The sequence below is a fragment of the Euleptes europaea genome, chromosome 14, assembly GCF_029931775.1.
Source record: "Euleptes europaea isolate rEulEur1 chromosome 14, rEulEur1.hap1, whole genome shotgun sequence".
Lineage (NCBI taxonomy): Eukaryota > Metazoa > Chordata > Lepidosauria > Squamata > Sphaerodactylidae > Euleptes > Euleptes europaea.
The window spans coordinates 22,148,169-22,220,006 of NC_079325.1; the positions used below are offsets into that span (position 1 = coordinate 22,148,169).

Sequence of the window (71,838 nt, forward strand, 5' to 3'; positions counted from 1 at the left end):
TGTCTGACCGTCCACCAACTTTGTGGAGCAGTACTTTGCTGCTTCCCCTTTCAGCTGCAGCCTACTTGGCCCCTCCAAAATGGGTTCAGGGGAGGGGGAGGCCTACACAAACAGCTTCAGGGAAAAGTGGGGGTCTGCAGTGTGTGTGTGTGTATCAGGGGATCAGCAGAATCTGCTCCTTCTTCTGCAAACAGATATGCCATTCTGTTGGAGGAACAGCATAGCTGGATACGCTCCATTATTAACTGCTTTTCAGAATTCCTAAGCTGTGTGCAACAGAGAAAACCCAAAATGTGTAGAGTTATCATTATGAAGCTTGGACTCCGTAAAGACCAGTAGCCACTGCAGAAATGAATTGTCTCTCTGTAGAGACCTACAGTTTCTTTTTTGCTTTGCCAATTCAACATCTCCAATGAGGTCGTTCTTTCTTTTGGCTTGGATGTTTTCAGATGTGCTGCCATGCATTGTAAATGTAACACATTAACCCATTTGGTCTCCTGCATCGCTTTGACCATTTTGAAACAATTTCTATCCCCTTCTCTTCCTCAGTTGGTACATCTGCCCCCTTCATGGTAACATTTCATGGACCTGGTGAATAAAAAAGCTTCTGCCATGGTATTTGTTAACCAGTTGTTATTTATTCATTCATTGAAACATTTACATCCCGCCTTTCTGTACGGTTCAAGGCAGCTTACATTAATACTTAGGAACATTCTCACTTAAAAAACCAAAATAAAATAGCAAACTCCAAATCTCCCCCCCCCCCACACTCCAAAAAAGATGCCTGCCATTCAACCCTCTCAAAAGCCCTGGCAAAGAAGCAGGACTTGCAGACTCCTGAAGATCCTCCACCTCTTCAGATTTTTAAGGTGCCACATTATTTTCCAGACCAGCCGTTTCATACTCCACAAGCTCACTCGCTTATGCTATCCAGATCTGGTGAAGTACTAATTCTTGTATCCCCCTCCCCAGATAACCTGTTCCTTTTAAATATGTCAATTAGTGCTTGACGTCTATTGCTTTGTGTTAGTTCTTTAAAGGCAAAAGGAGTTAGTTCTATGTGGGGAACCAAACACAAAGAATTCATTGAGCTTTGGGCAATCTATGTGCTCCTCCTTAAATCCTCCTGCTTTGTCCACCTAACGGTCCTGGCCGCTTTCTTGCTGATGATGTATTCCTACAAACTGAGGGTCTTTTAGAAATAAGCTCCTAATTCCCCCCCCCCCAATAAGCTCCTAATTTCCCCCCACAAGCCAGACTGTTTAAAATGCGAGATCAGGCAAAAAATAATAGTCATCACCAGAATTTATAAACCATCGCTGGATGGCAGTGAGATATATAAGATTCTCCCAGAGATGTTCAAGCAGCACAAAAGCTTTTAAGTGGCTTGAACGGGTGGTCCTGGTTTTCGGGTAATTTATAAAATAGAGGTCTTGATTCATATCCTGGAAACAGAGAATCCGGGAAAGTACAGCTTGTGCCTGGACTGGAGCCCGTGATTGGCAGGCCAGATTTCTGATGATGTTGCATGGTGCCAGGGGTTCCCCCCTCCCCACCCAGTCTGAGAGTGACGCCTGGGAATGTTTTTCTCCCTAAGGTTAGGCACGATGGTGTATGCTCTGCGAGCATGATTGGTCATGCTTGGCACTGAACAGGCCACACCTCCTGCTTCATAGCTCGATAGCCACAGATTTCACAGGGCAGGATTGAAACTTCCCTTTCCAACGGGCGGGAAGAAGCCCCTACCCCAGAAGCCTGACAGTAGCCATCCCAACAAGGGTAAGTGCCTAGCGGGTGTCTTTGCAATGCGTGTAGCTTCTCTGATCTAACATACTTTGCTCTGCCATTCATTTTGAAGGCATGGGGAAGCCAGTCTTGCTTTAGCCAGCAGAATTCCCTTTCCCTTAAAATCTGGCCAGATTGCAAAGTGGGTCAGGGATCTAATATGAGCTGTGGTTGGAGGGGTGGGGTGGGGGTTATGGAATCGCCTCGGCTTTCGCTTTGAGGGCGCTGGGTTTTGTTACATGTCACAAGGGAGAAACCACTTGCGGCTCCTTCTGCACTGAATGAAATGCCCTGGCTGGCGAGGATTTTCAATGGCGTGCCCATTTAAAATGCGTGCGCTGCTTTTTTTTTTTTTTTTACAAGCATCGGGAAGAAAACCTGGGATAATCTACTGCATGCCAAACGGAAGCTGTCTGATTGTAATGGGTGGGGCAGCGATTTTCTCAAAGAACGCAGGGTTCTAGAGAGTTGGCACCAATGCTCTGGATCAAGAACAAATGGGAGAAAAGACCACAAGCTGCAGAAGAAGAAAAATTATGGGTTATGAACTCCCCCCTCCATGTTCCTTTAATTTGGAGTTTTCAAAATCTGCCTGCTTGCCGACTTCGAAACTTTGGGGCATGCACAGCATTCTATTTTTTAAAGTTTTCTTCCCCCCCTTCTATTTTCACTCATGGAAAAACTGCAGTACATTCAGAATGTTTCCTTAAACCTAATTTGGTACCTCCGTTTTTAATTGTTTGGCATCTCAAAAGGCAGCATCCTTCAAACGTATTGTAGTTCTGTGCAAGTATGAATTTCCTTCAACTTGTGGCGGATTTGCTCTGCAGAAAAGACAGTCGTGGTGGTGGTGGTGGTGGAAATAGCCATCCCGTTTACATTTGCTTGCCTGCAAAACCAAATCAGTGTTTAATAATCCTGGAAATAGTGGCTTAATTGGTTCTTGTAGGTTATCCGGGCGGTGTAACCGTGGTCTTGGAATTTTCTTTCCTGACGTTTCGCCAGCAACTGTGGCAGGCATCTTCAGAGTAGTAACACTGGCTTAATTACCGCTTGAATTTTTAATTTTAACAATGCCATTAGGAACACTGCTAGCTTACTCCAGAAACATTGGCAGGATGCAGCCATCTTTTTACTCAGTTTCACCCAGTTCCCCTCCATCCTGCATCCCCTGCCCCACATGGTGCTTGTACCTGTAGATAGGGTTGCCAATCTCCAGGTAGCAGCTGGAGATCTCCTGCTATTACAACTGATCTCCAGCCGATAGAGGTCAGTTCCCCTGGAGAAAATGTCCGCTTTGGCGATTGGACTCTGCAGCATTGAATCCCTTCCCTCCCCAAACCCCACCCTCCTCAGGCTCTGCCCCAAAAATCTCCTGCCAGTGGCAAAGAGGGACCTGGCCAACCTTACCTGTAGATCCCAGGATTCTCAGCATAGCCTTTTTGAGTGGTCAAAGATGATGCCTTCTTCTTTTTCACCAGTGGAAAAGCTGGTTGGATCCAGCCCATTAAGTACTATTATTGTTAAGTAGGACAAATTGGCCATTAGTTAATGGGCTATAAAAACTGACATGGAAAAGCCAGAAATTAAACCTCAGGAGTTTTAAAGGTATTATGACACTGGAAAGAAAAGCATAAACACTGAGGAAATGTCTGCAAAATCATCTGTAACTTGTGTTTGAAGGTACAGTATGGAAAGAAAGCCATAAACAGAAAGTGCTCGAGACAAAAATCTATTATCTTTTACATTTTTTTCTTTCTAGCACGGCTCACTAAAACAATGTTAGTCCTCACTTTTAGAATGCTTGAAGTAATGCAGAAAAAACAACAATCTCTGAGCATCTGTGGAGTGCATTTCCTTTGCAACAATGTAAGCATGCCTTGCATCCTACACACATGGGATGGAGAAAACTACTTCTAGAACCCTTCTAGCCAGCATGGTATAGTGGTTAAGAGCAGTGCTTTGGAGCGGTGGACTCTAATCTGGTGAAGCGGGTTGGTTTCCCCACTCCTCCACAAGAAGGCAGCTGGGTGACCTGGGCTAGTTACAGCTCTCTTAGAGCTCTCTCAGCCACACCTACAGGGTGGGTGTCTGTTGTAAGGAGGGGAAGGGAAGGTGATTGTAAGCCAGTCTGATTCTTCCTTAAGTGGTAGAGAAAGTTGGCATATAAAAACCAACTCTTCTAATTCCTAGTGCTTCTTTTAAAGAACAAAATACAGATTGTCACTTTCTGTAGCACTAATAGTGCAATTGTATAGTTAAGTATAAGAGGGCCAGCAATTTGCTGGAATTCTCTCGGGTGTAACTTAGTTGGTGTCCTATTTTCTCTCTGTGGAGCGAACGATAGAAAGAAAGAAAATGCCCAAGATATATTTTTAGGGTACAGTGAGCAGAGCAACATAGCCAAAGGCCATGGTAACACCGATGCTGGCCACCAGTCACAGAGTAACATGCTAATGATGCTCTCATGTTAGCCATACGTAAGAGGAGCCAATCCAGACATGGTGAGGCAAGTATGCCTCTGGCACATCACCACGCCTCACCCAACCACAGACACAAAGGCTAAACATCTGAAGACATAAACACAACAACCTCAACTATGCAAATCATCTGGTTGCATTCTCATGTCATTGGGTATTGTGCTATCGTTGCAATAACAAAGATAATTTGTGACCAGATTGTCCTGCGGGGACATGCCCCTCTCGTTGCAAATGGCAGCTGTAGGGAAATTTCTAGCCATGTGTGGATTGCAACCATTGTGGCACTCCCGGTTGTCTAGGGTTGCCAACCTCCAGGTATTAGCTGGAGATCTCCTGCTATTACAGCCAATAGAGATCAGTTCACCTGGAGAAAATGACCCCTTTGGCAACTGGACTCTATGGCATTGAAGTCCCTCCCCTCCCCAAACCCCGCCCTCCTCAGGCTCCGCCCCCCAAACCTCCCGCTGGTGGTGAAGAGGGACCAGGCAACCCTACAGTTGTCCCATGACCGCCATGCTGAAGAGGTCCGTGCAGATGCAGGTTCAGTTCCACGTATGCTGCCCATGGCGACAAATGACCATGTATTTCATGAGAGGACACACAGCGAAGGCAAGAGAGCAGCCCTGGAACTTAAACTGCTCGAAGAGAGTGACTGTGACTCTCAGTGGTAGAGCATCTGCTTTGCGCACAATCCCCAGCATCTCTAGGGAAAAGGATCACATGGGAGGTGATGTGAAAAGACCTCTACCTGCGATCCTGGAGAGTGGCTGCCTGTCAGAGTAGACAGCGCTGCCCTTGATAGACCAACAGGAGAGAAATCCCTAGGACTAGGTAAAGTCCAGGGCCTCTAAGGAACCCTGGAGCTGCTTCTCAGGAGGATGGATGTTTTAATTACTATAATGACAACATAAATGTCATTATAATGATTAAAACATAATTTTAAACAACATAAATGTCCCTGGACGAAGCTCAAGGCATGCTTGGGGGAACAGCTCTCTGGTGATAGGAAGAACATGTTTTGCAAGGTGGGGGTAGGGCTGTCAATTCGGTTCGGCCCGAACTGAAAATCAGCCGAATTTCCCTTGATTCGGCGGTTTTTAGTTCGGACGGATCCGAACTCAAAACTGGCGGGCAACCGGGGGGCCCGAATTCAGCGAGTTCGGGAGTTCGGCGAATAAATTCGGCCAATTCGGCCGTCAGTAAGCAGCATAACCGTCAGTAAGCAGCATTCTCCTCCCCCGGCCAATCGGTGGCCAAGCTGGGTCTTCTTCTGGCCAATCAGTCAGGATTGAGTGCTGGAGGAATCAGCTGATGTGCGGCCGGCCGGGGAAAGAGAGAGAGAGAGGGAAATCCTCATGTGTGTGTGAGGGGGTGCTTATGCACATTCGCTCCTTTCCGTGGCTGCAGGGGGCGCATTTTTTGGGGTACCGACCCCAAACTTTCAGGGGATATTCAGACAGGTTTTTTTAAGAGACCACCCAAGTTTTGTAAACATTGGGTCAGGGGGTCCCGAGATATGGGCTCCCCCCCTTTTTTCTTTCCATGGCTGCAGAGGGCGCATTTTTGGGTGTGCCGACCCCAAACTTTCAGCGGAGCATCAGACTAGGCTTCTTAAGATACCCCCCAAGTTTTGTAAACATTGGGTCAGGGGCCCCCGAGATATGGGCTCCACCCCTTTTTCCTCTCCCCCCTTTTCCATTTTCGTGGCTGCAGGGGGCGCTTTTTTGGGGGTTCAGCCCCCAAACTTTTGTCATAGCTTCAGAGAATCCCTCTTAAGAGACCACCCAAGTTTTGTAAAGATGGGTTCAGTGGGGGCTGAAATATTGGCTCCCCCCCTTTTCTCTTTCCATGGCTGCAGGGGGCGCATTTTTGGGTGTGCCGATCCCAGACTTTCGGCGGAGCTTCAGTCAAGGCTTTTTAAGAGACCACCCAAGTTTTGTAAACATTGGGTCAGGGCCCCCCGAGATATGGGCTTTCCCCTTTCCCCTATTGGGATGAATGGATCACCCTCGAGAGATGCATACATATGGATCTTATATTGGATACAAATGGAATCATATTGGATTACCCAGCCTCCCAGCCCCTCCTGCTGGAACAGAAGACAGCCACAGTAAGACCCCTTTGGGGGCTTTAATCTATATTTTTTCTTTTCTGTGTGTGTGTGGGGGGGAAAGCAGAGTCTGTGTGTGTGTGTGGGGAGGGAGCAGTTTCTGTGGGTGGGGGGGGGGAAGCCAAGGTTCTGCCTGGGGTGTGTGTTCCCCCTCCAGTCTCTCTCTCCCTGGTTTGAGGGGGGGATTCATTTTTATTCTTCAGGTTTTTCCTCATTCATAAGATCAGTTAGGTTATTGATGCTTGCTCAAAACTGGTTTTCAAATGGTGACTTAAAGAATGCATCTGCCTGGTCCCAAGTCCAATGCAAAAGGAGACATTCCACCCCCTCCTGCTCATTATGCATAGCTAGCTGCCTCTGTCCCTTTCCATGGTATGCAAACTCCCAGGTGTCAGGTGTTGCTATGCACTGTTGCAAAGGTTTTGCATTGCGTGCTTGTGTTGCTTTGCAGTTGTATTGTTTTGCAAAATTCTTCACACCTGCCCCGCCCTTTGCATATTTGCAAAGGGGTTGCTCTGCAGTTGTGTTGCTTTGCAAAGTTCTTAGCACCTGCCCCGCCCTTGCTCTCATCAGCTGTTTGTCGGGCCGGGAGCTTTGTGCCTGGGCGGCAAGCTCTGCGGAGAGATCCACATTAAGGGTGGGGGGGACCCCTTTCAGAGCCCATATCTCAGCCCCCCCTGACCCAATCTTTACAAAACTTGGGGAGTCTTTCAATATACGTCCTTTGAAGCTCTGCTGAAAGTTTGGGACCTCTAAGCCCAAAAATGCCCCCCCAGAGCCGCGGAAAGGCGCGGTTGTGTTTTTAATGGCTTTATTCGGCCGAATTTTTTTCCCGAACTTTGAATTCCCGCCGAATTGAACGGATCCGAAGTGGGGGAGTTCGGACTTCGGCACGTACCGAACCCGCAAGGGCCAAATTCGGCCGAATCCGAACTGTACCGAATTTTTTTTTTTGACAGCCCTAGCTCTTGTCACCAATGGCTCACTGTAGTGCAAATGGTTTTCTTTGGTAAATTTATAGTGCTCTATTTGCTTGAGTTTTGCTTGGTTTTCTTGAAGCCCCACCCCATTGGAATTCACGAGTTGCTAAGCCCACAACCGCTGCAGATTCGGGGAGAAATCAAAATGACCAGCCCATTGGTTCCATACATTTGGTTCAGCTATAACTCTGATACGAATGTCTATACAGAAATCATTCATAGTTCATATTAAAGATAAAGGTTTTCAGCGGAGCCCAGAAACACAGTAGTCTGAGGCGGAGCAAAAATGTCTAGATTGTGACTAACAAAACTATGGCTAGCAGAACTATGGATAAGAAGTAGAAAATATGGCTAACAGTATCTGTATTGATTATTGGCGGACACAAGATAAAATTCTGAGGAAAGCATCTAAATAGATTGTTAGTGGAAATGACAGGATACATGGAGATAAAATCCTGATAAAAGTATCTGTACATAAGTAGAAATGACAGGACATAAAGAGGTAAAATTCTGTAGAAAATATCTGGATATGACAGGATAGTGTGTGTGTGTAAAGTGCTTTCAAGTAGGGCTGTCAAAAAAAAAATTCGGTACAGTTCGGATTCGGCCGAATTTGGCCCTTGTGGGTTCGGTACGTGCCGAAGTCCGAACTCCCCCACTTCGGATCCGTTCAATTCGGCGGGAATTCAAAGTTCGGGAAAAAAATTCGGCCGAATAAAGCCATTAAAAACACAACCGCGCCTTTCCGCGGCTCTGGGGGGGGCATTTTTGGGCTTAGAGGTCCCAAACTTTCAGCAGAGCTTCAAAGGACGTATATTGAAAGACTCCCCAAGTTTTGTAAAGATTGGGTCAGGGGGGGCTGAGATATGGGCCCTGAAAGGGGTCCCCCCACCCTTAATGTGGATCTCTCCGCAGAGCTTGCCGCCCACGCACAAAGCTCCCGGCCCGACAAACAGCTGATGAGAGCAAGGGCCGGGCAGGTGCTAAGAACTTTGCAAAGCAACACAACTGCAGAGCAACCCCTTTGCAAATATGCAAAGGGCGGGGCAGGTGTGAAGAATTTTGCAAAACAATACAACTGCAAAGCAACACAAGCACGCAATGCAAAACCTTTGCAACAGTGCATAGCAACACCTGACACCTGGGAGTTTGCATACCATGGAAAGGGACAGAGGCAGCTAGCTATGCATAATGAGCAGGAGGGGTTGGAATTTCTCCTTTTGCATTGGACTTGGGACCAGGCAGATGCATTCTTTAAGTCACCATTTGAAAACCAGTTTTGAGCAAGCATCAATAACCTAACTGATCTTATGAATGAGGAAAAACCTGAAGAATAAAAATGAAGCCCCCCCTCAAACCAGGGAGAGAGAGACTGGAGGGGGAACACACACCCCAGGCAGAACCGGCAAAAGCCCCCTTTGGCTTCCCCCCCCCACCCACAGAAACTGCTCCCTCCCCACACACACACACAGACTCTGCTTTCCCCCCCACACACACACAGAAAAGAAAAAATATAGATTAAAGCCCCCAAAGGGGTCTTACTGTGGCTGTCTTCTGTTCCAGCAGGAGGGGCTGGGAGGCTGGGTAATCCAATATGATTCCATTTGTATCCAATATAAGATCCATATGTATGCATCTCTCGAGGGTGATCCATTCATCCCAATAGGGGAAAGGGGAAAGCCCATATCTCGGGGGGCCCTGACCCAATGTTTACAAAACTTGGGTGGTCTCTTAAAAAGCCTTGACTGAAGCTCCGCCGAAAGTCTGGGATCGGCACACCCAAAAATGCGCCCCCTGCAGCCATGGAAAGAGAAAAGGGGGGGAGCCAATATTTCAGCCCCCACTGAACCCATCTTTACAAAACTTGGGTGGTCTCTTAAGAGGGATTCTCTGAAGCTATGACAAAAGTTTGGGGGCTGAACCCCCAAAAAAGCGCCCCCTGCAGCCACGAAAATGGAAAAGGGGGGAGAGGAAAAAGGGGTGGAGCCCATATCTCGGGGGGCCCTGACCCAATGTTTACAAAACTTGGGGGGTATCTTAAGAAGCCTAGTCTGATGCTCCGCTGAAAGTTTGGGGTCGGCACACCCAAAAATGCGCCCTCTGCAGCCATGGAAAGAAAAAAGGGGGGGAGCCCATATCTCGGGACCCCCTGACCCAATGTTTACAAAACTTGGGTGGTCTCTTAAAAAAACCTGTCTGAATATCCCCTGAAAGTTTGGGGTCGGTACCCCAAAAAATGCGCCCCCTGCAGCCACGGAAAGGAGCGAATGTGCATAAGCACCCCCTCACACACACATGAGGATTTCCCTCTCTCTCTCTCTTTCCCCGGCCGGCCGCACATCAGCTGATTCCTCCAGCACTCAATCCTGACTGATTGGCCAGAAGAAGACCCAGCTTGGCCACCGATTGGCCGGGGGAGGAGAATGCTGCTTACTGACGGTTATGCTGCTTACTGACGGCCGAATTGGCCGAATTTATTCGCCGAACTCCCGAACTCGCTGAATTCGGGCCCCCCGGTTGCCCGCCAGTTTTGAGTTCGGATCCGTCCGAACTAAAAACCGCCGAATCAAGGGAAATTCGGCTGATTTTCAGTTCGGGCCGAACCGAATTGACAGCCCTACTTTCAAGTCGCAGCCGACTTATGGTGACCCCTTTTACATGGAGATAAAATCCTGAGGAAAGTATCTGTACATGTCAGTGGATATGAGAGGATACATGGAGATAAAATTCTGAGAAAAGTGTCTGAATACATAGACTGCAGATTACGGAAAAAGTAAGAGGCAGAGCTGGGAGGAAGGTGATTTCATTTTTGAAAGTGACAAGTTGATAATAGGAGACAATCCATAGCAAGCAAAGAGAGGCCAGTTCTTAGAGAAAGCAAAATCAAGAAGCAGTAGGACAAAGACCAAACAAGACAAACTCATGGGAGTTGCCTGAAAGAAGCTCCCAGCGGCTTTTTCTTTAAAGATCAGGTAAGCAGCACCTTTTTCCGATTTGGACTGGCTGTAGTGGACAGGGCTTATGCCTTCCGTCTATGCTATTTTTCTCAACTGACACAATCCCATTTTCAGCTGTGATTTACCCCATTGGTGCAAACATAGGTACTCACATTAATACCTTCATGCTTGTTCTAACAGGGTGAAAAGCAGCTTCATGGGGCTATTCAGCATGGGAAAATGAGATAGGAGGAAGGATAAAATTTTCCCAGTGAGGTGTAGTGGTTAAGAGCAGTGGTTTGGAGAGCGTGGAGTCTGATTTGGAGAACTGGGTTTGATTCCCCACTCCTCCGCGGAGGCTAATCTGGTGAAGTGGATTTATTTCCCCGCTCCTACATATGAAGCCAGCTGACCTTGGGCTAGTCACAGCTCTCTTAGAGCTTTCTCAGCCCCACCCACCTCACAGAGTGTCTGTTGTGGGGAGGGGAAGGGAAGGTGATTGTAAGCCGTTTTGATTCTTCCTTAAGTGGTAGAGAAAGTTGGCATATAAAAACCAATTCTTCTTCTTGGTTCCCAGTGTGAGATCGTCAACAGGAAGGTTATCTATAAGGAGCAAGATGGGAATGTTATCAGAGAAAGGCAGTGTGGGTGAGTGGGTGATAACCTGGGGAGACAATATACCATATTAAGGAATTAAAATGTGAGGAATTAAGCCATGGAGTTAGTGCCATTGGTGGTGGAAAATGCTGCCAAGTCAAAGTTTACTTATGGCGATCCTGTGGGGTTTTCAAGGCAAGAGATGTTCAGAGGTGGTTTGCCATTGCCTGCCTCTGTGTAGTGACCCTGGACTTCCTTGGTGGTCTCCCATCCAAGTACTGACCAGGGCCGACCCTGCTCAATATCCGAGATCTGACGAGAGACGGCTAACCTGGCCATCCAGGTCAGCAGGGCTTAGTGCCCTTAGGGTAGAGCAACGCTGTTCAAACAAGTACTAAAGGATCCCTCTGGGATAGGCCCTTCTACAGGCTAAAAGGCAACTCCTTCAGCTGGGAAGGTGCTGATGAAGTCAAAGAAGCAGCCACACCCCTTAGCTGCATATAGGGGCACAAAAGCAGAACAAAATGACTTGGAAAACTCTTTGCTTCTTTACTGGCAAAGGACTGAAGAAAACAAAGAAACAGCCATGCCTAGTAGTTAAAGGGAGGGATCACGTTGGACCCCACCAGCTGATCTTCTGGTGAAAAAGGGCACAATTCTTATGTTGAGAATCATGGGACAAACCTGTACCAAAGCCTTGTGGGCCAGGAGCTATAGTACGGAGGAGAATTGAGTGAGATGGAGTGTAAAAGCTGGCTGGAGCCAATCAAGAATTCTTTCTATCTCCTTTCCTCCACACCATACATATTTTTATAAATCTATTGACTGATGCCTTCAATAAATAAATAGAAGCGGGGAGGCTAATAGAAGTTTAAAATGTACATCCAGCTGTTTTCTGGGCACTTTTCAAGATGCACATTTGACACAGTCCCTCCCTGCTCTCTTTCATGCAAAAGCATCTACATTCTATTTTTGAAATATTTGCCTGGGAGTAAATTAGTCACATGCATCTGCCCTTATATTATACAAGACGGGTCTCAATTATTCCCTGGCAGATCTTCACTTGCTTCTTAGGAATTATCTCTGCCTTAGGGGTGATCAGAAAATATCTGAAAGGAACACAACAGATAAGTTCTGGGTAGAACAGCTGTGGCATAAAATGTACCCAGTTGCAGATCTTTGGCAACTGTAAGCAGTTGATCAATACAGCACTGAGAATCAAGACACTATGGTGATGCCTGACAATCCTTTGTAGGATGGATTTGCTCTTCCAGCACCTTTCCTGGTGCATCTGTCATTAGTGATAGCATACGGGCCTGCCTAAATCTCCAGGACTGGACCTGGCAACCCGGTATGCAAGCGCACAGACTGCTTTCTAGCCGCACGCCTGCCTCAAACGCTACTGGGCAGTCGCGGCGCGACTCATTTGAAACTGACACAGCTGCTCTTGCCAGCCCGGGCAACCAGCTACTAGGAACCAGATGCAAAGGGCTGTCTCTTGTGAACCTGAGAGGAGCCATGTTCCTGTACATCTCTGTTTTAGAAGCAGCCATTTCGCAGAGAGCTGACAGCCACGTACCCAATGCGAGCTGCTCCCCCTCCCAACTTCCTCCGTTGCTCAATGAGTCGTTAGCAGTAATCCTGATATCCAGATGAGTCATCCCTCCTGTCCAGCTGCAGAGACCCCAGGACATTTGCACAGATCGCACCTATTGTTCCGGAATGTAAATCCCATCAGCAGAAAGATTCTTGACCATCTCGGGTTGTGAAAGCCATTGGAATTATAATAGATTTCCAAATTCTCACTACCCTGCCCCGGTAGACACAGCTTAATCCTTTTGTCCACCTTTTTGCCACCTGGGAACCTGGGAGGGGTCAAACCCCTCTGCCCGCCCCCAGAAAACAGTATAATTAGGATACCCCTGGCCCATTCATAACACCTTAGGTCTTTCCTGGCACCTTTGCCGTTACTCTGTTGGTTTGGTCTGCGCAGCCTTACCACGCTCCCTCCCGCCTTGCTGGTCAAGTCCACGGGAACCCCCACCCCCATCTCGGTCTTCCTTTTCAATCTGTTTATAGTCTGCGTGAGTTGGACAACACCTCATCTAGATAAGGTAAATATATTGGGTCTACGATATCCTGCCAAATTGGCAAATTTCCCTGTACTACTGCCTTTAATTTACTAGCTTCTTGTATGCTTGTGATGCACCATTTGAATGCCTGAATACATAAACACTGTTTAATTTGGAACTCCTAGCCTCTGTCTTTATTCAAACGTCTCATTAAACGGATTCTGGTATAGTTGAGTGCGAGATCGCTATAAAAATACATAGTTACCGATTGCTCAGCTAATTTCCCCATATAAAGGAGCAATTCGGCTAACAGATTACTGGTGGAGGAATGCGGGCACTCCTGCATGTCTGAATACATGCGAGTCGGCACGTGTGTATTTAGCGTGTTGACGTAGGAAAAAGTTTTTGAGACGCTTTGAATTTTGACCAGTTTTTCACAAAAAAATCAATTGTCACGTAAAACGACAGTGTGTGTGTGCCTGAGTGTGTGGCTCTAGTGAGCGCTATCTTGTGGGTTGGCTTCTCCCCCCTTCATTCTTTCAGCCCTAAGTCTAGCCGCCAGCTGAGCTATCTTCTCAGCAAAGCAAGGAGACTGAAAGGCTTTGCCCTGGGAACCACCTCTCTTCGGAGACTCCCCATTTGAACGGCTGTCTGGGTTGGGTGTTGCAGAGTAAGGTTGCACGTAGACATCTGCACCTACACGTAGGCCAATATAATATTCCCCCCCCTCCTTGAGAAATCCCCCGAGAGGAAACGATCTCTCCTCTCCTCTCCCACATCACCATTACCAGGCTTTGCCTGCTGAATATTATTTCACTCACCCCGGACGCGGAGTGAGGTTATTGGGCGAGTAGAAGCGCCCCAGCATAGGGTTGAAATCACCCAGAAAGACCTAGGACGGAGGAGTGGCCACTCCCGCTAGGCTGGGATACGCAGTTTTCTCTTAGGAGTTCTGCCAGGAGTATCCCCAAGTGGAACGCGCACCAGTCCCTTAGGAGCGTGCCAGGAGCGTTGCCACTAATACAGGGTCCCCAAGTGGAACGTACATCCGTCCCTTAGGAGTTTGCCAAGAGCGTTCCCACGACAGAAGGGTTCCCGAGTGGAGCGTGCACCCGTCCCTTAGGAGAGTGCCAGGAGCGCTACCGCGACTGAAGGACATTCCTCTGATAAAGGTTGTCCCCATGTGCTGAGACGAGCCCGTCTCCCTTAGGAGCGAGCCTGAACCGTCTCCCGCAAGCACCAATCAAATGTGCTGAGAGGAGCCCGTTTCCCTTGGGAAGCGAGCCGGAACCTTCTCCCGTAAGCACAGAAACGCGCTCTCCTTCCTTAGAGGGACAGCCAGGAGCGTTTCCCAGTTTTGAAACCAGCAGTTTCCCTTAGGATATCTGCCAGAAAGTTAGTGCAAGGTCTACCATGACCACATTGAAAAAAAGAAAAAAAAAGCCGGTTCTCCTTAGAGGATCTGCAAGGTAACATCTCCCCTATTAAGGCAGGCTCACCCTCCTTAAAAGGGAATATTAGAGCCAAGTCCCAGCAACGCCTGCTCTCTCTCTAAGTTAAAGTGTAGCTCAGTTTGAATCCTTGAACCCTCCTTCCGTGCTGAGCTGCTAACCCACAGCCAGCGATTTAGAAAATCCAAGGAGCCCTGATTGACTCAAACCCACTTCCTTTGCGGTGAAAATAAAAAGGGCAACTTGTTGCCAAATCCCCCGCCATCCTGCAAAACCCACAGGGGGCATTTTAATCCAAAGAGATCAATTCAGGCTCAAACCCCCCCCTCCTTTTCTCCACTGAGAAGCATTGTTTTTTGCCTTACACGGATCAGCCAGAGTGATCCTGCCCTTCCCTGAGCTATAGTTTACCATGGCAGAGAAATTGAACAGTGACCCCAGCCACAACAAATTAAAGAAATGGCTGCCAAAATTGGGTGGGTCCCGTGGTGGTCTTTCGGGGTGCAGTATCGGCAACAGCAACCCAGTTAGATCCCGGGCAACTGGTGCTTTTAGTAAGCACTGTGAAACCTCTCAACCTAAGTACCAGGAAATGTGTGAAAAATCAGGAACCAGCACACAAGAAAATGAAAAACTAAAATCAGTAGAAAATGAACTAGAAAAAGAGAGGAATGAGTTATCTCATGCTCTCCTCGAAACACAAAAAGAATTAAATCAGGTAAAAGGAGTGCTGATTGCTGCTCTAAGCAGGATCACCTCTCTGCAACAGGAACTAGACCATTCAGGAGCCAAAATTCAGTCTCTCCAGCAGAAGCTTCTGACCCAAGACAAAATTATTAAAAACCTTACTGTCTGCCCCCCCCCCCAAAAAAAAGACCGGACAGCAGAGGATCACCATTCCCTCAATTGACAAAGGGAACCAGCAGCCTCTTCCCCAACTGAGAAGAGCTCGCTGCAAAGTTACTAACTGACCTACAGCCCCAGGAACACCAGAATGCGAGGCTGAGCTCAAGTAGCTTTGAAAGTACGATCAGACACCATTGAATTTCATGCTAAAGGAAAATGCTGTTCCAAGCAGCCGCTGGAACTAACTTGGGATATTCCAAGCTTCTTGAGTATCCCTCCTTTTCTCCCCCTTGTGTGAGTGAATGCATGTGTGAATGTTTCCCCCCCTATATTTTGAGTAAGAATTAAGAAGTCCAGACCATGTTCAAAGAAAATGCTGCCTCCCCATCCTAAGGGAATGGTAAAGTAAATCATTTTTGCTCCCTCTGTAGGGAATAGAAGGGCACCAGCACCAGCCCAAGTTTAACCCTTTCTCCGCAGGTTAATAAAGGAAAGCAAGCCTCCTCAGGGAGGACGCTTTATGGTCTTTCTAATGTAATGTTGAATATGTGTAAAAAGTAGCCATGATGTGCAGTTGTAATGAAACCTCCCTGGGTCAGAGAAGTCTATCTGGCACAGGAAAAGGATAATTATATAACATGTTTTTCTCCTACAGGAAATAGAGTTGTGTGTGTGATAAATATGATAAATCGATATTCAGGGTACATGCTTTTGTGAAGATCCGGCCAATCTCACAGAAACATCTGCCTAGGTTCCCCAAAAGTACAATGCGGTTTGCGCAAAATTGGCATGGGACACCAAATGGAAATATGCAAGGGAGTGCGCTCCCCCAAGTGCCTGTATGTTTGCAAGTGAAACTAGCATGTGTGCCTGTATGAATGCTTTCCCAAGGTACCTGGGAAAGTAAGAGGAAATTATTTCCATGTGCTCGTAGAATAAATATAAAGTTAATTTTACTGCGCAGTAAAAGTCTTACATAATAGTATATTTGTCAACCTCGATGCTGTCTGTGTAAATATGTGAAAAGTGAATAATGAAGGGGAGAGCCCCGTGTGCTCTGCCCCTCCCCCCCCCACAACCTCCCCCCACAGCTCCCAGCCCCTCTTCATTCGGTTTTATAGCTATTATTACTGTGTTGGAGAAACATGAAGGTGAAAGTATGTTGACATGGTGTGAGGAAAAAAGGTGTTTAGAATATAAAAGATAAAAGAATGGTATGGCTAATGCTTTGGGACTGCAGCCCATAAGCAGCGGCCAAAAAGGATTGTATTGTTATAAGAAGGTCAGTGAAAAGTTTTGAAGTGTACATGAATAAGATGGTCTCGAGAGTGGTGACTAAAAATAAGTTGGGGCTGCAACCCTAAGTGATGCAGCAGCTGAATGAATTCATCCAACATGGTAATAATCTGTAATCCAAGCAATAGGATCCCCCCCCCCATTTTTATCTTTTTGTTCCTCCAAAATGTTAGGGTTGTTTCAGGAAAACAGCAACCTGGGCTCTCTAGCCCCCTGAAGCAACCCCCAAGCTCTCATTCTAGTTGCACATTTTGGTTCTTGCCTGTCATGGCAGATCCCATTAATGCAGCTCAATGTACATCGTGCACTCTGCACGTGCACAGAGATACAGTCCCTTTTGGTAACCCTTTAGTTCTCACCCTTGATCCTTCCTCAGGAGGAAGCTCTCATGCTTGCTTGCAACTTAAGCTCTGTAAGAACCTTGTGATTTGCTCAGTTTTAGCAAACTCACACCAGGACCTCACTAAACGTAAAACCCAGGTGCTCTATTTTTAAAAGATGGATTTTTGCTTTAATTTGGTAAACAGTTTGGAATTTGATTTTTGTGTGGATAACCCCTGAGTATCAAGACTCACCAAAATCTCATTAGGAACAGGGAAAGCCCCATTGCTCTCCCTCCCCTCGCTCTTTAGACAAACTGGAACCCACCCCGGCTTCCAAAGTGCACTCTGCATATGCCCAGTGGTGCCACACAGCCTTCTGGCATGGGGTGCACCGCATGGAAACAATCCTTTCCTCCTCATGTATTCAGAGGAAAGGAGGGGGGGAGAAGATATCCAATCTACTTTTATCTTTGAACCACTGCTATTTTTGAATTTGGAACTCTTTAAAGGAAAGAAATATAATCAATTTTTTTAATGTTGAAGTCGAGTTGAAGTTTTTACTCGATTTGAAGTTGATTTGAAGTTTTGAATTTGGACCTTTTTTTTGAAGAGAGAAATATCAGATTTTGAGCTGGGTTCATTTTCTTTTCAATTTATTTTTGAAAATCTTGAAAAAGTCCTGATTTTTGTTTGTTTCAACCTAGCTTCTTCATTCCCTGGCATGCTAACAAGGCTATCAGGGATATGAAGGGGGGGTTGGAGAAGCAAACCGCCACTGGAAGGGTCTCTTCCTTCCCCTCTTGTGATCTTGTAATACAATTACCTGGCATTCATTAACAGTCTTGTTTCCTGATCCATGCCAACCAACCAGGAGAACAGGGAAGAAGAGTAACCCCCCACCAATTCTGTTCTGTTTACAGTGTTCAACTTTCTCTCCTTTAAGAAACCTCAATGCTTTATGCATACTACAATGTGTACTGTCTTTGATTATTAATGGCAGCCTGCATAAGGCTGCTCCCTGATCTAACTTGCTCAAACGCCACTTGTCTCTATCATATGAATACCTGCCTGCTTTGTAAGAACTTAATAAACAACCAGGTACTCCCTCCCCTTGGGAAACAAGGGGAAGAGGAACAAAAAGTCTTAATGCTCTATTTTAGCCTTGCAACTCTGCTCTCAGCAATCAATGCTAGTTATATACATGCCTGCTAGCCTTTTTTTGGCTAGATTTTTCCCTGCAAGGACCCTTCTACCAGAAGAGCTGACTGCATTCAGCTCTCTCCGCCTCAATGGTTTTGTTTGATTGTTTGCCTTGCCTTAAGGTGCAATGCAAATGCAAAGCACCCCCCCCCCAAGCCATTAATGTGCCTAAGTAATATTGTTAAGTATGCAAGCCTCTACTCCCGGGCACCTGCAACTACTGCTGGAACTCCCTGCTGTATGCTCCTTTGTTCCTCTATGCCACCTCCAGGCAGGAGACTCCTGGTCAGCAACAATCCTGCTGCAAGCCAGCCTGCTGGCAAGGTGCCCCAAAGGTCGCCAAAGGAGGGAGGGTAGTCAACAATGGGCTTGCGAGAATGCACAGGGAAGGGAACAACTAAGAAATCTTTCCTTGCTGACAGGGCATAATTAGAAACTGGATTTCTGCTTTAAAAATAAGTGCATCACCCTCCAGTATAGCCAGGGTTGCATTCAAGTCTGTGCAACCCTAGTATCTATGCACTAAGGTAACTGGTTCAAGTGGGACCCCGCACTGATATTTATATCCAGGGCTCCCCTTTGCCAACCTCCTGGTCAGACCCGAACATCCCCAAAGAAGATATCTGACAACTGATCCAGCCGCTGCTGCTTCAGGGGCTCTCGCCAAAGAGGGAGAGGGGTGATTTTCATATGTGTATTCTTCAATATGTACAATACAGGCTGCAAGGGCCAGCCCCTTGGAGCCATGATGTCCTGTATGTTTAAGTCTATGAACTCCCCCATATGTTTTATACTATTGTGATCTAACCATCAGAACAAAGTAGTTCCTCCAGCCTAAACCACTGAAAGGTGCAGCCAATTAAGCAACAGATCCTGGTAACACAAGCCTGTTTAACTGTGCTGATTATTTTTCTTGGGTGCTGGGTAAAACAGCAGCTCAGCAAGCTGGAAATTGTAAATCGCACCACCCAACTAGCATATAAGCCGCTCTAAAAGAAAGGGAGGAGGGGAGGAGATGGAACCCTCCATTTCTCCACTCCCCCCCTCTCTCTCTCCCTCTCTCTCTCTCCCTCTCTCTCTCTCCCTCCCTCTCTCTCTCTCTCTCTCTCTCTCTCTCTCTCTTCTCTCTCTCTCTGGCTCGTCTAGCAATTTTATTATTATTATTGTGGCAAGTAAAAGTGTGTGACACAGATATGCCACTCAAATGGAAAAGGTGATGAATTAAGTTTTAAAGGTTTTAATTTTGCAAAGGTGTAAATATGAATGATTGTAATGCCTAGTGCTAAGTGCAGAGGCCTCCCCACCTCCGGAGGTCTGCCAAGATCAAAGCATGCTGTGCGCGCACACCTAGATGAATGTCATATTGTTGTTTGCATCATGTGAATGTTATGAATTTTAGTCCTCACCAGGGAAGGTGAGACAGCCCCCCCCAAAGAAAGAACCCCCCAGCATTCCAAAGCCCCCTCTAGTTGGGAAGGAGGGAACACTCCCCCTTCCATCAATTCAAGATCTATTCTTTAACATTTAGAGTGGGGTTGTTATTGGCCAAACCCCGGGCACAAAAATTGAAAAGGTTTTTCTCTGAAGTTGGCTCCGCTGGTGGCGTGTCATCACGCCCACCGTGAAGGCGGGAGCCTCCGTGCAGCTACCGGTTTCGGGCTGTTGAGGGAGAGACACGCCAATTGCTGGAGCGGAGGGGGGACCCTGGGGAGAGCCAATGGAGCCTTGCGGCGGTGGGGTGTGCAGGCACTCGGGCCATCCTGGTTTTGGACGGCCCACCCACCAATGCAGGAAGGCCTCCACTGCCACCGCATGGTCTCCTAAAGACACCCGCCTTGAAATCACAGGGGCCCCCTCCCACCGAAAAACAAACATTCCCCTGGAAAGCCAGCACCCTTCTCTGTGTCAAAAATCTGCAGCTGTCTCTTTAACGGACAGCACCTAGGCTGAATACCTGTCTGAACACCAGGAGCAGTCAGTTACCCATCAAGCCCCTGGTCTCAAAAATTTGCATAAGCCGGACCCTTTGGTGCAGACCGAGTCTGCGCAGTTTTAGCATGAAGTCCCCTCGCCCCCTCCCCTTGGAGCGTACCAAGTCAAGTATAGGAAATGTTGTTGTATATGCTGCTTTGTTTAGTTGGAATTCTATCTTTTACCAGTATAGGAGAGGTCTCCCCCCCGAGAAGGCGATTCCGGCTCCCGTAGAATCGCCCTGTTAGGAAGAGACCTCAAGGTCCTGGTTACATAGTTAGCCCGCTCAGTGGGCTGACTATCCAAAACCAGAATGACCCGCGTGCAATCCAGAAGGCCCACCTGGGCCTAGTGGTAAAGGACCGCATTTACTGGTGGGTGTGAGGACATGCCACCAGGGAAAATTAGCTTAGAGCTAATGAATTGCGCCTCGGTCTAACTTGGTCCCCTAGCCCCGGTTACCTTCTGCAGACTGTGTCCAGCTAAACCTCTCATCTAGTATTTTTCTCATATGTATAAGAATAGGAAACCAGGAAAGGCCTTACAGACACCTGGATATAGAAATGTTATTGCAAAGGTTTTATTAGGAAATGTGTAAATGTATTGTGTACCATAATACCCTGCGCCTTATGCAAAATGCCTCTCCTCCCCCAAAATCGCCTCCAACGTGATATCAAGCGAAGGTCCGCAGCTCGAAAGGCCGCGAGACTAGGAATGATTGACACCTCTCCCTTACGGAGAAATCCGAGAAAGGCCGGCCTTTGCCGATAGGACCGCATCCGGGCTCTTTCCCCCATCTGTTAAGTCTGTTCTTTGACCTTCATAGGCGGGGCTACCCCTTTTCGGCTTGCCCCTTTGGAAAAATTGGCTGGGAACGGTCAGGAGTTTGATGGCGGTTTCACTGTGGTGCTCGCGGGAGTGGAACTGTCTGATCTGGCCTATGCCTTGGAAGCCAATGCCAGTTATTGTCGGGCCGGTTTTGGACCGCCAGCCCACGGCCAGCACTAGGCCGGCTCGGTAAAGAGTAGAGGCTAGAAAGTCCTCCGGGTCCACGACAGCTGTAGACGCACCTAGCATGGCGACCGACTCAAAATTGCAAAAAGCCCATACTAGGAAGATCAAAGACAGACCTAATCCCCCACAGGTGCCCCTACCCAACATGCCAGCATGCCCGCCATTTGCATACGACCGCCCCTCCAACCCTAAGGCTCTAGTTATGCATATATGTTTTACTGCGTGTGTTGTGTATATATTTTGTTTGATCTATCTTTTACCAAGAGTATTGAGGCCCTTCCCGAGGAAGCGATTCCAGCCTGACCAAATGGAATCGCTTCATTAGTCAGAGCCTCGACGGTTCGCCCGGCGGGATCATCCGGCCCGAAACCAGAATGGCGCGAGTGTAAGCCAACGAGGTCACCTTTGGTGACCCGCCAGATAGGCGCCACCCCCGAGAGGTACCATAGTGAAGACCGCGCAAGCGCGAGTCTTCATGATTGATGGATGGCTATGGAAGGCGAGGGCATCCACTACAATAGATCAACCCTAAAAGGATATAGTGGGCACAAAACCAGTGCGCAGGAAGGGTCCCAGACCACTTGACCCCCTTGATGACAGGCAGAGGTGCCAGAGTGAAATGGTATAGTAATCTTATTGTGCCCCTAGCATGGCCCTAGATCTAACCAGAATGCCTTGCAAGGCTGTATGTAAATCACCCCACGCCCCCTTAGTCAGGCCATCCCATACCAACCCCCGAGACAGGCGAGGCCCCGAAGAGTGCTACCGAAGAAGCACGAAGATAGCCGAGCCCAGCCGATTGCCAACGGAAGAGGCAAAGAAGATCTTTTTTTTTCTTAATTAGCTCTCCCCCCCCCTCTCTTTACCATGGGGAGGAGCGAACTGGAAACCATTGTGTTTATGTGTACCTTCACCCTTCTACTAGGAGGGGAACGAGATTTTCCAGATCCTAAAACGAATGCTTGTAAACCAGCGGTATGTCTTTCTATCTTTGTCTATCTGTAACTTTAAAAAGGGTACAAAGTTTTTCCTTTTTACATCCGGCAGTTTTGCCTAAGGTTTTTTCTTTGTATCCTATGTATACTGTTATGACTCAATGTATATGTTTTCAGTTTGTTAGTTTAGCAATGTAAGCTTGAGTTTAGAAAACAATGTTTTATTTTGTACTGTAAGATGAACCGGATGCTTTGATACATGCAATGCATCCGCCCTGAAATATGCTTGCAAATTTAACAATGCACCCTTCTTGAGAGGTTGTCCAACTTCACTAGGCGGCCCCGTTTTTAATCTAAGGTTTTAGTATAGGACAAATGGTTCCCAAAACTCCATTGGCCAATGCAACCCGACCCCGGTGTCTCCAATCAAGACTTCAATCAACACGTGTTAGGTGTGCCGCCATTTCAGACGTTGTCTTCAGGCGGCAAGGAGGGGAATTGATAGCATACGGGCCTGCCTAAATCTCCAGGACTGGACCTGGCAACCCGGTATGCAAGCGCACAGACTGCTTTCTAGCCGCACGCCTGCCTCAAACGCTACTGGGCAGTCGCGGCGCGACTCATTTGAAACTGACACAGCTGCTCTTGCCAGCCCGGGCAACCAGCTACTAGGAACCAGATGCAAAGGGCTGTCTCTTGTGAACCTGAGAGGAGCCATGTTCCTGTACATCTCTGTTTTAGAAGCAGCCATTTCGCAGAGAGCTGACAGCCACGTACCCAATGCGAGCTGCTCCCCCTCCCAACTTCCTCCGTTGCTCAATGAGTCGTTAGCAGTAATCCTGATATCCAGATGAGTCATCCCTCCTGTCCAGCTGCAGAGACCCCAGGACATTTGCACAGATCGCACCTATTGTTCCGGAATGTAAATCCCATCAGCAGAAAGATTCTTGACCATCTCGGGTTGTGAAAGCCATTGGAATTATAATAGATTTCCAAATTCTCACTACCCTGCCCCGGTAGACACAGCTTAATCCTTTTGTCCACCTTTTTGCCACCTGGGAACCTGGGAGGGGTCAAACCCCTCTGCCCGCCCCCAGAAAACAGTATAATTAGGATACCCCTGGCCCATTCATAACACCTTAGGTCTTTCCTGGCACCTTTGCCGTTACTCTGTTGGTTTGGTCTGCGCAGCCTTACCACGCTCCCTCCCGCCTTGCTGGTCAAGTCCACGGGAACCCCCACCCCCATCTCGGTCTTCCTTTTCAATCTGTTTATAGTCTGCGTGAGTTGGACAACACCTCATCTAGATAAGGTAAATATATTGGGTCTACGATATCCTGCCAAATTGGCAAATTTCCCTGTACTACTGCCTTTAATTTACTAGCTTCTTGTATGCTTGTGATGCACCATTTGAATGCCTGAATACATAAACACTGTTTAATTTGGAACTCCTAGCCTCTGTCTTTATTCAAACGTCTCATTAAACGGATTCTGGTATAGTTGAGTGCGAGATCGCTATAAAAATACATAGTTACCGATTGCTCAGCTAATTTCCCCATATAAAGGAGCAATTCGGCTAACATTAGCTTCTGGCAATATCAGCAACCTCAGCTGAACCTTGTGCTTGTGGAGGGGAGGTAGCTCAGAGGAATTGGTTCTGCTTTGCACACAGAAGGTCATGGGTTCAATCCCTGGTATCCCCAGTTAAAGGAGATAATGTAGCAGGCACTGGGAGAGAGACCATTCTCTGCTGAGACCCTGGAGAGCCACCACTGATCACAGTAGACAGTACTGGGCTAGCAGACCAGCAGTCTGGCTCACTACAAGGCAACTCCATATGTTCACCATGGATGTTGCGTGGCACTTCAACAGACAAGCATAATCAATCCAATCAATCAAGGTCAGTCCCCTGCTGCAAGGACCATATAACTCAAGTCCACCCCAGCCCTGTCAATCAGACATGCTCTGGGAATACAGCGCTCAGAACTTAATTCCTGGGCATGTGTGGGCCTGATTCAGATTGGGAGGATGCACACAGGGAGAAAAGGCTTGAGCTGTTCCTCCCTCCCACTCCATTTTCCCAGCCCGAAACACCCTTAGTAGCCACTATATGCCTCCTTGGGAGCTACATGTACGTTTCCCTAGTGGGACAGCAGTCACTCCCATTTGATGTTGGGGAATTGGGTTAACTACCTCCAGGTAGTAAATTACACCTGATTTTAGGACTACAGAGATCAGTTCCCCTGGAGGAAATGGGAGCTTCTGAGGGGTGACTCTGTGGCATTACATCCCTATCAAACATCCACCCTTCCCCAAACTCAACCTTCCCCCCACTCTGGCTCCAAGTCTCCAGGACTTTCCCAAGCTAGAGTTGGCAACCCTATTGGAGAAATTGGACCTGTTCGATTACATGCCCTTGATGGGTAAGTGTGACCCAGAGATCCTCTGCTGTAGGTCTAGTTGCTTGCCTTTCATTTCCCTCTCATTTGCCCCTTTCATTCCCTGTGTTTCTCTTTGCCTGTTTATAATACATGCTGCAATCCTGGATGATTGCATAAGATGGCCCTTCACATCTCTACGGTGGGGAAAACAACAAAGAATTAAAGGAACAGGGAAGCCTGGAAATGGTATCCCTTTTCCCCTTTTAAACAGGAGCTCCATTAGTGCAGGTGTTTGAAAAGGAGAAACTGAAGCATTCTGATTTTGACTACTGGGCAAGGGTGGTCTTTCAGAGGTGGGAAAGAGGGGTGCTTTCTAGAGCGGGGAATGGTGAGGTTCTGCATCACGGCACCCAGAGGGTTAAACGAAACCCTCGCTTTCTCTAATCTGATGTGATGAATCAAGTCGCTGATGGGCACAGAGAGGATTGCAGGGAGGCTTTCCTCTTCAGATAAAAAGGAGGATGTGGAAATCGTGTGGGTTTTGCCGCAAAAATGTCGAAAGGAGATAAAGATTCCAGTGCCTACCCCCATCTTTTTTGCCATGGTTTCTAAAGATATTAGGTTTCTGATGTATCTTTGCTGTATAGCGGCACTCAGGCTTCTATTGGCTAGTAATGCAGCATCCCAATATCCTGCTACTCAGTACAACATTAAGCAGCTTGCATTTTTAATCACGTTATTCCCCTACCAACTCATAATGGATGAGGTCCACAGGGCCGCAGCCAGCCTTCCCGGCTAGATGGGGTTGTTCTAATTCCAATCCGTGCTTCAAAAACAATGAATGGAGAATCCATGTTTGTCTCTGAACTGGCAGAAATTTAGCCAGAACTAAGTGTCTTTGTATATTTGATTGCCTGTGAAATAAATTGCTGATGGGTCAGAGATATAAAAAGTTGAATAGCTGTATTGCTAAGGCTCGGAAAATTAAATCTTTCTTAAATAAATAATTGCCTTCCCACCTCACAAAGAAGCTAAAGACAGATTTCTTTCAGGATCATTTAAGGGTGATAAAGAAAATCAATCCTGAACTTCGAGGAATGGGAAGGTCAAAGAGATGGAATTTGGAATTCACCTGATTTTTTGGGTGACGGGGGAGGTACCAGTTACCGGATCTTTTGTTTAATGAGAACTTTGCTGTTCTAAAAGCAAGCTGTCATGCTTTACCTGGGAGCACTCATGTTCTAAATTTTAAAAGTTTTTCCCCAAAAAACCCTTTAAAATGGAGCAAATCAGTGCCACACTGATCCCACCATGCCTCCAGGACATGCAGAGCTGTGGTAAATTTTAGGCAGAGTAGAGTACTAATTGTGTACCAGGCCCAGAAAATTCTGATCTTTAATGTGTGGAGCACATTCAGCTCTGGTCCTGTAACTAGGGTTGCCAGGTCACTCTTCGCCACTGGCGGGAGGTTCTTGGGGTGGAGCCTGAGGAGGGCGGGGTTTGGGGAGGGGAGGGACTTCGATGCCATAGAGTCCAATTGCCAAAGCAGGCATTTTCTCCAGGTGAACGGATCTCTATTAGCTGGAGATCAGTTGTAATAGCAGGCGATCTCCAGCTAGTACTTGGAGGTTGGCAACCCTACCCGTAACATAAGTTACTGTTGCCTCCAGTGTTGAGAGGTAAAAAATCCCAAAGGTACAAAAGCCTTTAAATGGTCTCTAAGTGTACTCCTGTTTTAAACTGATCGCCTCTCTCCTCAACCCAGAAATGAGTTAGAGACCTTCCATTCCTTGGGCCTGCTTCTGATGATTTAAGGTCATAGAGGCTTAACTTTGTTCTCAGGTCCTAAGAACATAAGAAGAACTTACTGGGTCAGAGAAATCGTCTATGTAGTTCAGCAGCTTTCCCCACACATATCTAGAGTTGCCGACCTACAGGTACCAGCTGGAGACCTCCTGCTATTACAACTGACCTCCAGCTGATAGAGATCAGTTCACCTGGAGAAAATGGCCACTTTGGCAATTGGACTCCATGGCATTGAAGTCCCCCCTCCTCAACCCACCCTCATTAGGCTCCACCCCAAAAACCTCCCACCTGTGGCGAAGAGGGGCCTGGCATCCCTACACAGATCCCCACCCTATGCCCTGTATCACAATCACACGTGAGTTGCAGCTTCTCCTCAGTTCCCCTGCCCGCAGTGCCCAATTCAGATGACAGCTATAATATGCACGAAGAAGGAGCTTCAGTCTCCCTTCCCCATAGTATTTTCTTGACCCAAAGTGATATTTGGTTCATTGGGAAAACCTATACGTTTACAGCAGTGGTTCCCAACGTGGGGCACATGCCCCACAGGGGGGCAATTTGATTTTTAAAGGGGGCAATTCAAGAATGAGTTATTAACAGTGAATTGTTTGCATTTCTAGGGGCCTCATATACAGTATATAAATATATATTGTGACATACACATTTTAAAAATTAAAATCCGAATGTACACGGCAGTCAGCTGGTGACAATGTCAAAGGGGGGTATCAGGATTTTAGAGATGCTTAGGTGGGGCATGGCCAATAAAAAGGGTTGGGAACCACTGGTTTACATGTAGGTTACCCCAGTGGGTCAAATAGTGCACTCCAAGATCTGCTGGGGACCCTGGACTCAACCTACGTTCTCCATCATGTGTGAATCAGCCATAGAGAGAGGCAGCGTCTTACTTGCTACTTGGCAATCAAATTCCACAGGAGATGAATGACATTGCTTCCACACTAGGACCCTTTAGCTGGTGGCGGGGGGTGGGGGATTATGGTTCCAAATTTCCACATAAAAGTCTTGCAGTGGCTGATCCCAAGAGCAAGTTCTTACACTACATCTGTTCAGAAGCATGTCTCATTCAGCAAAGACCTTGCTTCTCCCCACAGCTGTTTCTTTAATTTCCCAGTGCTCCTTTATTTTCAAATCACTTCCGCTTCTTGGCTTAATTAGATGTTTCCTGTTCACTTCCATAAGATAGGAATTCCTGAATTAGTCAATTCCTGTTCCTTGGGTCAAGGAGAGAGAAGACTTTGTATTTGATTTAGTTGTTATTTTCATTTATTGTCTGCCTTTCTCACTGGGACCCGAGGCAGATTACAACAAAAACTTTTTTGTCAATCAGTAGGCAGATTACAAAATAGGATAAAACCAGGCAATCAGTAAACAGATTACGTGATATGATAGTATTTGAATCTTACAGCAAAGATTCCTAGTAAGATAAAATGATGCAGTTGGGCTGGGATTGTGGATTAAGAGAAAAAAACCCAGAACAACACATGCTAACATGTTTAAAGGCAACAAGACAATCGGCATAGGAAAGACTTCATCCCTAATAACCATCACCTCCTAAACTGAACCTAGGGTTACCAGGTACCTCTTCGCCACTGGTTGGAGGTTTTTGGGGTGGAGCCTGAGGAGGGTGGGGTTTGGAAAGGAAAGGGGCTTCAATGCCATAGAGTCCAATTGCCAAAGCAGCCATTTTCTCCAGGTGAACTGATCTCTATCGGCTGGAGATCAGTTGTAATAGCAGGAGATCTCCTGCCACCACCTGGAGGTTAAGCAAAAATATCACCTATCACCAGGAAGGAGCCATCACAGAGAATGCGCTTGAACCGGCAATTGCTGATTTTACCTGTTTGCAAGGTGGTACTTTCAAAAGGCTTTGCTCAGATGGGTGAAACTATCACTTCAGAACATAGCAGGAAATGTGGTCCTACAGGTATGTGAGTCCAATGTCTTTAAGGGCTTTGTAGATGATAGCTAGCACCTGCAATTGAGCCTGGTAACTGCTAAGTAATCAATGGAGGGTCTGGAGAAAGGGAATGATTCTGCTTGGCATCTGATAGTAGCCAGGCTGCGGTGATCTGTACCAGTTAGCTGACTCTACCTCCTGTGGTAGCCATTTTGTGGATGAGCCTACCATGCTGTTTTAAAATTCCAAAGGTCTCTGCAGGTTGAAAAAGGTTGGTGACTCCTGCTCTAAGGCAATTTATGAACAAAACTCTCCTCCCCCCCCAAAAAAAATCCAGATCACAACAAAATAGCTACAAAAGCAAAATAAAATATAAAATCACAGCTAGCAGGAAGATTAATAAACTAGCAGTCAGGTATCACCAAAGCCTGGATGAATAAAAATGTTTAGAATTAATGCCTAACCAAAAAAATAAATAAATAAAAAAACCCACTCCATGATCATATTTATCTGGGTGCCACCATGGAAAAGACCCTGTTTCCAGTGATGCAGCAAGGAAATGGGAAACATCTCATAGTGCCCAGACACAGGTGAAGTGATCCTGCACAGTGCAGGGAGGGGAGAAATCAGCTCTTAAAACAATTAAAAATAGATGCTGGCAGTCCATCTTTAGATTTGATATGATTTAATTTATTTGTGCTGTGTGATTGCATGATACTTAAGGCATCCAGTGTTTGCTTGGTATATGGTAGAAAGGAGGGCATTCTGTAAAAACTTTTCTCATCCATTTGCTTTGCCCGCTGTGCGTTTTATAATTGTCAGGCTCTTCTTTTTTAAAAACAAGGTTTCTTATTTTGTTTTACAGAATATCCACCATGAGGAAGTGCCTGGTGACTTGCTGGATAGCAATTCTGTTTATCCTCCTGCTAACGGATGACTCACTTTCCGTGAAATCAAGGGGTAGCAGCAGCAGGTCCAGCAGCAGCAGCAGCAGGTCCAGCAGCAGCAGCAGCAGATCCAGCAGCAGGCCCAGCGGCGGCGGCAGGCCCAGCGGCGGCAGCAGACCCAGCGGCGGCAGCAGACCCAGCGGCGGCAGCAGGCCCAGTGGTGGCAGCAGGCCTAGTGGTGGCAGCAAACCTGGTTCCTCCTTCCCCAGCAAACCTGGTTCTAGCAAGCCTGGTTCCTCCTTCCCCAGCAAACCTGATTCTGTCCCCATCAAACCTGGCTCCGCCCCAATCAGACCTGGTTCTGCCCCCATCAAACCAGGCTCCTCCCCAATCAGACCTGATTCTGCCCCCATCAAACCAGGCTCCGCCCCAATCAAACCTGATTCTGCCCCCATCAAACCAGGCTCCTCCCCAATCAAACCTGGCTCACCTGAAGGAAACCCTCCCCCGTACAATCCTGCTTACCCACAAAACCCTGCTCACCAGCCACAAAACCCTGCTTACCCCCCACAAAACCCAGCTCATCCACCCCCATACGTGCCACAAAACCCTGCTTACCCCCCACAAAACCCAGCTCATCCACCCCCATACGTGCCACAAAACCCTGCTTACCCCCCACAAAACCCAGCTCATCCACCCCCATACGTGCCACAAAACCCTGCTTACCCCCCACAAAACCCAGCTCATCCACCCCCATACGTGCCACAAAACCCTGCTTACCCTCCACAAAACCCAGCTCATCCACCCCCATACGTGCCACAAAACCCAGCTCATCCACCCCCATATGTGCCACAAAACCCTGCTTACCCACCACAAAACCCAGGTTACCCACAAAACCGTCCACAAAACCCTGCATACCCCCCACAAAACCCCAGCTATCCACAAAACCCTGGTCATGCCCCACAGTATCCTGGTCACCCTCCACAATATCCCGGTCACCCCCCTCAATATCCGGGTCATTCCCCACAACATCCTGGTTATCCCAGAAATCCTGGCTTCCCCAGTCATACAGGAGGAGGCAGCTGGGGCCATCAAGACAGTAAGCCATGGAAACCTAAGAAGCCCAAGACGAAGCATCTGGTGGGATCAGCCGTTGCAGGAGCTGCCGCAGGAGCTATCGGCGGCTACCTTTTAGGCAGCGCCATGTCCAACCTACGCTTTAGTTTCCGCAACCCTGCCGAGGAACGGTGGTGGTACGAAAACCGAAATCGTTACCCCGATCAAGTTTACTATCCACCGTCCAACCAGCCCGTTTCGAGGGATGTGTTTCTGAGAGACTGTGTCAATATCACTGTGCGAGAGTATATCGAGCCCGCTGGAAACCAAACAACGGATGAGATGGAAACCACGGTTGTGACTCGAGTGGTACACGAAATGTGCACAGAGCAGTACCGCTTGGTGTCAGGGGCTGCAGGCGGAGGTGGCTGGAGCCGTTATGATAGTGAACCGTGGAAACCGAAGACACCCAAGTCCGAGTTGCCACCAGTGGCAGAAAAAACGGTTACCGGTGCTCCAAGGGGAGCTGTAGTTGGGCCCCTCTTAGGCAGTTCCATGTCAAATATGAGTTTTCAGTTTAACAACAGTGATGAGGAACGGTGGTGGTACGAGAATCGCAATAACTATTCGGACCGAGTTTACTACCTGGAGTACAGCCAACCTGTTTCGCAGGATGTCTTTGTGAGTGACTGCATGAATATTACGCTGGAGAAGTTTCTCGAGCCCACTGGGAATCAAACCGTTGATGAGATGGAAGACAGGGTCATGAAACAAGCCGTCCAGAAAATGTGCACAGAGCAGTACTGGCTGGTGTTGGGCGTTGCTACAGGAGGCTCCTGGAGCCGTCATGCTAGCGAGCCATGGCACTCTAAGACAGCCAAATCCGAGATACACTATGTAGAAGAGGAAGCTGCTGCCTACGTTACCGTTGCAGTTATCGGTAGTAACCGCTTGGAAAGCGCCCCACCTCACGCTGGCTTTAACAAGGCCAACCAGAAAACACCCGGTTCAGGCATTGCCATCCTTCTGGCCAACCCTTCCCTGCTCTGGATCAACACATTCGCCTTCTGTTTCCTGATGCACTGAGGTCACACAGATGCAGCCTCTCCGTTGTTGTCGATCTAACCGACGTTCAGAAGGAACGAGATCTATGTTATGCGATTGCATAGCATTATGTAATGGCCCGCCTTGTAGTTCCTGTAACGCTATGTAATGCAAAGTTTTTTCCTGGTGTGGAGAACATATTCTTGCTTATGCACCTTTTGGGCGGCGTAGCTTCATGAGCTGTTATATCTGTTGAGTACTAGAGAACATACACGCTGCCATGTTTACTCACTCCTTTTAGGGCTGTCTGATTCTGCATCTCACAACACAAGGACGCTTGATAGGGAAGAGGGCATTCTATGATCAAGGGGGAAAATGTGGATCAACATCTACCCTTTTTCATAGGTAGTGGGGCCTATTATAATAGAACTAAAACATGAATACACAACAACTCCATTTTGAAACCCAAATCCTTTCCAGGTCAGCCTCAATTACAATGTCAAGCCATTCTTACAATGCTTTCCCCCGTTTTACTGTATTCTAAGGTCTGACTATAAGACAGCTGGTGTGGGCAATGGTTACAGAGTCAAACCAGCGTGGTGTAGTGGTTAAGAGCAGTGGTTTGGAGGGGTGGACTTTGATCTGGAGAACCAGGTTTGATTCCCCACTCCTCCACATGAGCGGCGGATTCTAATCTGGTGAACCGGGTTGGTTTCCCCACTCCTACACATGAAGCCACCTGGGTGACCTAGGGCCAATCACAGCTCTCTTCGAGCTCTCTCAGCCCCACCTACCTCACAGGGTGTCTGTTGTGGGGAGGGGAGGGAAGGTGATTGTAAGCCGGGCTGAGTCTTCCTTAAGTGAAAGTTGGCATATAAAAAACCAACTCTTCTTCTCTTCAAGCTAGAACTTGGCAGAGTCAGCCTCAAATCCTTACTCGCTGCCTCTGGTGACCTTGGATCAGCCATTTCCCCTCAGCCTAACCCACCTCCTGGGGCTGTGAGGATAAAATGGAGATGAGGAGAAGCCAAGTACGCTGCCCTGAGTTCCTCGTAGGAAGGGCAGGATGAAAATGTGATGGATGTGATGGAAAGGATCTCTAAATCTAAATTAGAGTCACTGCCTTCCAACATGTCATATGTGTGGGAGGACAAGAAGTGAAAATGACCAGTACTTGCATGCTCCTCACGTGAAAGACATGAAATGCTAGCTGCAACGAGATGCATGAACTAGCCCCACACTGAGAACATACACCTCCCCATAGTTCTCTTCTTGTTTTTTCATTGAAAGACACCCTCCAATATTTTGGCACATGGGTTACTCAGGAACGAGATACGGCCAGTTGATGTACTCATGGGAAGTGCTAAGGGACATTGTAGTGTTCGTGTGTAAAGTCGCAGCCGACTTATGGCAACCCCTTATGGGATTTTCAAAGCAAGAGACTGACAGAGATGGTTTGCCATTGCTTTCCTCTGCATAGCAACCCTGGTATTCCTTGGTGGTCTCCCATCCAAATACTAACCAGGGCTGACCCTACTTAGCTTCTGAGATCTGACGAGATCAGGCTAGCCTGGGCCATCCAGGTCAGGACAAGGGACATTGCTAGACCTTTCTAAGTGGACAGATCTAAAACTGTTATGGGTGGGAAGAAGTTTCATCGTTAAAATGAATATATCACTAAGGAAGTTATTTTATTGAAAAGCCAAAATGCATGTCTCTTTCCCCCCCTTCCCCATTTACAGTTTTTGTATTGGGGCAAAATGAGGTGATAGATACTGGGATACAAATGTACTAAATAAAGAAATCAATCAGCCAATCAATTCAATTTATTACAGTCATTGACCAGCAAAGCAAACTTTCAAAAAATTAACAATGATTAAAAAAGTAAAATCTAACAGTATATCTGTTCACAAGATATTCAAAAGAATTAAGATTTGATTAAAAGGTATAAAAATATAACAATATCTGTATGTAAAAACCTCAATTAGAATAAAACGTAGACAATAAAATTAAATATTTACATTAATAGTACCCATTCAGTTACACATGATTCCATTTCCCTTATCAGAGTTAGACCAAGTACTTCTGAGCTTAATACTTAGCCTTGCATACTTGGTGACTTTATGGGTTGATGAAATAAATCCAGTGTTCTTTTCTGCTCAGTGATAAACCTTCCATTGGAGGAAGGAAGATGTTCTACGATGGCTCTTCATCCATGTTAATCAAGAGAACATACCCTTACATTAAAGGATATGATAATGAAACTATGTCAGGCCACTAGAATTTATGATATAGGTTGAGTATCCCTTATCTGGACATCCGATATCTGGACTGACCCGAAAACCAGACTTTTTGAGCCGGCATGCAGGCATTACTCACAGGCCCTCAGCAGCACACCAATTTGCTTTTTGATGGCTCAATGTACACAAAATTATTTAAAATATTGTTTAAAATTACATGCAGGCTATGTGTATAAAGTATATATAAAACATACGTAAAACATACATGAATTTCGTGTTTAGACTTTTGGGTCCCATCCCCAAGATATCTCATTATGTATAAGCAAATATTCCAGAATACGGAAAGATCCGAAATAACGGACCATTTCTGGTCCCAAGCAGACCGGATAAGGGATAAGAAGAAAGGCCCTGCTGGATCATACCAAGGCCCATCAAGTCCAGCAGTCTGCTCACACAGTGGCCAACCAGGTGCCTCTAGGAAGCCACAAACAAGACGACTGCAGCAGCACCATCCTGCCTGTGTTCCACAGCACCTAATATAATAGGATACTCAACCTGTATAGATAATTGTTACTAGAACAGAGAGAAATATGGAATATACATTGTGGAGTCATAAAAAACCGAACCACAATGGATTTTGCTATAATGACTTTTGCTTCCTGTAGTAAGGTACAACTGGTGGCTGAATGTTCAGCCTTCCTTTAAGGTAGCAAAAAACAAAACAAAACAAAAAAAACCCTTAAAAAGAAATAAATCAAAGAATGTTACTGGATTCACAGGTAAAGTGGAACACACCTTCACCACATGAGAGCCTTCTGTCTTTAGTGGGTTTTGAATCTCAGATTAGAAGGATGCTGAACAAGAGTTTCAGAGGGATCTCAGATCAGTAGGACTCTGAACAAAAGTTGTCTATCGGGAACTTGAACGCAGCCAGTTAGTATTTGTTAGTGCTCTTGGCTGGGGGAATGTCTCTGTCGTCCTGTTCCCCAGGCAGTTTCCTTGGGGGTGTGAGGAAGAAAGGAACCGAGCTACATATTTACTGGTTAAATTTGCAGGGAGAACCACAGGAGAATAAGTGCAGATCCCTCCACTGAGGTCCACGGCCCCATAAATGGAGCGCAGGACAAATCAAAAATCCCGACATTATATCTGTTTCTGGGAGCTCTGTTTTTACTGCCCAGTGTTTTTGCCTTGGGAAGAAAAGGATGTGATGAGTTCAAACACTGATGCATAATATTATTTGCGTGGGGCTTTCCCATGTGTGAGTCCTGAGGCATTTCCCCCCTCCCCTTTCAAAAGGACCTGTGTATTGGCAATGCCTTCACTACCATTCACGTTTAAGAAGCAGGGCGATCTGGTTTTTAACTGTACTGGTTCAAAATGTTGGAAGCCCCATTTATAGGTGGGAGCCCTGCCAGTATAATGTCTTGTTTGGCCCTAAGTAGGGTTGCCAGGTCCTTCTTTGGCACTGGTGAGAGGTTTTTTGGGGGGAGCCTGAAGCAGGTGGGGTTTGTGGAGGGACTTCAATGATTAGAGTCCAATGGCCAAAGCGGCCATTTTCTCCAGGGGAACTGATTTCTATCTGCTGGAGATTGTTTGTAATAGCAGGATATCTCCAGCTACTACCTGGAGGTTGGCAACCTTAGGAAGAACATACTAGCCCAGGGGTTGGCAAACTCATTAGTCAAAAGAGCCAAATATCAACAGTACAACGATTGAGATTTCTTTTGAGAGCCAAATTTCTTAAACTTAAACTATATAGGTAGGTACACTGTTTATTAAACTTTATTTATTTAACTTTATTAAACTTTATTAAACTTTAATTAAAGTTTTAAGTCTTATTTAAACTATAGGTACACTGAATAAAACTTGATATCATACTTAATAGTGATCTTATTTATTGATAATATTTAAATTGTAAGTCCCTGCCATTAACCCCTCCCCACCTGGAGTCCTCGTCTGGAGGCCTGGTCTACCGCCATAAAAGCCTATTGGTAGACCTGGCCTCCGGCTGAGTCCCATTGGGAGGCCAGGTCTACCCATTGGCTTTCTTGGCAGTAGACCTGGCCTCCGGAGGCCCATAGAAGCCAATTGGTAGACCTGGCCTCTGAAGGGGGACTTTTTCCCCCTCCTCGGAGTCCAGGTCTACCGCCAAGAAAGCCAGTGGGTAGACATGGCCTCCTAATGGGACTCAGCAGGAGGCCAGGTCTACCAAAGGAAGCCCGCCCTGCCCAACAGCTGATAGGCGGGCGGGGGGGCAGGAACCGCCGAGCCGCCTGCCCAGCAATCGCGCAGCTAGAGGGGAGGGGAGGCTTTAGCTTCCCAACCATTGAGGGCAAGGGCAAGGGGTCCTGGCCATTCTCCACAGCAGGGGGGGGGGGGAGACAGCGCGCCCGCTCGCCTGCTCTCTCTCTCTCTCTCTGTCTCTCTCTCTCTCTTAGGCATGCCAGCTCCGTAGCCCGGCTGCCGGCGCAAGCGGGCGCGAGAGCAGGGTCTCCTAACCAAGTTCGGAGAGCCGCACTCAATGGGCCAAAGAGCCGCATGCGGCTCGGGAGCCACAGTTTGCAGACCCCTGCACTAGCCACTAAACAGTAGCCCACAGTGGGGAAAGGAGGGAGAGATGTGTGCCTGCCCAGAAGACTACACGATGATCAACAGTTACAGGTAAGTGTGACACTGTTTTTCATCTTTGTGGCTTCTGTGCAGTCCCGCGTGGGAGAATAGCAAGCTCACCTACCATGGAGGTGGGTGTGGGCTTGTCATCAAATTAAAAGACAACTGTCCCAAACAGCTGCTTCCCTCCTGGAATCCACATCTACAGGGCAATGCCGGAGGATTGTGGATGGAAGGACCAGGTTGCTACTTTACAGAAGTCTCGGAGAGCTGTTGTGGCAAGGAAAGCAGTGAAAGAGGCATGAGCGCTGTTGCAAGGGGCCTCCACATGGAGTGGACAGTTTAGTTCAGCATTGCTATAAACACAAAGTCTTGCAGTGTCCACCCGCCCGGAAGCGGTTTCCGAAGAAGCTGCTGCTTTAGCCTTCCATGCACCAGACCACTAGGTTGTTTATGTGCTGTACTGAACCTGAAAGACGTGGTCTTCTGGCACTGAGTACATGAAGAGATTGCCCAGTTAGTGATTGAGGATTTAGAAGAAAACAGGTTAGGCAATGGACCTTACTCTAGGTCGAACTCCAGGCTAGGTAATACTACCTTAACCAGATGGAGTGGAGGTGAATAGAAGTTTCAAACATTGCTTTACTGCCAGCTTTTTGCTGGGCACTGTTTGAGATGCAAATATATCACGGTCCCTCCCTGCTGGCTTTGTTTCAAAGGCTTCTATGTTCTATTTTTGAAGCATTTGCCTGGGAGTAAGTCAGTCACATGCATCTGCCCTCATATTATACAAGATGAGTCTTAGTTATTCCCTGGTAGATTCTCACTTTCTTGTTCGGAATGATCTCCCCCTTAGGGGTTACAACCCCACCTCCAGCACTTCAGTAACTAGCACAGCAGCTAAAGTGTACAAAGTCACCTGCCCACAAACTTTAGACAACTGTGAGTGGTTGATGAATACAGAGCTGGGAATCCAGACAGCACACTGAACCCTCTGTGGGATGGGCTTGCTTCTCCAGCACCTGTCTAATTGAATCTGTTATTGGCTTCTGGCAGGAGAATAGCAACATCAGCTGAGCCTGGCGCTGGAGGAGGGGCAGTGGCACAGTGGAAGGGGCCCTGCCTTGCACGCAGAAGGTCGTAGGTTCAGTCCTTGGCATCCCTAGTTCAAGGAGGTCAAGTTTCCCATGCTGGGAGAGACCTTTCTCTCCCTGAGACCCTGGAGAGCCACCACTGATCACAGCAGACAGTGGTGAGCTAGCAGATCAGAGGTCAGACTCAGCATAAGCACAAAACATTTGGCGCATGTCTGGTCCACAGGACCATGGCAGACGAAAAGGAAGACAAAGATTTCGTACCATGTATTTAGGGAGGCCTGTTGTATCGAGCTGGAGGACTCTAGCATAGTGGACAAACAGCACCTTCGATGGGTCAGTCTGACCTGGAACTCCTCTGCTGCAGCCAGTCTAGTTGCTTTTAAGTTTGCCAGTTTATTTAAATGGCCTTCATTGCTGTATCTTTACCAGCAGATGATGGGGCTTGCTTACCTCCATACCCTTGAAAGCTTCACCTGCTAATTCTTGCAGTTGGAAATGCTTACTAAAGTTGTCGCTACAGGCACTGGCTGAAAAAAACAAAATCCTAGCTATTTTCCTTTGTTTCCTGTCCTTTGCCCCCCACCATTGTCCCTGCGCTTCTCTTTCCATGCTTACCCTGCATGTGCAAACTTGATCTATTACACAAGATGGCTCTTTAAATCTCTTTGCTGGGAAAAACAACAACAAGGAATTAAAGCAACAGTGAAGCATAGGAATTATATACCTGATTTCTTTTTTTTCTGTTGAACAGGAGCACCGTTAGCACAGGATTTTGAAAAGCGGAAACTGAAGCATTCTGATTTTGGCTTTTAGGCAAGGGTTGTCTTCCCGAGATGGGAAAGAGAGGTGTTTTTTAGAGTGGGGGAATAGTGAAGTTCTGCATCATGGCACCCAGAGGGTTAAATGAAACCCTAGCTCTCTCTAGTCTGATGCGTGGTTGATCAATAGAGCACTGAGAATCACAACAGTATACTGATCTCTAACAATCTTTTGTTGGAGGGGTTTGCTTTTCCAGCACTTGTCTCCGTTCATCTGTCGCTGACTTCTGGCATTATGTATTGCATAACAGCAACATAAGAAAGCATTGTGCTTGGGGACTGGCAGTAGATCAGCGGCAGAGTCTCTGCTTTGCAGGCTGAAAGTCCCATGTTCAGTGCTTATGCTATCCAGTTAGAGTATCTCATGAAGAAGGAACCTAAGTTTGTCCCCTATGCTAGAGTCCTCTCCAGCGGTCCTTGTCCAAACCTTCTAGTCTGCTGTTGTTTCTAAACTTCAGGTCCTGTTTGGATTCAGGGGGTGGTGAGTTCTAAGATCTGGGCCCATTCCAATGAGTAGCTGGATCCCTCAGCTCAGAAATGAATCAGAGGCCTTTGTTACTGCTGTTTCTGGTGATCTAAGTCCATAGAGTCTTAATTTTGCTCACAGAGGCCCTTTTCAGACATCCAGTTCTTGTGCATCAACTATGTATAGTGGGAGTGCATGCTATCCGTCACGCTCTTGATAAACACGGTCACCATTTTGTGTCAGCCTTGTAACATGAATCTATACCCTCAAAAAACCAGTGTTTTGTTCACATGTACCAAAGCTGGAAAATACACACATTTCTCAATTCATACAAAGTGGTAATCTCATGTGTTGGGAGGATCGCAGGTGGTGCGCACTCCTGTTATATGCGGCTGGTGTGCTAAAATCAAACATCTGAAAAATAGTCATGGTCACAAGAAATGGTCAGACCAATGGTCCATATAGTCCAGCATTTTGTTTTCCAGTGGCCAACTGGATGTCTGAGAAGGCCAATGACACACGGTTTTGTCATGGAGGCCAAAACAATTGGAACTGAGAGGTACACTACCCCTGAAAATGGAGTTGCCATCTGGTCATTGTGGTTCATAGCCTCCAATGAACCTATCCTCCATGAATTTATCTTATCCCCTCTCAAAGCCATCTAAATTGGCAGCCATCACCATACATTGAAGTCCCTCCCCTCCCCAAACCCTGCCCTCCTCAGGCTCCACCCCAAAAACCTCCCGCTGCTAGTGAAGATGGACTTGGAAACCCTACTCATGATCTGTTGAGTACTTCATGTTTTCATGATATCGGCTCCTGCGGATTCCAAGTTGGGATGTGGTTATTACACCAATGTGGTCCAGCATGGTAAGTCAGCGTGGTGTAGTGGTTAATAGCGGTGGTTTGGAGTGGTGGAGTCTGATCTGGAGAACTGGGTTTGATTCCCCACTCCTCCACATGAGCGACGGATGCTAATCTGGTGAACTGGATTTGTTTCCCCACTCCTACACACGAAGCCAGCTGGGTGACCTTGGGCTAGTCACTCTCTCTCAGCCCCACCTATCTCACAGGGTGTCTGTTGTGGGGAGGGGAAGGGAAGGTGATTGTAAGCCAGTTTGAGTCTCCCTTAAGTGGTAGAGAAAGTCGGCATATAAAAACCAACTCTTCTTCCTCCTCCTCCTCCTCCTCCAATAGTGGTATGAGAATCGCAGTAATTATTAGGACTGAGTTTACTATTTGGAGTACAGCCAACCTGTTTTGCAGGATATCTTTGTGAGAGACTGCATGAATATTACACTAGAGAAATTTCTGGAGCCCACTGGGGTCAGAGGTCAATGACACTGAAGGTAGGGTTGTGAAACAGGTGGTCCACAAAATGGCGCAGAACAGCACAGGTTGGTGTCAGGCATTGCTGGAGGAGGTTCCATAGTGAGCCATGGAACTCCAAGACAGCCAAACCTGTGATGCACTATTTGTAGGGTTGCTAACTTCCAGGTACTAGCTGGAGTTCTCCCGCTATTACAACTGATCTCCAGCCGATAGAGATCAGTTCACCTGGAGAAAATGGCCACTTTGCAAATTGGACTCCATGGCTTTGAAGTCCCTCCCCTCTCCAAACCCCGCCCTCCTCAGGCTCTGCCCCAAAAATCTCCTGCTGGTGGCAAAGAGGGACCTGGCAACCCTAACTATATGGAAGAGGAAGCAGCTGCATATGTTACCGTAGCAGTTATTCTCTGTAACAAAATGACCCATTTCACACTTTTCTCAAGGCTGACTGGGAAACGTTCAGTTCAGGCACTGCTATGCTTCTGGCCAACCCTTCCCTGCTTTGGATCAACACATTCGCCTGCTGTTTCCTGACACACTGAGGTCACACAGATGAAGCCTCGCTGTTGTTGTCCATTTAGCCAGCATTCAGAAGGAACGAGATCTACATCATGAATTTCTCTTTTTGCGTGAAGAACATACTTTTGCCTATGCAGCTCTTTAGCTGAGTAACTTTAAAAGCTACTATATCTGTTCAGTATTAAAGAACATAGAGGTTACCATGTTTGCTCCTTCGTTTTAGGCCTGCCTGTAATTCTGTATTTCAAAACACAAAGTAGCTTGCATGGAAAAAAGTAAAAAAAGCTTTCAGAAGGCACGAGATACATGTAATGAATTTTGTGTGTGTGTGGAGAACATATTTTTGCTCCTCTCCTCCCCAAACCTAACCATTTCCAGCCTCCATCTAGGGTTGTGGGGTCCCTCTGGCCACTGGCGGGGGATGAAGAGGTAGGGTTGCCAGATCCAGGTTGGGAATCATAGAATCATAGAGTTGGAAGGGACCACCAGGGCCATTAAGTCCAACCCCCTGCACAATGCAGGAAATTCACAACTACCTCCCCCCCTCCACACCCCTAGTGACCAGAAGATGGCCAAGATGCCCTCCCTCTCATCATCTGCCTAAGGTCACAGAATCAGCATTGCTGACAGATGACCATCTAACCTCTTCTTAAAAACCTCCAGGGAAGGAGAGCTTACCACCTCCCGAGAGCTTACCACCTCCTGAGGGAAAACTCCTGGAGATCTGGGGATGGAGCTTGGGGAGGATAGGGACCTAAGTGGGGTACAATGCCATAGAGTCCACCCTCCAAAGCATCAATTTTCTCCAGGGGAACTGATCTCTGTAGTCTGGAGATGAGCCGTAATTCCAGGGGATCCCTTGGTCCCACCTGGAGGCTGGACTTCCCTAGCTCCACCCCAAATCTCCAGGAATTTCCCAACCTAGTGTTAGGCAACCTGGAGATTTGGGAGAAAGCCTGGTGATGGTGGACTTTGGGTAGGGGAGGGAACTCAGCAAGGTGTATAATGCCATAGAGTCCACCCCCAAGTCTCCAGGGGAAGTGATATGTCTTGTCCAGAGATCAGTTGTTATTCTAGGATATCTCCAGGCCCCACCTGGAGGTTGGCAAAGCTAGTCTGGTGCCAGGCCTGGCATCAGAGAAGGCTCTGGTCCCAGACGATAATTAACTTCTCAGTTGTTTACTTACCCACAATCTTCTAGTTTTAATACAAACCGAGAGGTGAAAAAGCAGTTTCTGTTGTGAGGGGCCTTGAGCATCTGGATCAGGTCTGGCCCCTCAATTTCTCTTGCAGTGCCATCATTTCCAGATAACCTGTGTCACACAGCTGTGCCAAAATGATCCCCCAGAGCACCCAGATGGTGTGTAGATGCTTAAAATAAAGCATAGAGTGACCAAACTAATAATAAGGTTGAGATATTTTTAGAATATGAGAGAATTCTTCTCCAAGTAATGGCAAGGCGGTGACACACTACCACCATCTTCTGGATATTGGAGGGAGAGGCAAGTAAAGAAATCTCAGTTGTCTCCAAGCCAGAGGGTCTAACTACACAACTATTTTTTTGCTGGGGTATCCCCCCCCCCCCAGGTCAGGTCACCAGCATCATCTGGGAGTTCCATGCTTCCCAGATACGTGTGGGCCCGATCTGGATCAGGGCCATGGCATGTGGGTACAGAGTGCTTAGACCTTCCCTCTTGCACCATTTTCCTGATCTGAAATGACCTCATGGAGCACTGATTTGCCTGAGTGGGGGAAACGAATGTGTAGCCCATCAGCACGTGTCCGTTTCCTCAGCGTGGTGTAGTGGTTAAGAGTGGTGGTTAGGAGCGGTGGACTCTACTCTGGAGAACCGAGTTTGATTCCCCACTCCTCCACATGAGCGGCGGACGCTAATTGGGTGAACAGGGTTGGTTTCCCCACTCCTACACATGAAGCCGGCTGGGTGGCCTTGGGCTAGTCACAGCTCTCTTAGAGCTCCCTCAGTCCCACCTACCTCACAGGGTGTCTGTTCTGGGGAGGGGAAGGGAAGGCGATTGTAAGCCGGTTTGATTCTTCCTTAAGTGGTAGAGAAAGTCGGCATATAAAAACCAACCTTCTTCTTCTCCTCCTCCTCAACTGGGGCAAACAATGGTTTCTTGGGGCTGTTTCAGGTCAGGAAGATAGCTCTGGGGGAGAATGATTAAGTTCCTTCTCCTTAAGGTGGTGTGTGGTACTCCCAGAAAACGCCTGTAACTGAACCCAGGGATGTACCTGGGAAAAATTATCATGTAGTGATGCCCTGGTAAACTCCCTCCCCAATCTGGAAGAGAATATTAAAAAGCCCACTCTCAGATGCAAATCAGGAGCCCTTGGCCAGTTCTCCTAGGGAAGCAGCTAACTAAGGAATCATGCTCACCATGTGGCATTCTCACCACAGATGACTTCTCTGTAATCAAGACCTGCAATACGTGCTGTCAGAGACCTTGCCCCTTGTCCAGGGTCTCTGGAAGAAGAGGGTAACCTAAGTGCCCTAGAAAAAGATCATTTTAACGCAAATTTAGAGGATCCTTGTACGATTTGCTGTCTTGATGGGAGAATACGGACTTGGGAATTTGATTTGATTCCCTAAATATTCTGCAAGGCATTATCTACGTGGCTGCAAAATGCATCCCTGCCACAGCAAGCAGCACGGGCCACTCACTGCTACTCTGTCATACTCCACCCCCTACCACTCGCTGCATCTGTGCAAAACTGCAAAAGTGCTAGAAATTCTTCCAGGACCCCCCCATCCCGCTTTCCCTCTGCTAAGCTGCTCAGCAGGGAAAGTGGCAAAAAACCCTTTTAAACCCTTGAAAGTACCACAGGGGAGGGAATATCGCAAGAACTGACAATGGTTGAAACATCCAAGTGGAGAGCCTGCAGTAGAGTAGTATGGAGGCAGGTGTTAAGTGAATGGGGAATGAAGGGAATTGGGAAGTAGAGGATTGCACATTGGACTAGCAGCTGGGAGACCTGGGTTCAAATCTTCATTGTGCCATAAAGCTCTCTGGGTGAACTTGGGCCAGTTACTCTTTCTAAGCCTTGCCTACCTTACAGGGTTGTTGTGAGAATAAAACGGGCGAGGGGAAAAGCTACGGAGGTCACCCCCTGAACTCCCTGGTTGGGATAAAAACGTACTAGATAGATGGATAACAGTTCTCATTGGGGGAGAGAGGTGGAGATGGTAGGAACAGCCAGAAGTGTATAGGAATGGCTGGAGGCTTCCTTCTCCCTCTGCTTTGTGAATTGTCATGCATCTTTAACAAGGCAAATTGTCAAGATGACACGTGAAACTCCATCTTGGCCATGCTGAACTTTGGGCATGGGTCAGAGGTTACAAATTGCTTCTGGGTGTCTGCTGGCAGAGCGAAGCTTCTCCTGGAAGACTGTCCTTGCAGGCAGCATGGAGGACATGGGGGCGGGGATGACCTTGAGCAGGAAGCAATCCAAAGATCAGCTTGACCAAACCAGCCATATCAGGCTGATATGGGGATGAAGGAAGAAGAACATCGCGAAGGATCTTTCTGAATCCCTCCCTGATAGGAATTCTCCCCTAGATATACTATTCCAATCCAAGATGTCCAGGTCATGCACTCAGTGCACATTCTTTTCACCCATGGATTGTATCAGATTGATTTTTTGGGGGGGGGGTCTGGAAAAATTGGAATTTCTCCACCTTGCAGGTTTTTTCATAACTCCAAGGAAGGGTATGGTGTAAAAGCATACAATTTATTATTTTGTCGAAGGCTTTCACGGTCAGAGTTCATTGGTTCTTGTAGGTTATCCGGGCTGTGTAACCGTGTAACCAATTTATTATTTTTTTAGACGTTTATACACCCCTCCCTGCAATGGAGACCCCAAGTGTTTACATCATTCTCCTTTCCTCCATTTTATCATCACAGCAGCTTGTGAGGAAGGTCAGGCGGAGGTTTTGTGACTGGCCCAAGGTTACCCAGCGAGCTTCCATGATACAATGGCAATCAAAACTGGGCCTCCCAGATCCTAGTCTTACTCTCCAACCATTGTGTGTGTGTAAAGTGCCATCAAGTCGCAGCTGACTTATGGCACCCCCTTATTGGGTTTTCAAGGCAAGAGACTAACAGAGGTGGTTTGCCAGTGTCTTCCTCCGCATAGCAACCTTGGTATTCCTTGGTGGTCTCCCATCCAAATACTAATCAGGGCTGACCCTGCTTAGCTTCTGAGATCTGACAAGATCAGGCTATACCATGCTGCCTTCCCTCCCTCCAACCAGTACACCTTGCTAAAACTAAGCAGTTCTTTTTTAAAAATAATTTATTTCCCCAACATTACAAATACAATACTAATGTTTACCATAACAACATATTCAACGAGATCATTACATTATCTTGGAGCTTACTTAAAATTGTACTTATTAAATTCTTTGACTTCTCTATATCATCATTGTATTTTTGTATCGTATCCATTTGCTGCTGTTAAGCAGCCGTAATTTTGACTTCTATTTCTTAGCTATGTAATTAAAAAACATACTCCATTTTTCATTAAATTCAGAAGTTGACCTCTTATGTATTAATGAATTTTGCCATATTTACCTTATTGAAGGTAGCCACAGAATTGTAGCTACGTCACCTTGCATTCCATGGAAGATAACGTTTGCATGGTCTATTATGCCTTTTGCTAATTTTAATTTTTGTTGATGTTATTGTCTTGTTGGTAGTCTCCCCTGACGGTTGCTTGATTTTGAACTGCTTCTCTCCACTGACTTTCATGCCCTCTTTGGAGACGCTGGCTTAGCTCTCATGGGTTCTTCGTTGTACTTGGGACGGGGTTCCATGATTTATTCATTGGTTCATGAACGAGTTTGAAAAAACTGTTCATTACCTCTAACACCTGGGTTTCTTGTTTTAATTATAGGCCAGTTTATCTTTTTATTTGCAAATGATTAATTAGGTTTTAAACCTTGGTATGGAAACTACTTATTTTAATTATTTACAACATATATATCCTGCCTTTGTCCAAACAGCGCTACCGAGGCAGCTGACAATTAAGACAGAATAATAATATAAAAAATACACCACAAATCCCATTAAAAACTAGAGTTAAATGCCTATATAAAAGAAGACAGCAAAGCAAAACAGAGGGCAGGAAGGAGGGACCACTGACGGAATGCCAGACCCAACAAAAAGGTCTTCACCTGTTGGCAGAAGACAGTGATAGAAGAGAACAAATATCCCTGGGGAGGGAGTTCCATGTTGACTAGGGTTGGCTAGGTCATGTCCAGTAATCAGTGGAAGCAGGGACATGGGGGGCATGGCGTCCTGGGTGCTCCTCCATCACTTCCAAGGGAAACCCGGAAATGATGTAGGATAGCTCTAGGACTCACTGGAAGCCTCTGTGGTTACCATAGAGCTTCTGGCAATTCCTAGAGCTACCCTATGCCATTTCTGGGTTTGCCCTAGAAGTGATGTAGCAGTGCACAGGATTCTAACACTCTTTAAATTATTCCTCTGCCACGGCTTGGTGTGGTGGTGGGTAGGAAGACCTCCTGCCATAAAAGTTGGCCTGGCAGCCCTTATGTTAGCACCGTGACTAAGTAAGTCCTCTCTTGGATTACTTCAAAAGCACTGGGTGAGGCAGGGTATAAATACTTTACATCAGGATAGCATACACGCAGTTTCCAGGATCTTTCCCTTCCAGGCACTGAGAATAGCAAGACCCATTCAACGCCAGCAAGGTTGCTGTGTATGGCATGTGTCTGACCATAGAGACAGCTGCAACCTAGCCTTCCTTTCATTCAGCCATTGGTTTACCAGAGAAAGAAAAAAAATTACTCCCAGAGAAAGCAAAGGCCGTCTTGGAGTAAACACATGAGAACCATTCTAAACAATCAGCACATTGTTTATAACAAACCCACAGAGAAACGTGTTGGGGCCTTTGGCGTGCTTTATTTATTTATATAGATATATCCAATAACTTTTTTTTATTTAAAAAAAAGGATTCTGAAAATCAAAATTAAGCACATGCCAAATTACAAAGTTACAAAATGCTCTCATCGCACGGGACAGACAAATTGCTCAGATTTATTTATTTCGTATGTCCTTTTTCCTATTGTTCTGGTAGAAACCTCTACCAGTGTCCTCAAAGCAGCAATATTGAAAACTGGCTTTGGGCAACCATCAGCCAGCAGTTTTGCCAAAAGATACAAAAAATATTAGCTATATTCTGAAGCACAACTGTACATACTTTACACTGAGACTATGCATGAAAAAAAGCCCTCTACTTTCATACAAACAGTGTCATCAGTGAGTCAACTGAAATATACATTAGCAAGAACGGATGGACCCACCTATAAATACAAGAGGCCATAAGCGGTAGAATAGACAGAATTAGTACAATCCAAAATGTAGACTTCCACTTGACTGCTGTCTTAAGGTTAAATACGGCTAATTACTGAATCGTATACATCCAATTGTTTAATGTGCTCCTAACAAGTCAGATACTATACTCTATGGTACACATCAAAAGGACCAAAAGATCAGGTTCAAGGACTCTCCTGAACAGGAGGACTATTTGTACTGCTGCACAGGCGCCACATGGTGCTCATGAACACTAGTCCAGCAGTGTAGGCCAGTACAAAGGACCTTGCACAAATCAGGGGTTGGCAGAGAGGGGATGTGGCAGGAACATCATGGGGGAGCAGCCAAATCAGGAGCAATCTTCTCATGGGTCCACGGTCACCTGCCCCAAGCATTAGCCATTTCCAGAGATCCATTCATAGCTGAAGGCCACGATCCCATCTGTGCATTCTTACTTAGGAGAGAGTCCCACAGAACTCCACGGGATTAATTTCTGAGCAAAATTGCTCGGGATTGTGGTACATAGTAAACTGTTATGCCAAAAGCAGTTAAGCACCTTTTTGCAAACGGCTTACTCTGTAAGCAAAGGGAAAGAGAACATGCCAGAAGCCATTAATGGTTGATAATTCCTCTTTAATGAAAAGAATTTTCATTTATGTCCATATTCATGAAAAGCAACAAGAGAGATTTTGTAACCACTGGCACTAGCGACACGAGCTCATTGGACAAGGATTCTTCTGTGGTCCACTCCCATGACACGCAATCAGCTCTGCCTGACTTAGACAGTGCCATTTAACCTTTTGAGATGATTTGGCTCATGAGTATGTGGAGGGAACAGCTGTGCTTACAGACATGGCCTCTGTTGTTCATGGCTGAACATGGCTGCCGAATCCTCAAGCGTCCCGTTGCACTTGCATGGGCCCCACCAAGATACCCACCTTTCCAACTGGCAGCCATGTTTGCTAAAGCATGAAACCAGGTGTGTACAAGCCAGCGTAGTGTAGTGGTTAAGGGCGGTGGTTTGGAGTGGTGGAGTCTGATCTGGAGAACAGGTTTTGATTCCCCACTCCTCCACATGAGTGGCGGAGGCTAATCTGGTTTCCCACTCCTACACATGGAGCCAGCTGGGTGACCTTGGGCTAGTCACAGCTCTCTTAGAGCTCTCTCAACCCCACCTACCTTACAGGGTGTCTGTTGTGGGGAAGGGAAGGTGATTGCAAGCCGGTTTGATTCCTCCTTAAGCGGTAGAGAAAGTCAGCATATAAAAACCAACTCTTCTCGTTTATTCGTATTAAGATGATAGCCAATTTGAGAGAGACAATAATCTTTAGGTAGCCTGTTCGGTTAATTTTTCATATGAGCAAGAATGTATGTTTTTTTCTTCTGTTTTGTCAATACCCTGCCTTTCCCTACCTTTTTAACCTTCTGCATCCTTAATAACATACAATTAAAAAAACAAACAAAAACCAACTCTTCTTCTTCTAGGACATGTCTTTGTGGAAGGGCACCCTGGTCCCTGAAACCCCAAACACGTTTTGCCTCCTTGCTGTTAACGTAACAGGACTATTTCCACAATTTGAGCAAAAATGGGAGCATCAGATTCATTGAGGTGCAATCATTTGACCAGCAGAGAATGGGAGCATCAAAATGGCTTCACGTATTATTTATTCAATATTCCTCCTTCTGCCCTGAGGCAGTTTCTCGAGTCAGTTTATGACTGTGCTTTTTTCAGTTTGCATATTTCAACATGCGAGTGTGAAAATTCCACCTTGGAATTCAGTGTGGAGGGACATCTATGGTTTCTGCCGACCCTCCCTGTACTAAGTAACATCAGAGGTCATTCTCAGGGACGCCACTGACAAACTGGAAAATGCTTTCCTCCTCTAGAAATCAGCTTGTTGTATTAATAAAATGAAACTGTATTTTGCACTACAAGAGATGCTCAAAATGCTAGTAAAATTTCAGTGAGAAGCACAAGTAATGGGGATACATTAGAAAGAAAGGGTTGTTATGTTGCCATTGTGTTATATTAAGCTCCATTAGCTCTGATGATGGCTGGATACAATGCATTCCCCGCCCCTTAAAAAATAACGCCTTGATCTCTGTCCTTATCAGCTATTTTGCTCCACGAGATACAGAATCAAAGACAGCTCTAAAAGGAGGATTTACGCTTGGCAGTGTGTATGTTCATTAATGCTCAGTAGATGCAACAGCTCCTACAGACGCTCTCGTCAAAGAGGCGCAGAAGCCAGAATATGTTCTCCGTTCGCTTGTACAGAAATCTGATTCCTTCCTGGTGAGACCAATAACAAGGTGGAGGCTTCATCACGGCTGCCTCAGTGTATCAGGTAACACATGACAGAAGTGATGATCAAAAGCAGGGAAGCGTTAGCGAGAAGCACGGCAACGCCCGACACCAAGCGGTACTGCTCCGTGCACATTTCGCGGACCACTCGGGTCACGACTTTCGTCTCCATCTCGTCGGCCGTCTGGTTCCCAGCGGAGTCGGTATACTCTTTCACGGTGATGTTGACGCAATCTCTCACAAAGGTATCCTGTGACATGGACGGATCATACCGTGGGTGGTACACGCGGTCAGTATAACGATCTCGGTTCTCATTCCACCACCGCTCCTCGTCGCGGTTGTTGAAACGGAAGTTCATATTGGACATGGCGCTGCCTAAGAGGTAGCCGCCGACCGCACCCACTGCGGCACCTCCCAACGCTGCTCCTGCCATATGTTTCATCTTGGGTTTGGGTGGCTTAGGTTTCCAGGGCTTGTTGCTGTATTGGCCCCCGCCGCCTCCCCCAGGGTAGCCTCCTCCAGGGTAGCCAGGGTTTTGTGGGTAGCCAGGGTTCCTGGGATAACCAGGGTTTTGTGGATACCCAGGGTTTTGAGGATAACCAGGGTTGCGTGGGTAACCAGGATTGCCAGGCTGCTGTGGATAACCACCAGGCTGACGATGGCCTCCAGTATTCCAGCCACCACCGGGTTTGTTCTTTCCTTTTTTAGAAAAGGAGACATCGGTTTGCAGCAGAATAAGGAAAATTGCTAGCCAGCAGGTCACCAGGAATTTTTTCATGATGGTTAATCTGCAAACAAAACAAAGTAGGATTCTGGTTAGGGGGAAAACAACAACAATCGCCTAATTTTTATGACATGCACAGGGCAAAACTGACTCTTGTAAGCAGGTGACAACGGGCTTTCCAAAATGATTCTTCTGTACCTTACTCCAGGCAAGTACCAGAAGTGACAGTCATGCTATCTCTGGAAACAATGATCAAACAGCGGTACATGCAAACCAAGCATAAATGAAAACAGTAAATGAAGAGTACATATCTTTAATTTTCATACTTTTAATTTTAATATCTTCCCCCCCTTTGCTTTGTTCAAACTCCCCCCATAGCTCCTTTCCACTCATGCAGGGAGGGGGGAGCCACATTTCCTCCCTTCCAGCTGCCTCTAGGAAGCCCACAAACAAGACTGCAGCAGCATCCTGCCTGTGTTTCACAGCACCTACAATGCTCAGCTTAAAAGGGGAAAATGAAGGAAATTAATTCTTATGCATTTGGGGATTTTAACAAACTGGGGAAAGAGGCGAAGTTCTTCCCTTCTATGTCACCTCCTAGCATTGGTATTCAGAGGTGACCGTTCAACACCTTTAGAGCCAGGGACTCCAAAGGTCTACTATATAATGTGCAATATACATTGGGCAGAATGAACAATATGCAGGAAGGATGCTCATTATCAGGAATAAATAGACCGCTTCAGGAAAATCCCTTGAGCTACTCCCACATGAACACATGAAGCTGCCTTATACTGAATCAGACCCTTGGTCCATCAAAGTCAGTATTGTCTACTCAGACCGGCAGCGGCACTCCAGGGTCTCAGGCAGAGGTCTTTCACATCACCTACTTGCCTGGTCCCTTTAACTGGAGATGCCGGGGATTGAACCTGGGACCTTCTGCATGCCAAGGAGATGCTCTACCACTGAGTCACAGCCCCTTCAAAGCTGGAACTGGGGAGAAAAAGGGGAGGGGTGACATTGGTGGCGTGTGCTGTGTGTTATATCTATTTATTTTAGATATTTGTACTCCATTTCCCCCTAAAATGGGGGCTCAAAGCAGCTTACAGCACTGTTTCCCCCCTCCATGATTTTATCTTCACAACAACCCAGTGAGGTAGATTACACTGAGAGAGAGCAACTGGCACCAAGGACACCCAAGTGAGCTTCCATGGCAGAGTAGGGGGATTCGAACCTGGGTCTCCCAGAAGCTAGCCCACCTCTCTAACCACTAGGCCTTGCTGGCTCTCCGCTCCCATCACAAGACCATCGGCAGACACTGAAAACTGGGTGGGGAGCATTTATCCGTGCCTTACAAGAATCGCAGTTCCAAGAATCGCAGTTCCTTAAGCATCTCCCAACACCAGGGAGTTGCCACCTAATATTGTGCTATTAGCAAATGCGGGAATTAAACACTTATTATTTGATTGTAGCTTCCCGGCAGCAGCTCCTTCTGTACAGACTGATGGAGATTGCTCAGCCAGGCCTCGCCAGGCAACCATTCTCACCTAATGTGTGTGTGTGTGTGTGTTAAGTGCCGTCAAGTCGCTTCCAACTCATGGTGACCCTATGAATCAAAGTCCTCCAAAATGTTCTACTTTTGACAGCCTTGCTCAGGTCTTGCAAACTGAGGGCTGTGGCTTCCTTTATTGAGTCCATCCATCTCTTGTTGGGTCTTCCTCTTTTCCTGCTGCCCTCAACTTTTCCTAGCATGACTGTCTTTTCTAGTGACTCTTGCCTTCTCGTAATGTGGCCAAAAGCCTCAGTTTAGTCATTCTAGGGTCAGTTCAGGCTTGATTTGATCTAGAACCCACTGGTTTGTTTTTGTGGCAGTCCACGGTATCCGGAACACTCTTCTCCAACACTACATTTTAAAGGAATCTACTTTCTTCCTATCAGCTTGAATTTTAAAGATAGCTTGAATCACACTCTGAAAAGAGACTCAGGTCCTTCCCCTTCCAAAAACCACTTAAGGACCAAACTAGATGCAAAAGTGCCCTCGTGGCTGCCAGGAGGACGCCGTTGGAATTTTAACGTAATTTTAAAATGCCACGAGGACCCGATCCTGATGAGGCCTGCAGAGCAGTGCCCTCCCCGCCAGTGCCTTTTCAAGTGCTGAAACAGCTGTGTGTGTGTGTGGGGGTGTTTTGGCCCCTGAGAAAACATGGGGGTGTGGGAACAAGAGCCCTTCAGCCCACCGCGCTGCAGGCCTGATCAGGATTGCAGCATTTGAAAATCACTTTAAAATGGCAACGCTGTCCTCATGGCTACCACAAGAACACTGTCCCATCTCGTTTAGCCCTTAGCTTGTGGCAATCAAAATGTCTGGTGGCTCTGGATTTGTACTACTTTATTTTGTCTCTGACCCTGACTGGGGAGAGGAGGAGAAGAGTTGGTTTTTATACCCTGCTTTTAGGAGCCCCGTGGCGCTGAGTGTTAAGCTGCAGTACTGCAGTCAAAAGCTCTGCTCACGACCTGAGTTCGATCCCGACAGGAGTCGGTTTCAGGTAGCCGGCTCAAGGTTGACTCAGCCTTCCATCCTTCTGAGGTCGGTAAAATGAGTACCCAGCTTGCTGGGGGTAAAGGGAAGATGATTGGGGAAGGCACTGGCAAACCACCCCGCAAACAAAGTCTGCCTTGGAAACGTCGGGATGTGACGTCACCCCATGGGTCAGGAATGACCCGGTACTTGCACAGGGGACCTTTACCCTACCTGTAAGGAGTCTCAAAGCGGCTTACAATCACCTTCCCTTCCCCACGACAGACACCATCAGGTAGGTGGGGCTGAGAGAGTTCTAAGACAGCTGTGACTAGCCCAAGGTCACCCAGCTGGCTTCCTGTATAGGAGTGGGGAAACCAACCCAGTTCGCCAGATTAGAGTCCACCGCTCATGTGGAGGAGTGGGGAATCAACCCCGGTTCTCCAGATTAGAGCCCACCGCTCCAAACTGCCACTCTTAACCACTACACCATGCTGGCTAACCTAAGGCCATGCCCCCCCATGTGGTGGGGGGAAGCAGCCACCCAACACAGCATGCCTACTCCCCTCGCTGGCTCCTTCAGCCCATCGTGATCAGAAGCTGCTCAAGACCTCACCCTGTTTTAGTAAAAATGGCTTCTGCGTGAGTTCTCAGAACAAACTGCAGGCAGGCCAGGTTTCTGGAGACGCAGCATACACATTTTCAGAATAACTAACTCAGTAAAAGGCTGGGAAGGAGCCATCATTTTATTTAACATTTTTCAGTTTCTAAAATCCTTCTGATATCGGAACGCGGTTCATTTTGGCTCTGTGATAGAGCCCTGTCACCTTTTTGTGGCTCCCCTCCACCCCCCCAGTAAAGCAAGTCATCAACTTGAGGAAAAACAGACGCCCGGTTCCCTCCCCCAGAATCATGCCTTCTGCCATGATGGAAAACTTTGGCTGCAAGGACCAGCCCTACAAAGAAAACGTGCAGAAGCAGCAAATCAAAATAATGTTGCTGTGCCTGAAAACAGGTTGTGCCTTGTTTGCTCTCAAACCGGGCTTGAACGTTTACACAATGAAAGGGCCTGGCTTTTTTCATGCACAGTAGAGCCAGCGTGGTGTAGTGGTTAAGAGTGGTGGTTTGGAGCGGTGGGCTCTGATCTGGAGAACCGGGTTTGATTCCCCACTCCTCCACAAGTGGTGGAGGCTAATCTGGTGAGCTGGATTTGTTTCCCCACTCCTGCACACGAAGCCAGCTTGGTGACCATGGGCAAGTTACAGCTTTGTTAGAGCTCTTTCAGCCCCACCTACCTCACAGGGTGTCTGTTGTGGGGAGGGGAAGGGAAGGTGATTGTAAGCCGGCTTGAGTCTCCCTTAAACGGTAGAGGAAGTCGGCATATCAAAACCAACTCTTTTTCTTCTATATGAACTGCTCGATGCTGTGACTGCCGTAGCAGAAGAAGAAATCTTAGGCACTGCTTCTCGCCGTGTTATTATGCAGCACAGACAACGGCACTATAAAGTCAGCATAAATTGTGAGGGCTTAAGAACCCAAATACCCCTTTGAAAAACAGGGCATTTCTAAACTGGTATCAACACACACCTCCTTAAGTGGATCGCCACATAAAACCTTTCAAATGGGATTTTCGCTTTCCAGAAGTTGTCCATGCAGTTGCGTAACTGACCTGGGTTCTTCCCTGCAAATGACCTCTGCATGCAAGCCTATTGCACTCAGGGTTCCACTATACACAAAGGCTTTAAAAGGACAAATCCCGAGAGGAATGGACCATGAACGGTAATAAACCATGTGCAGGAATCCCAGCCCCAGCCATCATGCACCAGCCTCTGACCTTCTGTTACCCCTTTGGCCTCAGAGTTGGGTACCACCCTAATCCACCTTCGCTCCCCTAGCTCTACTCCCTTCTGAGCTGGGAGCCAGAGCTGGTCTGTCGTTCTTGGCCTCCTCCCTCAAGTAGGGTTGCCAGCTCCGGTTGGGAAATACATGGAGATTTTGGGGGTGGTGCCTGAGGGAAGGGTTTGGGGAGGGGCTTCAATGGCGTAAAATGCCATAGAGTCCACCTTCCAAAGCGGCCATTTTCTCCAAGGGAACAGATTTAGAGATCAGTTGTAATAGAGGGAGATCACCAGCCACCACCTGGAGGTTGGCAACCCTGCCCGCAAACCTTTTTAGGCCTAGCCAGGGCGGAGCGTCCCAACAGCTGATTTGTCAGGCAGTTGGCTATCAAAGGGCAAGTTGTCGGTGTGTGTGTGTGTGCCTGAGTCGTAAAGGGGCCGGCCACCACTGATCAGCGGGCTGGTGTGCAGCTCTTTATGAGGCGCATCACCCCACTGGGCCTGATGGCTGCTGCGCTTGGCCCTGTGGGGGGCTGAGAAAGAGGAGGGTGCGGTGTTGTCTCCACCACCCCCTGGCACAATGATATTCCAAATGTGTGTGTGTGTGTGTAAAGTGCCTTCAAGTCGCAGCCGACTTATGGCGACCCCTTTTGGGGTTTTCAGGGCAAGAGACTAACAGAGGTGGTTTGCCAGTGCCTTCCTCTGCACAGCAACCCTGGTATTCCCTGGTGGTCTCCCATCCAAATACTAATCAGGGCTGACCCTGCTTAGCTTCTGAGATCTGACGAGATCAGGCTAGCCTGGGCCATCCAGGTCAGGGCTGATATCCAAATAGAATCTCCATACTGAAAAGCAGTGTGGTAAGCTGCAGTACTGCAGTCAAAAGCTCTGCTCACGGCCTGAGTTTGATCTCGACGGAAGTAGGTTTCAGGTAGCCAGCTCAAGGCTGACTCAGCCTTTCATCCTTCCAAGGTTGGTAAAATGAGTACCCAGCTTGCTGGGGGTAAAGTCTAGATGACTAGGGAAGGCAATGGGAAACCACCCCGTAAATCTAGTCTGCCTTTTAAATGTCGGGATACGACGTCACCCCATGAGTCAGTAATGACCTGGTGCTTGCTCAGGGGACTACCTTTACCTTTTACCTATGATCATCAGCTCCTGGTGGGGATAACAACAGGAGCAGGCTTTGGCCTCATGTCCTGGCAGTAGACCTTCTGGGAACATCTGGCTGATGACCGTGAGAAGTAGGGCTCCGGATGAGATGTGATCCAGCAGGGATGTTCTTCATATCCCTGAAGCTTAGAGCATCCGGACTAACTTTTAAAACTGGGCTCCAGTTTTCATTTTCAGCAAGGTTCCCTATCACCCCCTCTTCTGAAGGCAGCTGATTTAGAACATCCATGAAGGCAGCGTCGTTAAAAATAGCTCTGATGGATACGCTCTATTTTTGGACAGGCTAAAAGCACATGATGGGTACACAGCACACACATATGCTGGCTGGACACCTTAGACCAACAACCATTTCCTGAAGTGCAGTCTGACATACAAAAATATTTTAAGATCCGATCCCTTTCATAAGCTAAGAAGAGGGTTCTTGTTTTCAACTAAAGAGTAGCTTTTTAATACAGTTTTAACATTCTAAAGCGGTACAGAAATACCATTATCAATAGTAATAAATCTTAACACATAAGCAAAACACATAAGCAAATTATGGAGCTTATAAATAAGCTGTATAAGAAAAACATATCATGGAAAGAACTGTTAAAATTAATTTATAATTCTTGGGAAAATGACTCATAGTGCAATGCTATGCAGAACTACCTTCCTGCTGCGGGCTCGCCACCCACCCCAGTCCCGATCAGTGGGCTCACCAGCCAAGGCAGCTATTCTCCCCACCCCCCCCTCCCATTTTGACACTAAACAGTGTTGTCTGCACATGCACAGACAATGCTTTCTTAAAAATCAGGGGGATTTAACCCCCCCCTTTTAATTTCAGATTCTTCTGCAGACCTAAGGGGTCCCCTAAATCTGCAGAAAAATCTGTTTGGAGCTGTGTGCCCCCATCTGTGGATTTAAGTATCCGCAGCGAGGGTTGACATGCGGGCATTAGATCTATAGATAAACTGGGGCCTGCCATTGGCTGTAACAACAATAAACACGGGACTGGTGAACAATAAGGGGTTCTTTCCACACCTCTAAAACTTGCCCTCTTTGATTCTATAAACCCCTCCTTTTTAAATTCTCATGAACTGATTTCTCCACCACTCTCAACTTTCCATGCTTTCTGCAGTCTATTTGGTCCTTAGGGTTTGGGGTGTTTACCCCTTCTCTTTTGGTTGATTTACAAAGTAGTATTTTCTGTGTACGTGGGGATGCCTACCTTGTCTGTGAGTGGCCCAATTTTGCTGCCTGGCATAGAGGTCAACCACTTGACTATTAGATCAGTGGTAGTCACTCTGCTGCTTATGGAGACCTACATTCGCAATTACCATCAACCAAAAAAGCCACATTTACTTCCATCCCTGGCATGAGGCCTGAATATCAGGGAGGCTAACAGCTTACCCATTCCTCTGGCAGCGGCTGATTCAAGGGAGGAACTACCTGCCAACCACAAGTCCCACCAAGCAAGGGCCTTGCCCAAATTCCTGAAACATGGGGTAGGTGTTACATTGGACAATGGTGCTCAGAAGAGCCACATGCAATTCCCGAGTCACTGTGCGCATCCTTGTATTAGATATAGCAGTGAATATCAAATGCGATAAGGAATATGTAAACTCACAGCTTACCAGTGCTGTGAAAAATCAAAGGTTAACAGAATAATGGGTTTAAATTGCGGGCGGAAAGGGACCGGCTGGATATTAGGGGGAAAAATTGTTTACAGTAAGAGTTGTTCGACAGTGGAATCAGCTACCTAGGGAAGTGGTGAGCTCCCCCTCACTGGCAGTCGTTAAGCAGAGGCTGGACAAGCACTTGTCAGGGATGCTCTAGGCTGATCCTACATTAAGCAGGGGGTCGGACTCAATGGCCTGTATGGCCCCCTCCAACTCTATGATTCTATGTGTGGAAATGGATTTCAGTGGAGTTGATGTCACCTTAAATTAGAGGGGCTCTTAGTTTTCAAGGGGAGCCACAATGTTTTCATCCTGTGTGCAAAAAAACAACACCCCAGCATGCTGTCATTGAAAAAATAGCCTCCTTTGAGTATTTCTGCTTTTGAATCAAATCTGGCTCAGAGAGAAAGGAGACCATATGTCTGTACGGCTTGTACGGTGTGATTCCTCTGCTCCTTTGCTCATCAGCCTCAGGTGGGGGATGGGGTGGCACATTTTAATCCCTATTTAAAGCATTGCCGATCAGTTGTACCAACCATTCAATTACAGCTTGTGACCGGACTGGCTAGTTAAGAAAGAAATTATCCATTCCTTGGAGACTCACGCGATGCACAGAGATCATGGACAGGAACGTCTCCAAACACCCTGCCAAGCTGGACAGTTCTGATCAGCCATATAAAGCTACCTTATCCCTGAGTCAGACTGCTGGTCCTGCTAGTTCAGGTGGCCACCAGAACCACAAGGATGACAAATCGAGAATGGTCCCCCCACCCATTACCAGAGATCTGTTAGCAGATGACGCTCGTTGAACTCTAGCTCTTTCTGACGCAGACCAAACGGATCAATCTGATTAATGCTTTTGACCCTATTTCAAAGGCAGTGGATTTGTAATCACCGGAGAGCGTGCGAGAGAGAGTTCTAGCGAAGTCGAGAGAGAGGCGTTCTCGAGGGAAGCATCACGCGTTGGCAGGCTGGGAGGGGAGGACTCCATTTTCTACACCAGGTTGCTATGGATGTGTTAAATAATACACTCGGTTTCTGGCTTGGAACTATGTGTCTTTCACGTGAACTGTGTAGCTGCCGCTTGGTCTGGCCGGTCATACCCATAGTGATGAAAACTACTGTGTGTGTGTGTATTTCACACGCCTGTACAGATGCAGATCTCTGTTATGATACAGAATGCCCGCACGATACGTAACAAAGAATACTGTGGCACCATTCATGCAAGCTGGTTTATTGTGTTAGGAGCTATTGCTGGCAACCGCCCTGCCCTAGAGGGTTATTTGATCGTTTCTTCTCCACAAGATTTCGGGGTGCAACATAACCATCCCAATCAGCATTCCTTAACCTGCTTTTCTTTGCCGAGGGACGGGATGTACGGAGGGACGGAATGTACAGGGCACCACGGCATCTAAGGTTGTTACATAATCCTCAAAAGCAGGACAGGCATGTTTGAATGAAGGCAAGACTGCTTGCCTTAAAAAGCATACAATGTATTATGCAGATATGATCATTTGCACGCTTTTCCCAAGGCAGGACTCTGCCGGAGGTGTAAAAAAGGAGCAATTATGTTAACCAGAGAAAATGGTTACCCGGCTCAACCTAACAAGATACTTTAATCTGTATTTTTTATTCACAAATGCTATTCTTGAGCTTCTTCTTTTCATAAGGAGCACCGTTCCTCTTATTAGAAGCCTTTATATAGCCACTAAGTCTTTCAGTTCCTATTTTACTGTTTTTAATATTTTAATTATTGCAAGCTGCTTTGGGGACTTTTCAACTGAGAGGGCAGGATAGAAATATTTTAAACCAACCTCAGATTACGGGAATTCAAAGCAAAATCCTAATAGTTTTTTCTGCCATCGGTAAGAGAGGAATTAAACATGGATTTTTTTAAGGGGGGGGGGAGACAAAGGACAAGCTCCTCCATGGGGAGTCCATATACCTAATCTATTAGAAGACATTTGTCCCACTTCATTTATATGATAGATCTTAACATTTTGCACCATCTAGCTTGACAAAAAAGGCGTTTCCAAGATCTACAGTGTGTTTTCCCACAAACGCATGGAGTTTGCAGGCCAGCGTCTCTTAGCAATGCTACTGTTATTGGAACTGGCATGGCGTAGAAGCTAGGAGAATAAGCTATGGGAGGCCCCCAGCTCAAAATCTCCTTCTGCCACAAACTAAAAGCCCCATCCTACGCAGAGGTATTCTCATCCAAGGCACTTTGCTTTGGCATTGCCTTTCCCCGGAGATATGAAGAGAATACCGAAGACCTACCTCACTAGACAGTTGTAAGGACCGCAACCACATACTGTGGGTGAAGCGCTCCCATTACAGAAAACACTCCATTGATGCTAAGCGTTGTGTTAACTGTGTCTCGGGCAGGATCCCCCAAGCTTTCTGTCCCAGATCACGGTGATGGACCTTCGGCCATTTATGCATGCGAGGTGTGGCCTTGGATTTGCCGCTCTCTAGATGCACATTTCCCCCATTCTGAAAACTCTGCATGGGGGCTTATTGTTGAGTTTTGAGAATTCGGATGGGGAAAAATATACATCTAAAGAGTGGCAAATCCAAGGCCAAACATCCCATGCATAAACGATGCTCCTCATAGAGCATCAGCTCTGCTTCCCCAGATCTTCCGTGGCTCCAATGGTCGTCTTACCCGAACTGCCACAGGAACCCAGCCTCCCCGCCAGGCTCCATGTCGCCTCCTTTGAACCATAGAATTGGAAGGGACCACCAGGGTCATCTAGTCCAACCCCCTGCACAATGCAGGAAATTCCAAACTATCTCTCCTCCCCCCCACACCCCCAGTGACCCATACTCCATGCCCAGAAGATGGCCAAGATGCCCTCCCTCTCATCATCTGCCTAAGGTCACAGAATCAGCATTGCTGACAGATTAATTACTGGCCTCCCTAGTTCTTTCCCCCCTTCCTCGCTGCTGAGCACCACCCCTTCTATACCAACTTAGGGGGTGGTTAGATTCACCTGCCGCCTGCAGACTGCTATTTCTGTAGTTTTAGCGCCATTGAGGAGCATTATTGGTAGGGTTGCCAGGTCCCTCTTCACCACCGGCAGGAGGTTTTGGGGGGCAGAGCCTGAGGAGGGCGGGGTTTGGGAAGGGACTTCAATGCCATAGTCCAATGGCCAAAGCGGCCATTTCCTCTAGGGGGAACCGATCTCTACCAGCTGGAGATCAGTTGAAATAGCAGGAGATCTCCTGCTACTACCTGGCAGTTGGCAACCCCAGTTGCTGGGCCATTTCAAACTGCATTTTAAATTATATTGTTAAACGGGTCTTTATTTATACTCTAGAAAAATATAAATATTATATTTATATTCTATATGTCTTTATTATATTCTATTATTATTGTTATTATTATTATATTCTGTCTTTATTCTATTCTAAATATTATATTTATATTCTATATGTCTTTATTCTATTCTATTATTATTGTGTTATTATATTCCGTCTTTATTCTATTCTAATTATATTTATATTCTATATGTCTTTATTAAATTCTATTATTATTCTATTATTATATTCTATCTTTATTCTATTCTAATTATATTTATATTCTATATGTCTTTATTAAATTCTATTATTATTCTATTATTATTATATTCTATCTTTATTCTATTCTAAATATTATATTTATATTCTATATGTCTTTATTAAATGCTATTATTAATCTATTATTATTCTATTCTAAATATTATATTTATATTCTATATGTCTTTATTATATTCTATTATTATTGTGTTATTATTATATTCCATCTTTATTCTATTCTAATTATATTTATATTCTATATGTCTTTATTAAATTCTATTATTATTCTATTATTATATTCTATCTTTATTCTATTCTAATTATATTTATATTCTATATGTCTTTATTAAATTCTATTATTATTCTATTAATTATATTCTATCTTTATTCTATTCTAAATATTATATTTATATTCTATATGTCTTTATTAAATGCTATTATTATTCTATTCTAAATATTATATTTATATTCTATATGTCTTTATTATATTCTAGACTGTGTAAGCCGCTCTGAGCCCGACCTTCGGCTTGGGGAGAGCGGGGTGGAAATGGAATAGAATAAAATAGAATTAAAAAAAAAATAGCCCTCTAGCCTCTGCTGGAAAACCTGGGAAGGGGAGTTGACCGAGCCCCTCCGCCATCCTCTGCTGCTCCCCCCTCCCCCAAAAAAGCTCCAGCCTCCCCTCGCCGCCCGGCCCCATACCTGCGCGTCCCCTGCCACGAGGTCCGGGAGGGTGGGACGGGACCCGCGCGATGCGGCCGGCCTTCCTACAGCGAGCCCGGGACAGTCCCGAGCCAGGCGCTGCAGCTCGCGGTCTGCAGAGAGGCCGATCGGCCGCGGCGGAGAGAGGCGGAGGAGGAGCCGAGGGAGGGGGGGAGGAGGAGCTTCGCGCCGCCTCCCGCCTCCGCCCGCTCTCCCCCGTCGGATGACCCCGCCCCGGCATCACAAAGGCGGGCCGCGCCTCGTCTCTTCGACAGGCGCCGCTGCGGCCTGAGACCTAGACAGGCCGCTTGCTCGGAAGGAGGCGCTGGTGGGCTCAATGAGGGTGGGGTGGGGGGCTTGCTCCCAGCCGAGCGCGCCCGGAATCGCAGCCTCGGAGCCGCGCGCCCAATCAGGCGGCTCTTTTTCAAAAACGCGCGCAACGGTTCTCTAACGGTTCTGAGTTACAGTTGCTGTTCAAACTCAAGGCAACGCATTGACCTGGGCTGAATAAAGACCTTGCATTCATGGCTCATGACCAATGCTGGTTTCCCCACACCCACCTCTCCCCTGGACATGACAGACTCTTCTGCGTACCACACCTCATCCCATCACGCCTGCTATTCACGTGTACATACTGTTTACATTTACATACTAATGCTTGTCTGAATTCACTCTCCTCTACTTAAAGACAGAGGGATTCACATTCTAGCTGTATCTGAAGAAGGGAGCTGTGGCTCACGAAAGCTCATACCCTGCCAGAAAATATTTTTAGAAAAGAGCAAGAGTCCAGTAGCACCTTAAAGACTAACAAAAATATTTTCTGGCAGGGTATGAGCCTTTGTGAGCAATGCATTTACCTTGGCTGAATAAAGACCTTGCATTCATGGCTCAATACCAATGCTGGTTTCTCCACACCCACCTCTCCCCTGGACATCACAGACTCTTCTGCATACCACACCTCATCCCATCATGCCTGCTATTCACGTGTACATACTGTTAACATTTACATACTAATGCTTGTCTGAATTCACTCTCCTCTACTTAAAGACAGATGGATTCACATTCTAGCTGTATCTGAAGAAGGGAGCTGTGGCTCACGAAAGCTCATACCCTGCCAGAAAATATTTTTGTGAGTCTTTAAGGTGCTACTGGACCCTTGCCCTTTTCTACTATAACGGTTCTGTACGCGCATAACGGTTCTAGCGCCGTGGCTCTCCGTTCACGTGACGTCGGCTGCTGTTGCGAATAGCGGATTGTGAATACGTCATTGGCAGAAAACATCGAAGATTTGAAACAACTACTGCTGAAAGTTAAAAGGGAAAGTGCCAAAGCAGGACTACGGCTGAACATCAAGAAAACAAAAGGAGAATGACACAACTTGTAAGGTTGACAATGAGGAACTTGAAATTGTCTAAGACTTTCTATTCCTTGGCTCCACCATCAACCAAAAGGGAGACTGCAGCCAAGAAATCAGGAGGAGATTGAGACTGGGAAGGGCAGCCATGAAGGAGCTAGAAAAGATTCTGCAGTGTAAGGATGTGTCCCTGGCCACCAAGACTAGATTAATTCATGCCATCGTAGTCCCTATTACTATGTATGGGTGTGAAAGCTGGACAGTGAAGAAAGCTGACAGGAAGAAAATAGATTCCTTTGAAATGTGGTGTTGGAGGAGAGTGTTACGGATTCTGTGGACTGCCAAAAAAACAAATCAGTGGGTTATAGATCAAATCAAGCCTGAACTGACCCTAGAAGCTAAAATGACATGTCATGAGACGACAAGAGTCACTGGAAAAGACAGTCATGCTAGGAAAAGTTGAGGGCCGCAGGAAAAGAGGAAGACCCAACAAGGGATGGACGGACTCAATAAAGGAAGCCATAGCCTTCAGCTTGCAAGATCTGAGCAAGGCTGTCAAAGATAGGACATTTTGGAGGACTTTCATTCATAGGGTCGCCATGAGTCGGAAGCGACTTGACGGCACTTAACACACACACACACAGCATAGAAGTGGAGCTCACCTTCTGGACAGTGCTGCAGTTATGGTAGGAAAGGGGGGGGGGCTTCGTGAAATATTCAGAACACACCACAAATAGAAAATCAGCTTGTGTAGATCTGACTTAATTTCCCGGCAGTGGTGAGAACACCTAGTCACGCAGCTGGTACATCATGTGAACTGGGCCTCTGAAGTGGGGGACCACTGATGAATTAATCCGGAGAAGAAGAATGAGACATTTGTATGACTGTGGCCCTTAAACTATCACCCCCCCTTAACCTTACAGGGGGTCCTATACTGATCATGTAACTCAGAACATAGTTAATGCAACTCTCTGTGATTAAAGTAGTAATGGTCCCTGGTATAATGCTCACCCTTGTATGCATTCTGTATGTACCTTGTCACTGATAAATGCACTTATAACATGAATTCTTCCATTTGCCTGTAAAGTTAACACACCAACACCTGGACCATCAATTTGCTAGCTGCTATATTACAAATCACAAAAGTCCAATGGCACCTTAAAGACTAACAGCATTTATTTCAATACGATATTTGAAGAAGTGAGCTGTGACTCATGAAAGCTCGTATTGAGATAAATGTTAGTCTTTAAGGTGCCCATGGGTTTTTCTTTCATTTTACTACAGCAGGCAAACATGGCAACTCCTTTGCGGATGTTAAATCCTCACAGGAAAGTGCTGACTGACTTGGTCAAGCGCGTTTCTAAGTTACAGGCCACATACAAAACAGTTTCACGGGTAAGGATAGATAACGGTTAATCTTTAATCATTCTCATATCTGCTTTGGTCCTAAACGACTATTCTGAACTTCACACCATTGGTGGGTAAAAAGGGTGAATTTTATTGTCAGACTGTGCATTTGATTATCCCAATTTCTATTACTCATAGTAAGTATAGAAGCAGGCAGTGGTACCAATTAACCTGGCATAAAAGGTAGTTGTACCATTTATCATGGAATAATTAACTGAGGCCCCTTCTAACGATACTTTCAGTGGCGTAGGAGCATCCATCTGTATAGGATCATATAAAGCTGATTGATATTGGGTCAAATCATTGGTCCATTTGACTCCATACTGTGTACTCTTGAATGGCAGTAGCTAGGGAAAGAAAGCTCTCTCTGTGCCTGCTACCTGAGATCCCAGGTGAAAATAACTTATATTTCTTACAGGTACTGTCTCTCTTTTTTGGGGGGAGAGGGGCTCAAAGCAGAAGATGGGATATATCAGTCTAGCCTCTTTCTTACAAGCATTCCATTCTGGCCCTTTATTTATTTATTTATTTATTTATTTATATTCACATTTATAGCCCGCTGTCATTCCCAGTCAAACCGGCTCAGGGCAGGTTACAACCTTTCAAACCAACAGAACCGTAAAACATCAAAATATCCATATTAAGAAGAAGAAGAGTTGGTTTTTATATGCTGACTTTCTCTACCACTTTCTCTACTGGCTTACAATCATCTTCCCTTCCCCTCCTGACAACAGATACCCTGTGAGGTAGGTGGGGCTGAGAGAGTGTGACTAGCCCAAGGTACCAAGCTGGCTTCTTGTGTAGGTGTGGGGAAACAAATCCAGTTCACCAGATTAGCCTCTGCTGCTCATGTGAAGAAGTGGGGAATCAAACCTGGTTTTCCAGATCAGACTCCACTGCTCGAAAAACATAACAGCATAGCAATTTAAAGCAAGATGGTATAGTAGTAACTGTAATAGTCATAATAATTTATGTGGGCCGAATAGCAGGATCACCCACACAGATGACAAGTGAGTGAGACAAGGGATGGGGAGGCCGGTGACATTGGATACCTTGAAAAAGGTTTGCAGCTGCCCTCAGTTGTAGGCCATACTGACTGACTTTCCCCCCTTCTGAAATCCTTTAGCTAGAGAGGCCATCAGTTGAACCTTGGACATTCTGCAGGTGATTTATGTACTTCACCACTGTGCCACACCATGATGTAGCCTGGCACCTTCTGGTGGATGTTCGTCAGTTCCCCCCACCCCATTTGACCTGATTAGCGCAGTTACACCATGACAGCATTTCACTGATGCAATGCTGAATTTTCTCATCTCCACAGATGTCAAGGAGATCCAAAACAGTAGCAATTAAGAATAAGTGTCATGGTGACAATACTAACAATGGCAAAAAAATCCCTACTGCAGCAAGCTGTTCAGAGGTTGACATCTGGTACTATTTTCTGATGTGTCAAATACAAACACACGTCATCCAGGGTGTGACTGTTTTTGATAATTTTACTTGTTTGATGCTTCTGGAGAGGAAAAGTTTGAGTAATGTTTCTATAAAAGTGCATCTGGCATCAGTATCTTTTGGTGAGGTGTCTGAATGTTGACTTACATAATTATCCATAATAATGCGTTTGGTCCTAGGATGTGGCTGCAATTTCAGAAGGTGCTTTGAGCTCATTTGGCACTCCGAAGGTGTCCTCCCTCAAGATTTCGTAAATACCAAAGAACTGCAGCACAGCATCTTATAGTATATATGCTGTCCCAAATTGTCAGCCGCAGAAGCCATTTACGGCCATTGGTGGTGTTGACTGAGCACATTCATTGGTTGGTTGAAAACCTTGGTATGTGAATCAGAGATTCTGATGCTGTGGAGATCAGAGGCCAGTGGTGGTGAAATGTGCCATCAAGTCGCAGCCAACTTATGGTGACTCCGTAGGGTTTTCAAGGTAAGAGACATTCTGAGATGGGTTGCCATTGCCTGTCTCTGTGTAGCAATCCTGGACTTCCTTGGTGGTCTCCCATCCAAGTGCTAACCAGGGCTGAGCCAGCTCAGCTTCTGAGATCTGACGAGACCAGGCTAGCCTGGGCCATCCAGCTTAGGGCTAGAGGCCAGTACTGAGACTTAATGACCTTTTATGTAGGGACATTTCCCTACGGTCACCCCTGCCGACCGTCAGAGATTGCCTCGCTCTCCCTGCGCATTTTGCCTGCATTTTCCAGATTCTGGCTAAAACAGCATCCAGAAGACATGGGCAAAACATGCGGGGAGAGCGAGGCGACCTCTGACGGGTGGAAAAGGCATGCATCACTTGGCGGGGTGACCGCAGGGAAACATCTCTGCATAAAAGGCCTATTTGAACACATGAAACTGCCTTATACTGAATCAGACGCTTGGTTCATCAAAGTCAGTAATTAATTACAGCACAATAAGGCGGTGTCTTTTAATCTTTTGTATTAATTTTACAGTTGTATGTAAACTGTGCCGTTAAATTGTTTTTGACTGATCTCTTGATTGTAATAAATGTTATCCGGCAGTTATTGTGCTTTACAGTGAGATGTTCTGCAGCTCTGCTGTAGGAACATGCAGAACTCAGTACTGAATCACTGGCTCAGTGGAAGAAAACATCAACTGGAGGTGGAGAAGTTATGCGTAGGAGCACTCAGGAATCTTGCGCTGAATTGCAGAGCCAACTGGGAGGCATTGCCTGCTCTTTAATTACTGGGCTGGCAGAATTCCAGTGAAGGCCTGCGGAGAGTTGTCAGCTCCTGCCAGCACAACTTGTGATTCACTAAGCTCAGTGCAATTCAGCAGCCACAGAGAGAGCCTAAGCAGTCTCCTGGCTGGGCTGTTGGCCTGAATCTTTGAATTAGGGGGCGCTACAGAACTGGTTTTCCCTAATAGCCAGTCACTTCGTCCTTAATTGAGGCACAGTAGAGTCGTCATGATGCAGAGGTTGCAGTGTCAGGTTAAAAAGGTAAAGGTAGTCCCCTGTGCAAACACCAGGTCATTAGTGACCCAAGGGGAGACGTCACATCCCGACATTTACTAGGCAGACTGTGTTCACGGGGTGGTTTGCCATTGTCTTCCCCAGTCATCTTCCCTTTACTCCCAGCAAGCTGGGTACTAATTTTACTGATCTCAGAAGGATGGAAGGCTGAGCCAACCTTGAGCAGGCTACCTGAAACTAACTTCTGTCGGGATCGAACTCAGATCATGAGCAGAGCTTTTGACTGAAGTACTGCAGCTTACCACTCTGTGCCATGGGGCAGACTAGGAGCCAAACTAGATGTTTGCTGACATCTCTTCCCTCACCAAGCCCTGCCCTGCCAGGCTTCCCTCCCTAAACCCTGCCCTCCCAGGCTCCATTCCATCTTCAGGAATTCCACAAATCAGAGTTGGCAACCCTATAACTGGAACACTGCATGCGGGTGGCAGGACTGCTTCCACCCCCAGCCATTTTCCCATACTGAAACAGCCTGGGGGAGGGAGTTATTTCCCTGCTTTTGCTGGTCCACATGCACAGAATATTCCACATGGAGCAGCCAAAATGGGGAAATCACTTCTCACCCCAGTGCTGTTCTGGAGCAGAAAATGGCAGAGCTGGGAGTCAGGATCTTTTCCTCCTCTGGTGGAGGTATTCCGAGCCCAAACAGGCTCTCCCTTATTTTTAGTAGCCGTTCCCCAGACTGCTGTGTGCTTGCAGGGAACCCGAGTTATGTCTGCGGAATTTGACTCATAACCCTTCCAAGTTTGGCATGCCAGGGCAGCCTCACAATGACGTGGCTTTTGGTAGCAAAACCACCATAGCCTCACAGGGTGGGGCTGCCCTCAATTTCGTAATGAACATAGGCTTTATTGGGTTTCGCAAGTCTCACTGCAATGAGGTAGACTGCAACTCAACTTAGAACCCAGTGTCATTTCTCCCTTTAAACTGAAGTGAGATGCCAATTGATTCAGATGGCTCGTGCCTTACACTCTATTTTGGGCATGTGTAATGTGCAAGACATAAGAGCCCCGTGGCACGGAGTTGTAAGCTGCAGTACTGCAGTCAAAAATCTGCTCACGACCAGACTTTGATCGCGATGGAAGTCAGTGTTAGGTAGAAGAAGAAGAGTTGGTTTTTATATGCCGACTTTCTCTATCACTTAAGGGAGACTCAAACTGGCTTACAATCACCTTCCCTTCCCCTCTCCACAACAGACACCCTGTGAGGTAGGTGGGGCTGAGAGAGCTCTAACAGAGCTGTGACTTGCCCAAGGTCACCCAGCTGGCTTCGTGTGTAGGAATGGGGAAACAATTCCAGTTCACCAGATTGGCCTCTGCCGCTCATGTGGAGGAGTGGGGAATCAACCCCGGTTCTCCAGATCAGAGTCCACTGCTCCAAACCACCGCTCTTAACCACTACACCACGCTGGCTCGTTGACTCAGCCTTCCATCCTTCTGAGGATGGTAAAATGAGTACCCAGCTTGCTGGGAGTAAAGTGTAGATGACTGGGGAAGGCAATGGCAAACCACCCCGTAAACATACCGTAGTTTCTATGATGCTTTCATTTGTTTCAATTTAGTGGGAGTTTCTCTTGGTTTGGGGATGTTCAGTGAACGTTGATCTTGTGGACAGACAGGAACACTTTTACTGCCCAAGAGAATCCTCATGCAATAGTTTAGGATCTTTAAAGTGTTCATATCTCTTTTATTGCAGAACATAGTCCAGTGATGATTACAGATGATGGGAAAAGAGGTCAACCACAAAAAAGCTCTCCAAGGTACTGACGGAAACCGGTAATGCATCATTAATAACACAGATTATAGGAGCTCAAAGAGAAGGGGGAAGAGAGCACTGAACTTTCATCGCTACACAGGGGTTTGCTGCCAGTGGAGGAAATTCCACGACAATAATCATTACTGGGAAATGCTGTGTGGCCCAATGACTCATTAATTCCGTGAGAATATTGCACCAGTAATAGAAACCGTGGCTTGTATTTAGACATATAATTCACTTGATCTCATCATGCATAGGATTTCCATTGCATCTTTGCCCCAGTTCTCAGTGGGGGAAATGATCTATCTAGGCTGTACTATTTCAGATTGCAAGTGGGGCTCCCATGTCAAAACCCCAAAACAAACAAAATACAAAAGCAGCATATTTGTTTATTTATTTTACACCCTGTCTTTCTCCCCAATGGGGACTCAAAGCACCTTACATCATTATTTTCTCTTTTAGTTTATCCTCACAACAACCCTGTTAGGTAGGTTAGACTGAGAGTGTTATTAGCCTAAGGTCACCTAGCAAGCTTCCATGGCAGAGTGGGGATTTGAACCTGGGTCACCCAGATCCTAGTCGGATACTCTGATCACTACACCACACTGGCTATCAATCAGGCTCCTGGTTAGGGTTGCCAGCTCCGAACTGGGAAATACCTGGAGATTTTGGGGGTGGAGTCTGAGGAGGGCGGGGTTTGGAGAGGGGAGGGACTTCATTGCCATAGAGTCCAATGGCCAAAGCTGCCATTTTGTCCAGGTGAACTGATTTCTATTGCCTGGAGATCAGTTGTAGTAGTGGGAGATCTCCACTCACCACCTGGAGGTTGCCAGCCCTACTCCAGGTTAGCCTTCCCCTGATATGCTCCGTTTCTAGCTGCAGGGTTGTTTTTAATGCATGGAAGCATGTTCCGTCATGTGCAGCCTGAAGTGAGAGAGCCCAGTGTGAGATCATTACTTATCTCCTTGTGAACCAGTCCAAGGGAGTGGTCTCGTCCAGACATTAGTCTGCTCCTTGCTTTCTCTTTAAGAAGCCAGAGATACATCACAGCATTCCCCAGCCTGATTATCTGTGTACGTATTTTGGTGCTGCTCACGTGTCAAGTGCTACTGCCGGCAAGAGGATAAACGTCTTAAGCAGAGAGCTCAAGTAGTCATCATTTAGGTCAAGGAAGAGTGATGCAATTGTGTGTGTGTGTGTGTGTGTGTGTGTGTGTGTGTGAAGCACCATCGAGGTACAGCTGACTTACTGCAAATCACTAGGGTCTTCAAGGCAAGAGACTAACCGAGGTGGTTTGCCAGTGCCTTCCTCTGCATAATGACCCTGGTATTCTTGGTGGTCTCCCATCCAAGTACTAACCAGGGCTGACCCTGCTTAGCTTCTGAGATCTGATGAGACCAGGCTAGCCTGAGCCATGCAGGCTCAGGGCAATGATGCAATTAGACTCCAACTAATGATTAGCCAAACCTGTATGGATGATGTCTGTATACCTTAGGGACGGCAGTCCACTGACAAATACTGTCTTATGTGTTTGGCAGCTTGCCTGTGGGGCCCTTCTACCCATCGGCTTAGTTATATTTCCAGTAATACAAATCACTTTACACAAACCTCGCCTATTGAGGCGTCGGCCTGGGGTAGGGTAGCGTGCGAGACGGAGCTATAAATCAGGAAAGCCTTGGTTCCAATCTTTCCTCTGTCGTGCGCAGAAGTGGCCCTGGGCAAGGCATGCTGTCTTAGCCCCAGCTCTTCTATACAATGGATATAGTAGTACTTGCTTACCTGACAGATTTGTTGGCTGGATTAAAAAAAAAAGATAATGTCTGTGAAGTTCTTTGAACAGCTGATACAGTGTGAGGAAGGATTCTGCCGGTCTAGAGACCAGCCGACTTGTAAGCCACCTTGAACTCCGTAGAAAGAAAGGCAGATAATAAATACTTTAAATAAATAAAATAATAGAGAACAGCATGGAGTGCAGAAGGTTCATGTTGTGGGGTGGGGCTATGGCTCAGTAGTAGAGCATCTGCTCAGCATGCAGAAGGTATTTGAAGGGTTGTCAGAGGAGGGCAGGGAGTTGTTCCTGTTGGCAGCAGAGGACAGGACTCGCAATAATGGGTTAAATTATGGGCGGAAAGGTACCAGCTGGATATTATAAATTTTTTGTACATTAAGAGTTGTTCAGCAGTGGAATCGGCTACTAGGGAGGAGGCGTGCTCTTCCTCTCTGGCAATTTTCAAGCAGCGGATGGACAACACTTGTTAGGGATGCTCTAGGCTGATCCTGCATTAAGCAGGGGGGTTGGACTAGACGGCCTGTATGGCCCCTTCCATCTCTGTGATTCTAGGTCACAGGCTCAGCCCCCCATCATCTCCATTTAAAAGGTCCAGGTAGTAGGTGATGTGAAAGACCTCTGCCTGAGACCTTGGAGAGCCTCTGTCAGGACTGACCTTGATGGACCAAGGGCCTGATTCATGCTCTAGTAACATGGGCTAGTTGTTGATGAGATGGCGAGCAATTGTCTATTGTGTTGCAAAGTAGGAATGAGTGGTTCAGACATATTAGAGGAAGCGGCATGTCTTAATCTTCCAAATTAGCTTATTTAAAAAACAAACACACAAAGGATCTCTCAGTGTTGATGAGGAACCCTGAGCCTGGATGCATCACCAAAAGATAAAACATCCAGTTACGACTCGTTTTAATTTTAAACGAGAGTGGCAAGAACAACGTGTTTTCAGCCCCAGGTCTAATTTTAGACATTCTCCATGTTAAATCAGAGGGGAACATGGAGAGAGTCAAGCCACAGAACAGTATAAGGCAGCTCTCTCCATCCATTGGGCAAGATTGTGAAAAAGCGGGGCAGGCCAGGGTTAAAAGTTTTTTGAGCTTGTGCTGTGAAAGAGTTTGGAGAGAGGCGTGGAATATTCTGTCTTCTTCGAAAAAGCCATTGAAAGGAAAGTAGCAGGGTACATGAGCTTGCAGGAAGCGTTTCTTAGCAACTTAAAAAAAAAATGGAACGAGAAAGCTGAGCAGAATTCAGAGGTCACTTTAAGGACCCGTTAACACAGGCCATTGTACAGAGCTTGACTTGGATGTCAGCCTTGGGCAGACACACTGTGACAACCAGTGTGGTGGAGTAGGATCTGGGAGGCCCAGGGTTATATCCCCACTCTGCCATGGAAGCTTGCTGGGTGACTTGGGCCAGTCCCCCTCTCTCCGCCTAATCTACCTCACAGGGTTGTTGTGGGGATAAAAATGGAGGAGAAAAGAATGATGTAAAATGGATGAGAGGAGAACGATGTCGACTGCTTTGGGTCTCCATTGGGGTGAAAAGGCAGAG

General features: G+C 46.7%; 2 protein-coding genes across 2 annotated transcripts; one reads left to right on the forward strand and one right to left on the reverse strand.

Moving 5' to 3' along the window:
* Positions 1-28,970: 28,970 nt before the first annotated feature.
* LOC130487407 (uncharacterized) lies at positions 28,971-31,124 on the forward strand. Its single transcript, XM_056860899.1, has 2 exons — positions 28,971-29,055; positions 29,866-31,124. Exons 1-2 carry the CDS (start codon positions 28,971-28,973, stop codon positions 31,122-31,124), a joined length of 1,344 nt encoding a protein of 447 aa, XP_056716877.1.
* A 17,729-nt stretch (positions 31,125-48,853) lies between these two features.
* LOC130487248 (major prion protein homolog) lies at positions 48,854-57,603 on the reverse strand. The gene is made up of 2 exons (XM_056860713.1): positions 57,509-57,603; positions 48,854-49,610 (listed from the first exon to the last, which is right to left on the reverse strand). Exon 2 carries the CDS (start codon positions 49,598-49,600, stop codon positions 48,854-48,856), a length of 747 nt encoding a protein of 248 aa, XP_056716691.1. The 5' UTR covers positions 49,601-49,610; positions 57,509-57,603.
* Positions 57,604-71,838: the final 14,235 nt, after the last annotated feature.

Excerpts from the sequence above, each read along its gene's own strand:
- LOC130487407 (XM_056860899.1), top strand. The coding sequence starts at position 28,971 with ATGAGGAAGTGCCTGGTGACTTGCTGGATAGCAATTCTGTTTATCCTC. Across the intron at positions 29,056-29,865 it reads ACTTTCCGTGAAATCAAGGG|GTTACCCACAAAACCGTCCA; the intron begins GTAGCAGCAGCA and ends CACAAAACCCAG.
- LOC130487248 (XM_056860713.1), bottom strand. The coding sequence starts at position 49,600 with ATGAAAAAATTCCTGGTGACCTGCTGGCTAGCAATTTTCCTTATTCTG.